Source organism: Rhodamnia argentea, chromosome 9 (genome assembly GCF_020921035.1).
Source record: "Rhodamnia argentea isolate NSW1041297 chromosome 9, ASM2092103v1, whole genome shotgun sequence".
NCBI lineage: Eukaryota > Viridiplantae > Streptophyta > Magnoliopsida > Myrtales > Myrtaceae > Rhodamnia > Rhodamnia argentea.
This window is the reverse complement of record NC_063158.1, coordinates 11636150-11707852: the sequence shown is the minus strand read 5'-3', so window position 1 is coordinate 11707852 and position 71703 is coordinate 11636150. Positions and strand designations below refer to the sequence as shown.

The 71703-nt window shown below is 40.1% G+C and overlaps 5 protein-coding genes across 6 annotated transcripts; 3 read left to right on the top strand and 2 right to left on the bottom strand.

The window, feature by feature from the left end:
• Positions 1 to 34064: 34064 nt before the first annotated feature.
• On the bottom strand, positions 34065 to 38022 carry LOC115755448 (ankyrin repeat-containing protein At5g02620-like). Its single transcript, XM_030694855.2, has 3 exons — positions 37269 to 38022; positions 36523 to 37031; positions 34065 to 34748 (listed from the first exon to the last, which is right to left on the bottom strand). Exons 1-3 carry the CDS (start codon positions 37876 to 37878, stop codon positions 34065 to 34067), a joined length of 1803 nt encoding a protein of 600 aa, XP_030550715.1. The 5' UTR covers positions 37879 to 38022.
• Positions 38023 to 44181: 6159 nt separating this feature from the next.
• On the top strand, positions 44182 to 45500 carry LOC125316433 (uncharacterized mitochondrial protein AtMg00860-like). The gene is made up of 2 exons (XM_048284759.1): positions 44182 to 44760; positions 45312 to 45500. Exons 1-2 carry the CDS (start codon positions 44182 to 44184, stop codon positions 45498 to 45500), a joined length of 768 nt encoding a protein of 255 aa, XP_048140716.1.
• Positions 45501 to 48532: 3032 nt separating this feature from the next.
• On the top strand, positions 48533 to 50597 carry LOC125316704 (mitochondrial protein C2orf69 homolog). Its single transcript, XM_048285755.1, has 3 exons — positions 48533 to 48684; positions 48792 to 49082; positions 49913 to 50597. Exons 1-3 carry the CDS (start codon positions 48577 to 48579, stop codon positions 50501 to 50503), a joined length of 990 nt encoding a protein of 329 aa, XP_048141712.1. The 5' UTR covers positions 48533 to 48576; the 3' UTR covers positions 50504 to 50597.
• A 1356-nt stretch (positions 50598 to 51953) lies between these two features.
• On the top strand, positions 51954 to 57051 carry LOC125312433 (pentatricopeptide repeat-containing protein At2g44880-like). 2 transcript variants are annotated; one of them, XM_048285809.1, is made up of 3 exons: positions 51954 to 53955; positions 54489 to 54616; positions 55548 to 57051. In XM_048285809.1, exon 1 carries the CDS (start codon positions 51994 to 51996, stop codon positions 53809 to 53811), a length of 1818 nt encoding a protein of 605 aa, XP_048141766.1. In that variant the 5' UTR covers positions 51954 to 51993; the 3' UTR covers positions 53812 to 53955; positions 54489 to 54616; positions 55548 to 57051. The 2 variants fall into 2 exon arrangements, with proteins under 2 accessions (XP_048141766.1, XP_048141767.1); XM_048285810.1 differs by lacking the exon at positions 54489 to 54616 and having other exon boundaries at positions 55548 to 57050.
• Positions 57052 to 59052: 2001 nt separating this feature from the next.
• Positions 59053 to 70145, bottom strand: LOC125316531 (protein ARABIDILLO 1-like). Its single transcript, XM_048285069.1, has 12 exons — positions 68275 to 70145; positions 67914 to 68072; positions 67752 to 67832; positions 67516 to 67647; positions 66731 to 66858; positions 63781 to 63868; positions 62982 to 63076; positions 61658 to 61721; positions 61235 to 61410; positions 60331 to 60552; positions 59850 to 59931; positions 59053 to 59641 (listed from the first exon to the last, which is right to left on the bottom strand). Exons 1-12 carry the CDS (start codon positions 69622 to 69624, stop codon positions 59459 to 59461), a joined length of 2760 nt encoding a protein of 919 aa, XP_048141026.1. The 5' UTR covers positions 69625 to 70145; the 3' UTR covers positions 59053 to 59458.
• Positions 70146 to 71703: the final 1558 nt, after the last annotated feature.

The window sequence follows — 71703 nt, the reverse complement described above, 5'->3', positions numbered from 1 at the left end:
GAAAATAAATAAAAAATCCAAAAAAATATAAAAATTATAAAAAATCACAAAAAAGGGAAATGGCCACATTCAACTGGCCCGACCTTAATTTTGTGATTTTCGGGTCCCGAACCTCAAAAATGACCGTTTTACCCTTCCGAGCCTTTCGCCCTAAAATTTTCCCGAACTATCCCGACACTATATTTGATCTTTCCGTGGGGCGATAGGGCCATAATAGATGTGTCGCGTCTTGATCGATTGATTGATTTGATTGTGATTACCTTGGTTGCGCATTAAATTTCTGATTGTGACTATTAGGATAAAAATTATCATCCGTATGATACCTTAGATCATTAAAACCTACCTCACCCAAAATTTCATCTGCATGAATTCTTAGGTTAGGAAATCACTCAACTTCGGTAACCGAAAGGGCGTCAATGCAAAGCGTAACCAAGTCCCCTGACCCAAATCTCCGGTTCTCGTAGAATCGAACGGTTTTTCCCGACCGCTCGATAGGGTTCCCGATCATACCCTCCAAAAAGTGATCGGTGGCGACTCCATATGCATGTACACTATGCACATGTCACCCGACCACACTAAGATCGACCCCGATAAAATTTTCTCGACATCGCGATTCGAGTAATGGGTTTCGGGAGGGTCTTGTACGCCAAGATCCGCTTCCTAATCGGGTCCGAAGGCGTGGCTCATTAACCATCTCTCGTAAATCGAAAACCGAAGGAGAGTTGTGACACCTATGACCTGATTTATGGGATGACTGGATCTGTATTTCCAGCTCCTATTTGATTTGTCATGTTCGGGCTCAGTGAAATCTTCATCATTTGAATCTTCAGATGATGTGCTTTGCAGAGTATTTTCCATGTTCCGAGAGGTTTCATTTGGTTCTACGTCTTCAAATGATGGTTTTTCCTTCTCAAATGATGATTTCTGATTCTCGGATCTCATTGTTTCTTCAGACTCTATCGTCCGAGTAGTCCGCTCATCTTCAAATTTCACATTCATTGATTCATCAACTGCCCGAGAGTTCTTGTTGAATACTCGGTAAGCTTTACTAGTTATGGAGTATCCCAAGAATATACCTTCATCTGATCTCTCATCAAACTTACTAGTCCTATCACTTGCATTCTTAATAATATAACATTTGCTTCCAAACATATGAAAGTATGAAATATTTGACTTCCTTCCCTTGTAGAGTTCATAGGGAGTTTTCTCAATCAATGGTCCGAGGAAAACACGATTGATAATATAATAGGCGGTTGAAAAAGCTTCAGCCCATAAATGGGGTGGAGCTTTACTTCCAATTAAAAAAGTTCGAGCCATTTCTTGCAAGGATCTATTTTTTCTTTCAACAACTCCATTTTGTTGAGGAGTATATGGAGAGGAAAAATTGTGTTGAAAATCATTTTGATCATAGAAATCAGCAAAATAGTGATTTTCAAATTCTCCTTCGTATCAGCTTTGATGCTTGTAATTGAATAACATTTTTCATTTTGAACTTTCTTAGAAAAGGTTTTAAAAAACGAGAATGCATCACTCTTGTGAGTAAGAAAGAATACCCAAGTGAATCTAGTATAGTCATCGACAATAACAAGACAATACTTTTCATCTCCAATACTTTGTGTTCGAGTATGTCCGAAGATATCCATGTGCAACAAATGCAGAGCATGGGTAGTGATGACTTCATTTATGGGTTTGTAGGAATTTCTTACTTGCTTTCCAAGTGTGTATGCTTTGCAAAGTTTTGTCTTTTCGAATCTGGCATTTGGAAGTCCTCTCACAAGCTTCTTTTTGGAAAGTTTGTTGATTTGCTTGAAGCTTATGTGTCCTAGTGTCATGTGCCATAGTTCTGGATCGTCTTTGATGGATAGAAGACATTTTTCATTCTCGCACGATGTGTCCAGAAGGTACATGTTGCTATATTTTCGTCCGGTAAATGATGACTTGTTGTCTTGGCTTGTACGTGAGCATTTATTTTCTGCAAAAGAAACTTTGTATCCAATATCACATAATTGACTAATACTAACAAGATTGAAGTTCAAACCCTTGACTAATGAAACATCTTTGATGAGTAGATTGCCAATCTTCACAGTTCCTTTGCCGATAATCGTTCATTTGTTGTTGCCTCCAAAGGAAACGTTTCCTTCATCAAGTTTTTCAAAATCAATGAACATGGATGAGTCACCAATCATATGTCTAGAGCACCCGCTATCAAGGTACTATTTGTTTCTTCTTTTATTCGGTACCTGCAATGATCAAAGATTCTCACTTTTTCTTTGGTACCCAAATTTGTTTGGGTCATTTGAGGTTGGCAAGATAAGTGTATCTCAAAATGTTACGAGTTGGTCGATTGATCTTTGAGCAGTAGCTCTTGGAGTGTTTCGGATCACCACAATTTGAACATCCCGAGAGATGTTCTCCTTCAAATCTTACAAATTGTTTCCTAAAGTGATTCACGTTGGCGCATTTAGAAGGTCGCTGCTTTAGTCTTTCTTTTACTGTCGGAAAATAATTTTTCTCATCACATTCTTTATGAAAACCAAGTCCCGACTTGTTGTAGTAGGGAACTTGTATAGAAAGTATATGTTGCAAAGTTTTTGAACCGGATGAGAATTTCTTGTGTATTTCCAAAACTTCCTTTCTTAAAATGGAGTTTTCTTTTTCGAAAAGATCATTTTCCTATTTCAGAAAAACGTTTTTCTTTTCAAAAGGATTTCTTTCCTTTTTCAAGAAATCGTTTTCTTTTTCAAGAGATTCCACCCTTGATTTCAATCGAGCATTTTCGCAAGATATAGAATCAGATTTCTCATTTAGTTGGCAAAATTCCTTTTCAAGAAAATTGATTTTATCTTTTTGCGAAATATCTTTTTGTTTGAAAACAACTACTTCCTTTTTCAGCTCAGAAAGTCTCTTGAGATTAGCCTTGTATTTTAAACATAGCTCATCTATATACGCAGATACTTCAGGAGAGATGTTTGTATGAGTTACCTCAATATCATCATCCGAGTCCGCCATTAGACAGACATTTGCGTATTCTTCATCACTTTCACATTCGGTGTCGCTCCAAGTTTCTGCTTTCAATGCTTTCTTGGATTTCTCATCCTTGCTTTTCTTCTTTAATAGAGGGCAATTGGGTTTAATGTGGCCTCTTTTCTTACATTCGTAATGTATGACTTCTTGACCTTCATTTTTTGTCTCGTATGATCTTCTCCGATTGTATCGTCCGAGATCCATTTTGTCTTTGAAGTTCCTACCTTGTTTAGCCATTCTTCTAAATATTTTGACCATGAGCGCTAATTCTTCATCATCTACGTCTTCAGAATCCGAAACGCCAGAATGAACATTAGATTTTAAAGTAATTGACTTCTTACCTCTAGTTATGGTTTCATCATTGATTCTTTCTTCTTCATAAGATTGAAGAGTTCCAATGAGTTTGTCCATTGACAAGGGAGATATTCTTTGAGTCTCTCGAATGGAAGTTTTAACGTTGTCCCATTCCTTTGTAAGAGCTCGGAGTAGCTTGTTGATTCTCATCGGTCCAGAAACAGGTTGCCCGTGATATGTGAGACCATTTACTATTTCAAGGAACGTATCAAACATTTCTTTCACTTCTCTTCAAGCTTCATTTTGAATGCTTCATATTGTCCGAGTAGAAAATTGACTTTTGTCTCTTTTACTCTGTCCGTTCCTTCATAGGTGACGTGAAGCTTGTCCCATATTTCTTTCGATGAGGAGCAATCCGCAATACGTCTATATTTAGTAGGAGATAATGCATTATAAAATGAATAAATAGCCTTTGTATCAAGAGCATCTCTCTTGGCTATCTTAGTTGCAAATAAAGTAGCCGTTGGCGTTGTGTTGTCCCCCGCACTTGTAGTCTCCGTCGTTGGTGTTACTCCTCTTTGTACGACATCCCGTATTTGAGGATCCTAGCATCCGAGAAATGCTTTAAATTTGTTCTGCCAGCCGCTATAATCTTTTCCTTCAAAGTATGATGGTCTGTTGTTGCTTCCACCTTCGATCCAAGAAGGAGAGAAATTGCTGGCCATAAGGATCGTTAGCTCAAAAATAAGAACACTTCACAAAATATGAGCACCAAGCTCTGATACCAATTGTTGATGGCTAGTGATTTCACCTAGAGGGGGTGAATAGGTGATAGAGGGTGATTTTAAAAATTTATTACGGAATTTAGATCACACGGCATAAAATAGAGATCTCAGATGATGGAGTTAGAGTATATCGCAATGAGCAAGTAATTCAATTGATGCAGGATATGTAATGGGATCGATGCGTGCTGTTCGTGTGTAGTTTAGCTATCACAAAATATTTAGAGTGATCGTAGTAAGAGATAAGGAAAACCGCACAAAGGAATTATAGTGGTTCGGCTTTGGTTAAGCCTACGTCCACTTCTTCGGCCGACGCCCAATCGGCTGGATTCCACTAGTAAGCTACTCGTAGGTTATATATCAGTGATCTCCTTGACACGCAGGAATTCACACCTAGCGCTCAACACTCGTGTGTATACCTCCTCACAATTACAATGGATGGATCAAGAAGTGTGTTGGAAATAGAATTAACTCTATCTAAGAATTATTAACACTTTTCCCTCTTTACGCCGATCTCTTTTCCCTTCGTCTTCGAGATGTCTTTTATACTCTGCCGCCTCCAATCTAGCCGTTGCAAGGCATCCGGAAGAGATCTCTCCAAATCTACCATTTTGGACGAGATGTTTGCCAAAAGAAAATCTTTTAGCCATTGGGGATCGCCGAAGGAAAGTCTTCCCCGCTTGGATCAAATTGCCCATACAATTAAGATCTCGGGTTTCCATAGATGGTTTCTTCCATTTGGAAAGTCTTTGTTTGTCTTCTTGGTTCCGCATCCTTGATTGATCTCAATCACCGAGAATCTTCAATAATGATCCACCTCGATGGCATCCGTTGATATGCATCAATTAAGCTCAATTTGTATTCCTTTTGAAGTTATGATTATTGCTCGTGAAGTACTTCTCTCAGAGCTTGAGCGTCATTCCAACGTCCGAGCTATCCCCGCTCATCGTCCGAGCTCGAACTAGAGTCCGAGACTCTCAGAAACAACATCCGAGCCAAATCCTTTTGCTAGATTCAATCCCGTGCATCCCCGCACCAAAAGGATAATATGCAAAACAAGTAAATCACGGCATTACCTCAAAACACAAGAGTACTTGGATTGTTTTGTCAACTTCAAAACTGTTTAGGGATTTTTCTCAACAAGCTTGGCGAGAAAAACAATGAGGAAACCATTTGGAAAAAGAACAAGAGCTGAGTTTCCTTTGTAGTTGATCCATTCCAACATATGTGGTTCAATGAATGTGAGAGTAAGGCATGGAGCTATTTATTTCATCACATTTATAGATGATTACACTCGATTCGGACATGTTTTTGATTTATCATAAATTTGAGGCATGAGTTGATGTGAGAAATTTTTTGAGTTTTTAGAAAATAATTTTAAAAAATTAAGATCCGATCAAGGTTAAGAAAATGTATCCGATCGGTTCAGATGTTTATGTGATGAAAAAGGAATAGAAAGATAATTAACTATTCTAGTGATTCCTTAATAGAGTGGAGTTGCAGAAAGAAAAAATAGATTCAAATGAAAATGGTTAGGTTTATTATGGCATAGGCAAATTTTCCTATTAACTTTGGGGTGAAGTTTTGTTGATTACTGTCTAGATACTTAACCGTGTGCCTTCTAAATCAATTGCTTTCACTCCATATAAGTTGTGGACAAGTCAAAAATAAAATTTGAGTTTTATTAGACCTTGGGGATGTGCTTCCTATACACACGAGTCCTACCACAGGCATGGAAAATTGGGCTCTAGAGGCAAAAAAAAATATCTTCATGAGATACCGAGGGCGTTCGAAAAGGTATATGTAAAGTGGGAGTCACAATATGTCACATTCTTAGTGAATGAAGTTTTGAAAAAGGGCAAGATAAGTGAAGACTATTCTCTATTTGAAATCTTGGATAATGATAATGATTTTACTAGGGTATCTCATCCAAGTGGAAGCAATGTGAGAAGTGGGGAATTTGTTTCGAACCGGTCTCAATTGCAACAACTTGATGTGAGATGTCGTCATTATCTAATTCGAATGGAAGCGTAATGGAGAATGATGTAACAATTCGTCGAGTGAGAGCGTAATGGAGCATGATGTGCTAAGTGTACAATCTCTAATTTGGCAATCAAGTTTCAAAAGCGTTCTTCGTCGTCTCGTCAACATTTAGACATTAAAGGTAAAGCTTTCACGGACGCTCCACAAGAAGAGGATGAGCCAAGGAATGTAAATGAGACTCTGACTTGCCTTGATAAGGAAAAGTGAATACAAAAAATGGAAAAAGAGATGCAATCAATGAGATCGAGCCAAGTTTGGGAATTTGTTGATCTTTTGAATGGACGCAAAACTATTGGGAACAAGTGGGTTCTTAAAATAAAGCGTAAAACTAAAGACTTAATTGATAGATATAAGGCTCGCCTTGTCGTGAAAAGGTATTTATTATGAAGAGGTTTTTCTCTTGTGATGATTAGTATGGATCTTGAATTACATAAAATATATGTAAAGACTACAATTCTCAATGGAGAATTAAATATATATATATATATATGAAACAATCGGTTGGGTTTGTTACGTATGGCCAAAATATATATATCGACTTTTGAGATCGATATATAGCCTTAAGCAATCTTCGAGACAGTGGTATGTACTTTTTTGTAATGTCATAATGGCACATGATTTTGTAATGATTGACGAAGATCATTACGTATATATAAAAAGTTTCAAAGATCAATATGTAATATTATTATATGTTGATGATATACTAATCGCTGGGAGCAATATGGAGTTTGTTAATACAATCAAGAATTGGTTATGTTCCAATTTTGAGATAAAAGATATAGGTGAATCTACATATATTCTTGGAATTAAAATTTCAAGATATTGTTCAAAGATATTGTGATCTCTTTCACAAGAGACTTATATAGATAAAATATTTGAATGATTTCGTACCTAAGACATTAAACCCATTGATACTCCTATTGCAAGAGGTGAAGGTCCGAACAGCAAAAATGTGTCTTGAGACTCCACAAACAAATGAAGAAATGGAAAGCATTCCATATGCTAGTGTTGTTGGAAACTTAATGTACGTTATGACGTGTACAAGGCCCGATATTTGTTATGCGGTTGGAATTATAAGTATGTACCAATTCAATCCAGGTCAAGCACATTGGATTGCCATCAAGAGAATCCCGATATATCTGAAAAGTATTGCTGGTTTTTTGCTAAGTTATTAAGATAGAGATCCGCGCCTTGAAGGCTATACTGATGTTGACTGAGGAAGAGGTTTAGATAAGAGAAAATCTACCTTTGGGTTTGTATTCTTAAGGTGCAGTGGCGCATTATCTTGGAGTAGTAAGAAGCAAACGTGTATAGCTTTATCCATGATGAAAATTGATCTCGTGGTGTTATCAAGAAGAAGACAAGATAGTGTTTGGCTTAAGAGGTGCTTGGGCCAATGAGGTGTTACTAAGGATGTTGCGGGTTCAATTATTGATTAATTGTGATAGCCAAGCAGCAATAGCTTACACTAAAATCCATTACAAGACCAAACAAATAGATATGAAGTATATTTTTATAAAAGATATGGTTGTACGAAAAGTTGTGAACTTGCGGTACATATGTACGCATAGAATGATAGCAGATCCTATAACGAAGTCAATTCCTATAGATGTTTTCATTAGTCATATGTTGACAAAGGGATTAATTTCCTACATTGAAATCCGTGAAAGTGCATAGAAGTTAGAGTACTGGATATTTTTATATTTTCTAAAGATCACAGTTAATGGTATTTGTTATAATTATTATTGCCTATGAGTTTGTATGACTTTTATGCATATTAATGCTTAGTGCAATATATTCAAAAAGTATGTCGGACAGATAAGAGATTAGCCCACTCACGTAGGTAATCGCTTCTATTTGCTATGTGGCAAATAGAGATGAGATTATTTCAAGCTTATTATCTAGGTGATAATTAAGAGCCTAAGCTTGAAATTTTTGATGTCGCCTTAACATAAGTGTTAAGATGAGGTCATAATAAGTTATGCCCAAAAGTGAAGTAACTACATATTTTACTTTATCTGTCTTTGATGCTATATGTGAGTTCTAATGGATTCTTTAAAAAGAGTATATTTGTGAACTCAAGTTAGACATTGAAAATGTATGAACTATCATATGTATAGTATTAAATGTAGAGACATACGCTACATGGGAAAGGAGAGAGTACTATAATATGTACTTCATATTACGTATGCATGAGACGACCAAGAAGCATTGGCAAAAGTATTGATCTCAACTCCAAAGCCGTGTGAAACTCTTGAGGATATGAGTTCCTCGACTTAGTGCCCTCACGACTCCGACCTATTCTTGAAATTCTAATTTAGTGTTTGCTATCCTAGATTGTTGCTAATAATCATGGATGATTTGATCTAGCACTTTGAGTTGAAATTGAGAGATTTTAAGGAAGTAGGAAGATCAATTCGTTGTTGATGTCACATTATGATTTTGTATTCACGTGTCGACCAATTATGATTATATGAGTGTAATCATAATTGTGAATACAATACATATCAAACTTTGAAGAGATCATGAGAGATATAAATGTGATTGATTGATCTAGAGTACCGCATACTAGATTTACTCTAAATTATAATGCCCAATGTGAGCTACTATTTATTCCTAACAGATATATGCCAACGAGCTCTTAGAGTATGTTGATCGCATGGATTATTTGCCCATATGAACTTTGCAATGAGAAGAGAAATGGAGATGTCGGCACTTTATGGGCGAGTGAGAGATGTTGGAATTAATTGCGCCCATAAAGAGAAAATTCGAAATTGCTTTTAATAAATAGTAGTGGTTACATGGAACAAGACCAAAAAGGCATGTTTTGATTGATCGCAATAATTGGTGATTTGATTACCAATTGTAATGAAGAGTATATCGTATATTCTCTCTTCAGAACGTACGATGTTCTAATTTTATCGTTAGATAGAACTCTTTCAAAAACTCTTTCCGAAAAACTCTCTCAAAGAACAATCGATCAGCGGATCTAGATTGTTTTCTCACCTGCGACCGGGACTCTTAATCAGTAGCTATCGAGGTGTGTTTGTTCTACGTGATGTACTTCTCCGATTAGTGATTCAAGATGATTCTAGGGCATGTAATCTAGTGTAATCGACTACATAAATGTACGTATATATATATATATATATATTTGGATTCGTTCCCTTCACCGAGGAAGTATCAACCTGGTCCTAATCACATATTGGATTTTGAAACCATTCATGTGGATAAAAGGGCTAAGAACATGGAAGAGCCCACAAGAATATTGGATTGAAGGGAACAAGTTCTCCAAAATAAAAGTGTTCCTCTTATCAAAATTTTATGGAGGCACCATGGCACAAAGGAAGCAACCTGGAAAAGTGAGGAGATTATAAGGCAATGGTACCCTCATTTGTTTGAAGAAGAGAACACGGACTAAAATTTCACGGATGAAATTTCTTAAGGAGGGAAGATTTGTGACGATCCGAGTTCCGCCAATCTGATTAACGGACATAATGGGAGTATTTTTTGTGATGATTGGTTAGAAAATGATATTTTAGGACCTTAAGGCATGACATGGAAAGTCCTTATCAGAAGAGCATGAACTTATTGTATTTAATTTTGGTCCCAATAAAGCTTAATTATGTGAAAATTTGAGAAATTAGTGAGATTGACACTTGGTGGGCCGAATTACAAGTGGGCACATGCATGGACGACATGTGGCATTCATCCAAGAAACCACCCACCCACTTTGTAAGGCTTTTTCTCTCTCCTCAATCATTTTTGTGGGAAGAAAATCTTGAAGCTCTCTCTAGCTCTCAAACTCCCTCTTGTCACCACTCCACCCAACGCCACCCTCTCTTTTGCTCACCCTTTCGCCGACTTGATTCTCTTTCAATCCCTCTTGCTCGTGCTTGTGTTCAACGAGGTGAACCCGACGACGATTTCTGTGGTGCATTTGTGTTCGAAATCAAGGTGAGTAAACTTCTAGCCCATCAATTCTTAGATTGTTCAATATAGCTTGCATGTTGCCTTGTCTAGCTTGGTTGACACATTTGAACAATGGGTTAGTGGATTAAATGGTTGGATCGTCAAGATTGAGTTGGGAAAAAAGTGATCCCAAGTGAGGAGTGGTTCAGCCTTGAACATGTGGTACGCCGGTTTGTTTGCATGTTGTCCTAATTGGTTGGGTTGTTGTCCATGAGTGTTGGATTAGAGAGATTAATAAGTAAATCATCGAAATTGGGCGAAAATAAATGATGATCGCGAGAGAGATGAATTTCAGTTCTACTATGTGGCGCGTCAAGGTACTTTATTTGTTGTTTCAATGGGTGTACTTGGTGTATCAAAATGTCAAGCAAGGGAAATTGACATATGATTTGTTATATTGAGCAATGGATAGTGAAAGCCGAGAGAGAAAGGGGTTCGATTTTGATGGTTTTAGTATTCACTGGATTTTAATTAACTTGTTTGTTGTTCTTATCGCTGAGTTTGGTGTCTTTAAAGGTAAGAGTGATGAATTGGGTGGACGAATCGTTGAATTGGGTGGCAAGATGGTATATGTCGTGTAGAAAGTGGTTCAGCCGTGAGCTTAATAGAACTTGTAATGAAATTCCGAGTTTGATTTGTAGATATTAATGGCTTGTGTTATCTGTTTTGAGTTTATCCCGTATTGGCAGTGCTTTCGAAAATTTGCATTGAGCATGTTTAGTGCCACATGGTGCAATTATTGATATTTAACATACTGAGATGTATTGCATAGCACGGCATAAACATATCATTGCATAACATTTGAGAAATTAATTAAAATGATGTCATCGATAAGTAATGCCAATGAAGCCCCATGGGAGTCGGGATTGAAAGTCGAGTTGCCACCGTTGTGTGTATTCGGAGAGGTCCCCTGCTATGTGTATTTAGGGAAGCCTCAGAGTGAGATGCCAGTGGACGTGGTGATCCACAATAGTCCAATCAGAAAACCAAAAGTGAGCCACATGGGCCACCAAGCAAATCGGTAGTACGGTTAAATGGGTGTGGTCTTGAAGTGCAATGATCGATCAATTCTCATGCATACAGCATAAAGTCACGCATGCCGCTGATAGAAAGGCATATGTGTATACTTGATATCTAATATGTTCAGCCCTATCGTGACACCGAGCATGTTTGCCATGATTTTGATATGTTTAATTGTTGGTTAGTTAGGCTTTTACTCGTTGAGCGTCATCTCACTCATGTTGAATTATGGCTTTTCAAATAACTAGTAACATGTTGTTGATTCCAGCAATCCCTATAGTACATTACGGAATGCTAATAGATTTTACTAGAACATGGGAGGAGTATGTGGATTTGAATTTTTCAGATGTTCAATTTAGAAAGCGATTGGAGTGGAGTTGGGCCTTGTTCCCTATCATATTGTTTCTCTTTTTGTAAGAGTCTACGATGGCAGTCTAGTAGGACCACTTCCTCTTTTGCAGGATAACAACCAAGAAGATGATAGTGGTATGGAGTAGACAAGCTAGATGGTAACGATGAAAGGTAGAAGCAAGTATCTTTTAGTAGTTGTAGTAGTGTGGTGGTAGTTAAGTTGTAATGAAACCCATCCTCCTAGAAATCTATTAAATTCGCAGTGTTTTATATGTATGTGGCGCACTTGTTTGTAACGGTGGTAGCCACCCTATATTAGAGATACCCCTATTAGCGAGCGTGCCTATTTGCTTAGATATGTATAGCCTAATGATCTATGATGATATTGTTTCCGCATGTGCCATGTGTAATAGAGTAATTGAAGACAAATAGAGCCATGTACTAGGTACGGTAATGTCCTGGAACGTTACACCAATATTATTGCTTCAAAGGATGGGGGGACCTTGAAGAGGGAACTCAAGCTCTTAAAAGAGTGACTCAAGCCAGATGAGTTCAACCGCATCATCGGCAAGGGCTTTATACTTAGATTCTATGCAAGAGCGCGCTACGATTAGTTGTTTTCCGGAGCTGTAAGAGATTAAGTTAGGATCTAGAAAAAAATGGCATACCTCTAGTTGACTTCCTATCGTCAGAGCTACTAGCCCAATCCATATCGTAAAGAGCTTGCAAGCGAGTATCATTGCATCGGGAAATAAGCAAACTAGACAACCTTATATGTTTCAGATAGCGCAAGATGCGTTTCACCGTTTACCAGTGCTCTTTAGTTGGTGCATGCATGAATTAATAGGCTTTATTAACAGTAAAGTAGAGATATGGTCTTGTCAATGTCACATATTGGAGGGCACCAACTATAGACCTATAAAGAGTAGCATCAGACATTAGAGCACCCCTTTCTCAGATGGATTTGTAGTTGTAGCCATAGGAGTTCGGACAGGCTTGCACTCATACATCCCGCACCGGTGAAGAAGATCATCAATATAACATCCTTAAGATAGAAACGTCCCTTCAGAGCGAGGGATAACCTTTATCCTAACGATGAAGTGCAATAGCCCAAGATCTTTAATGGAGAACTCTATAGAGAATTTCTATAAGATTACATTGATAGTAGAAGATGCATTACCCGTAATCAAAATATGATCAACATATCAAGAAATAAATGACATCAGTACCTCTTCAATAGATAAACAATGTGGGATCTGTTTGTGATGCTAAGAATCCCAATTGAAGCAAAACTCGTGAAAGTCATTGGAATTAGGCTCTCGGAGCTTGCTTGAGACCATATAGAGAATGATGCAACTTACAAACATAGTCACGACGAGTTGGGTCCACAAACCCGGGGACTGCTCCATGTACACCTCTTCGAAAAGAAACCCATGTAAAAAGGCATTATGTACATCCATTTGTCGTACTTGCCACCCTTGAAAGACACAAGAGACAAAATAGAGCGAACAATGGGAATTTTCACAATAGAACCGAAGGTTTCTGTATAATCCAAGCCTTGTTGCTAATGAAAGTCCTTAGCAACTAGGCAAGCTTTATAATTCTCAAGACCGATATCTGCTTTGCACTTAACTTTGTTAATCCACTTATACCCAACGAGATTCATGGAGAAGTGGGAGGAACCAAAGATCATGTGCCATTTTTTAACAACACATTAAATTCCTCATTCATAGCTGTATGCTACTCAAGGGCTTTGTTGGCTTGGGTGAATAAGGTTGGTTCCATGAGGGGACGGTAATGGTATTAGTTTGAGGTGGGTGAGAGCGAAGTTGCATGGTATAGGTGTGTATTGGCCCATGTGGGGGCAGTGGTGGTGGTGGAGAGGTCAATGAGGAGGTGGAAGGATAAAGATCATGGGAGGCTTGGTTTTTAGGGGAGAGGTGGATGAATCAACGTCGCGTATACCACAGGAGTCGATGTAGGAGTTTGTTATCTCACTATAGTTGTAGGGGGAGGAATGCCAATAGGGGCCGAAGCCCACGATAATAGAATAAACATAGAAAGGGAATAGTTAGGTGCTAGACCGATAATAGAAGGAGTTGCAAAGGGAAAACATGTTTCATCAAAACGAACATGTCGAGCTATGTATAAATAATTGGTGACAAGATCAATGTTGCGGTACCACGCATGACAGGGATTCTATCCCAAGAAAATACAATGAATTGAATGGAAATTCATCTTATGGGCATTATAAGGACGTAAATACGGAAAACAGTGACGTTGGAATATTTTTAAGAATGAATAATTTGGATGGTGATTATAAACCATTTGAAAAGGGGAGATGCGATTAGTGACATTGGATGACATCCGATTAATGAGGTAGACCATCGTTTCGGATGCGTAGTGCCGGTATCGGTGAGGGACAAAGCTATGAGCTAATAATGTTAAACCGATTCAACTATATGCCTATGATGATGCTCAATCGCCCATTGTTGTTCAAGGGTATGAAGAGTAGAGAGGTGATGGGAAATACTGACTTTTGAGAAAAAGGATAGGTAGGTATGAAATTCGCCATCCCAGTTTGTTTGAATAGCTTTTATTTTTTGTGAAAAATGACCTTCGACTAAACGTTGGAAAGTAAGAAAAACAAAGTAACATCTGACTTTGCTTTAAGATGATAAAACTAAATAAATTTTATGCAATCATCAACAAAAATAACAAAATACCGATGACCATTAGTTGAAACAAAATGAGAGAGACCCCAAACATCACTATAAATGAGATCCAACGGAAACAAACTACAAGTTGAAGATAATCCTAAAGATCGACAACTAGCCTTGCCCAATTGGCATGCTATACATAACTGACTCAACCGTGAAGATTGATAAGGAAAATTATTTTCTTTGACCATAAACCTTAAGATATGCTCATTGGAATGGCCAAGACATTGGTGCTAGCCATCCTTGGAAGTTTGTTCCGTAATATTGGGAGTAGGCATTGAAGATTGTTGCAATATGGTGTAAAGACCACCACTACTCACTCGGGAAAGAAGAACCATTTTTTTCACTAGATCCTTAACAAGAAATGGGTCGGATAGAATTCAAAGGAGACATTATTGTTAGTTGTAAATCTTTGAATTGAAAGTAAACGCTTAGAAATGTCGGGGATGTGAAGAACATCATTTAAGCGTAAAGAAATATTTGAAGTAGAGGAGGGAATAGAAGAAGTACCAATATTAGTGAATTTTAGTGTAGCATCCCATTTCGGGTACTACTAGCAGAGCCATGACGTCCCAGGTCATCACATCTAACTATTATCATTAGATAAGTAATTGTTCCCATGCAGCGGAAGATTTTAATGACGAAATAAGTGGGATAGGCAAGTAACTAACACGAGCCAAACGTTACCATTAGCATAGCCAATATTCACATGCACACAAGTTCATACAATCACATTAGTCAACCCCCGCTTACTATTCACATAAAGATGTTAACCTAGGGAATTGTAGACACTAACTAATCTCATCTACATACGCATCTCCTAGTCAGTCATACATCAAAATGCCGCCGCGGTCGACCCACCTCCGGCTGCCCCACCATCCGCATCATCATTGTCGCCATCATCCTTCCCGTTGAAGAGGTCATGGGGGATAGGGCCATCGCGCTGTCCATCAATCACCAAGAAGATAGACACAAATCAATACTCCACTAGGGCCATGCCGATGGAGAGGGTGGCAATCACGTGGGTGAAAGTGATCCCATGCTCGTTAGGTATCTCAAAGTCTTGAGTCTCAGAAACTAACTCGATGGGTAGGCCGTAGCGGGAACCCGATGGAATGGGAATGGAGCCCATCCCGTCAGCCTAGAAACAACGAATACCATAAGTGTAAGCTACCTTAGCGAGTAAATTCAATCACTCTAACGCTCGTTCTATTCACCATACTATTCAAGTCCACAACTAGCATATCAATTAGTTCATAGACTAAGCTTCACATATCAAAATTCATACATATAAATTATCACATGAATATGCAAAATGCAAATGAATAAATGCTAGTCTCCCATGTACACTATTTACCACCACCACTCTCGAGTCAATTCTCAACTCTTAAAAATTTGGTACTTTTGCCGGCTAAACCTCTGACCTTCATGGCAACTCCTAGCTATGAGTTCCTCACTCTAAGGCTTCGCGTTATTGGTCATGCGGTCCACCTGGTGCCACCTACCAGGGCATTCCATCTCCCTCGAGGAACAATGAATTCATTTCTGTGGCTCTCCATCCCCTTTCACCAAGTACATATGTTTTCGTAAGGATGCAAAGAGATACAATTCATGCGTCACAAGTGCATAGTAGGCTATCATAACAATTTCAACTGAATTTTCCAAGCATCAAGGTTTATATTTAGCACATTTACAAGGCACGCCGGAGTTGACACCTGATTTTTAATCAATTTTCTCTTTAGTTTTATTTTCTAAAAATTCTCAAAAATTCATAAAAAATCAAAAAATTAAAAAATCAATATTGGAAGCCTTGGCCAAGCATAAGGAACCAATTTTGAACAAAAAATGATTTTTCATATTTTTCATTTTTTTAATATTTTCGGAAAATAGGAAAATGTTAGAAAATTCATAAAAAATACTTTTCGAGGTCACAAAAATACAGAAAAATGTCCAATATTTTTTATTTTAATTCCCTTTTCATATTGGCCTCATGAAAAATGAAAAATCGAGTTCAATTTTGGGTGTTTCTTCATAATGCCTAAAGTTGAATTTGCACAAAAAAATATAAATTGAGTCTTTTTATTTGCAATTTTTACACATTTATAGTCTAGACATTCAATTGCAGTCCTATCTAGCTTCAATTTGACCAATTTCACCCTCAATTGCGCGAATTGCACGAATTGGGCAAAAATTCTTAAAAATCTTGCAATTTAGTCCCTCAACTTGCCAATTTTTGAAATTACTTTTAATTGAGGGACTTTTGTGGCAAAATTGGACCATCCCCTAGGTTTTCCTATATTCTGAATCGATTGGCATAGGTGGTTTGGTCCAATTTGGTCAATTAAGTGTGCAATTGAACATTTCCCCAATTTGGGCAATTAGAAAAATTTGGGGTTTTTGTAGAAATTGATGAAAACTTTTGGGCAAAATCACATTTCTAGATGATATTCATGCCCCTAAGTGAAATTTTGAGGTTTAATTGCAGAAATTCCCCATCAATTTTGATTAATTTTGAAAATTTTGGAAGATTCATCATGCGAACCGGTTCGGACCGGGCCGATCGCCGGTCGAACCGATCCAAACAGTGTCGTCTTCCTCGCACGACTCGTGCTATTTCGCAGGTTTGAAGGTGAACTTTGATCGACAAATTGAAGACCAATTCGAGCTTAATCGAATCAATAGTTGGAGGTGTTTTGTTCATTGGAACATCCCGCGTTGATTGACACCAACGGCGTAGCTAATGGTCGTCGGAGATGGTCACAATCGACGGTCAAAGCCTCGACAGTTCGAAAAAGTCAAACCTTCGCAAAATGCACAAATTCAAGCTCAATTCGCGACTAACGGAGAACCAAACGGAGTGTATTGTGATGGCCATCGCCGTCCGACCTCGTGTGACCAAAATTCACGTGATCAACACGTGTGGGTCATCACCGATCGTGGCTCGCCCGACGCGCCAAATTTTGAAAGTGAGTATAAAAACCCGAAGAAGCTTCGCGAATCAGGGGGGTTTTCATTGTGCTCGCTCGGGCAACAGAATAGAGAGAGAAAGAGAGAGAAGTAGAGAGAGAGACTCTCACGCGACGCCCTCGCCGGAGCTTCGAGCACGGATCGTAAGTTGCTCGGCCGACCACCCCAGGCCAAATCAGAGCGCCTATTCACTTCCAGAAGCTTCCCGCTACCTTGGAGAAGCGATCGCACTCGATCAATTGGCTTGAGACCTTCAAAAACGGTAAGTCGACCTTCCAATTTCAACTCTGCACGATCATGGCATCACATAATCCCAAGCACAATTCTTTTAATTAGTATGTGCGTTTTGTTCCTGGAACCTCTCCGACCATGATCGCTGTTGACACCTAAATTTTGACTATCTTTTTAGCCATTTATTTCGTATAAAAATAGGAATTAAACTTTAGTTCATGCTAAAAATAATTAATTCAGTTTTTATATCATGCATTGCATTTGTATATGTATACGGATTGACCGCATCAAATATGGGGGGGGGGGGGGGTTTCACACAATTAATCACGTTCGGATTTTGGGAGAGAGCTGAGAATTTTCAGAGAGAGATTCACGTGAGAAATCGAAAGCAAAGCCCCGAGCCCGAGATCTTGCTCGAGCGTGTCACCGCCAATCCACTCCTACCCAATCGTTCGTGGAAGCTTTGTTGCTGCAATCACCTCGGTTTGCGCCTCCCGCTCAGCACCAGCAACATCATCATAGCTCCGGCGTCCCCTGTTTAATCGTCGCACCCCCGCTCAGCCCGAGAGTTCTCGCTTGTTTGGCCTAGTTTTCTTCCACTGCTCGGCTTGTTATTTTGCCACCGCTCGGTGCTTAAATCGGTAACCATTTGCTGCTGTTTAAGGGTAATTTTTTCACTGTTTGTGGCTGATTAAGTGCAGATTTTTGGGGCTAGTTTAAGGCGTGCTCAATTCCTTAGCCGATTGGTGTGGGGAAGCTCTCGGGTACCCAAGTTTGCTTCACTTCAAATCAGCTGCAACATCCAAAAAGGACAACAAACAGCCCACGAATAGAGCTGGTCTTGCTTTTTACCGCTGGTTGTCGGGCCACGTCGATTTGGTTCCAAACCCGTGCACAACTCTCTCACGAACTACCCAAAATCGTGGAGCTCCTAGCTTGGTCGTCAAGACTTGCGAAGATCAAATTAGTGAAGCAATCTTTGGGCAATCAAAAGTAATTTTTCTTATCTTGAACTTTGGTATATTCAATTTCCTATTTTGTGATATATTGCATATCTTGATCGCATTGCATCAAAGTGGCTATCTTTTCAAAATGCAGGTAAATTAGGAAAATTTTCTTTCCTAATCCGCAACTTGTCACACGATCGAGAACGTCCATCTTTAGGATTATTGATGGAATACTCGATTAGGCAAGGATTTGGGTCTAATCGTTAATCGTGGGATTACGAATTAAAGATTGACTCAAATATTTCGTAAAATATTTCAAAACTTGATTAATATATGCACTTTCTCGATTGACATTGATTGGCATATTCACTTTCCTAATTTGATTTGGATTGTTTGATTTTTAGAATATATCCGTCATGTGATCTAATCTCGAAAATTCTAAAAGATTTGCATTCATTCACTTTCCATATTTGAAAATTACACAGCATCATGTAGATCATTGCATATCTAATCTTTTTTTTTTTTTAGGTTAGATTGCATCTTAGGATATAAATTGCATGTTTAAATAGAATCTTATGTTTAAAATAATATATCTTCAATATATTAGGGTTTAGGTCAATGTAAACTCTAAAATATACAAGATAAAAATTGTTTTGGCATAGTTCTATTTTAGGAAATTAATTCATCCGAAAATATAAAAAAATCATTCATCCTTGCCACGTCGTCCGTGCCATGTCATCCTTGCTACGTCATCTTTGCCACGTCATCCATGCCACGTCATTCATCTTTGCTATGTCACCTCATACCATGTCATATAGATTGCATGTTATTTTGCATTGCATGTAGAATTGTATGCTTAGGTCAATTTAATTGATTCCAACATCACGTAATCAATTTAATTAAACTATAAGCATATCTTGTTACATTAGTTTAAAATTGCATATTTAAAATTTTAATTAATTCATACGTCACGGAGTTAATTTTCATTTGCATGTCATCTTTTGCACGTCATTTAACTTAGTCTTGCATTTGCATCACGACATTGCATCATATATAGTATAGTCTTTCATGCATTCATATAAAAATCGAAAATAAAAAAATAATTTTGTGTGGCGCATGCTCCATTGATTATATTGACTTCCGGATGTTCATTAATTGATTGTGCACCCGCATGATAACCTTTGTTAGTGACTTAGATTAAAATCAATTAATGTTGCCTTCTTAAATGATTTTTCATGAAATAAAATGGTACCGAAATGGCGTTAGAGTAATCAGGCGTAATCAAGTCCCCGAACTCTTAATCTCCGGTTCGTAGAAATAAAATAGTTCTCCCACTATTTTATTTAGGTTTCTAATCGACCTACCATAAACGATTAGTGGCGGCTCCAAAATTAAAATACATTGCACATTAATCAATTCAATCTCAAGTTGCGATTTGGTATGGACTTGGGAGAGTCCGAGTTACGTTGGTTAAATAATTAACCCGATAATCCATTAGCTTGGAAATTTTTCTGAATTTTTTGGTCGCGACAGCTTGGCGACTCAGCTGGGGACTTTTACTTAATTTTTCGAAAGAATAAAGTGACTTAATTGTTCATCTTGAAAATTTCGAAATTTTAAAATTTATGTGGACTTAGGCCGAGAAATTTCATGAAAAATTGCATTTTTGTTTGGCAATTGGACTCCAGGTAAGTCCCCAACCATGTGTTAAATGGTTTTGCAGATGGGAGTTATAAGGAGTGGAGTGTTTGGCTAACCCTTTGTTTTGCAGATTGGTGTTTGGGATTGTTTGTTTAATTATGCACATTTTGAAGCGGTGATTGCTTCTTAATTATTGTGCACAATTAATTGCTTTAGCACTACACCACACACGACCCGTGATCGGACCTGGGTCACTAGTTTTAGGATGGTATTGAGATTGGATCCTAACGTTCTCCGTGAGATCACGGTTGAAAGTTAGTCCAAATTCGATCCCGATCGCCTCTTCAAAAATGAGTTTCAAAAGTTAGAACTCACACTTGGTAAGATTACCAAAGTGGGGTTATAATTTTTAACTCGAAAATCCGAAGTTGAAATGACCCGGCTAATCCTGGTTATATCGTGGGATCACGATTAATCTTGATTATGCGCGCGAGATTGTCGCCTTGCCGTAAGTCTTTCACTTCATTTTGCCAGCCTTTAGGATAGTTAGAGTAAGTTTAACTCACGAATCATGTGTATGTCTTTGCGATTGCCATTTTCTCCCTAAAGGTGGTAATTTCTTGAACCTTATCTTTTTTGCATTATCTTATTTTGGGTCGGTCCCTGATCTAGGTTGATTTATTCAATATTTTTATAGATCATTGAAGTATTATTGATGCTGTCTATATTGACCTTTTGGTCTTCCTTAAAAATTCTTTCATTCAAATTGGCCCACAAAGTCTTCATGAAAAACATTTCAAGATTCTAATCAATCACCTAAAAAATTTTTGAATCAGTGCATTTTTTATGAGAACAAATCAATCTCGATTTCAGCAATTTTTGACAAAACCGAGAGTTTTCTGAAATGGAGCATTGGTGTCGTGTTTACACTTTCACCTTGCTCACCTGTCGCACTCAAATGGAAAAAGTCTAGGCACATGTCATGGATTGACCTACTATTCTCATCAAGTGTACTTATTCATGTGTTTACCATTTTTAGGGATTTAGGTTGTTACGGATCCTCCACGAGAACCCTACGGCACACGGTCTAGGACAAGGAAGATGGCCGACAAAGCTGAAATTGGGGCGCTTGTTGAAGAAAAGGTGAAGGAACAAATGAAAGGACTAACCGAACAAATGTCCTTGCCGATGGACATGTTCAAAGCCCAACAGAAGCAACAATCCGGTTCAAGTTCCCAACTGGAGATGGTTCCGCTAGTGCGTCAAGGCCTTCGTTTTGATAAAGCTGTGGAAGTGGACGCCAACGAGACGTTACCCTTCGAGAATTTTATCATGATTGGAACTAATGCCATTGCACCTAATGTGACCACACCCCCTATGATCAATACTTCCCGATTCCCGTGGGCTGAACCATCAAATGATGAAAGTGCAAAGCTATTGGCCAAGCTTGATCAAAGGCTTTGCGAGGTAGAGGGCTCACACCACTTGCCTCCCATTGACTTCTCCATTTATGCTAAGGTGCAAGTGCCGGAAAAGTTCAAAATGCCAGATTTTGAGAAGTATGAGGGTACCTCCAGCCCTATCCAGCATATTCGGATGTACCAGTCATTGATGTATAAGTACATATCTAATGGCCCCTTCATGGTCCCAACTTTTCAAGCCGGTCTCAAGGATGCAGCAATGAGATGGTACATTGACTTTAAAATTAACCGGATGGAGAGCTGGGAAGAGGCGGCCAATGCTTTTGTCAAGCATTTCGGATTCAACTTGGATATTACTGTTTCCAGGGAAGACTTTGAGCAAGCCGAGATGAAAAAAAGGAGAGAACCTCAAGCGGTATGCTACTAGATGGAGGAATATCGCATCTCAACTGAGGCTTGACCTCCGGAGCGTGAGCTAATGAGGCTATTTGTATCTACTCTTCCCCAAGCTATGAGATCACGATTGGTAGGAACCACAGCCCAATCTTTCGATCAACTCGTTATAATGGGTGAAGATATTGAGATTGCTATGAAGAAGGGATGGCTCGATGATATTAGTTCAGCAAGCGAGCGTCCTTCGGGAAAGAAAGAACCGACAACTGAGGTGAACATGGTCTATGCCCAAAAAGCTACAACTCGGAATCCTGGAAAGCGGTTTGCCGCTCAACAGCAAGCCGCTTCACGTAAACAAAATCAGCGGACTAATCAACGTAAGCCTTGGCAATATACTCCTCTTCCTGGAACAGCATCACAAGTTTTTGTTGTATTACAAAAGAAGGGGTTGTTGACATCAGAACCACAACGACCCAATCATGCATCCTTCCGCAACTATGACCCATCTAAGAAGTGACTACCATAGGGGAGAACCCGGTCATTCAACCGATGAGTGCGAGGTGCTCAAAAATCGAATCCAAGATCTATTAGACACGGGGGCATTTGCACTCCAGCCGACCGGGCAGCCAAACGTTTAGAGTAATCCGCTACCCGATCACGGGGGCAATTAATCTTGTTTTTGGGGAAGTGGACAAAGACCTAAATCAAGAACTTATTTATTTTTATGCAATCCCCTGCGTGGGATATTTCTTGCTTTTAGGTGTTTAGGTTGCATTTTCATTATCGTAGTCAAATTCCTCACCGTCGAGGAGTTTTCTGCATTTTGAATTCAATAAGGTGTAATTTGTTGAGTTATCAATAAAATTACAGATGTTTTTCATTATGTTTTAAATCTTGTCGAAGTATCTCAAACTAACCCGATGACGATAACCAACAATAAAAAATATGTCTCTATGGTAAGCACCGAGGGTTGGGCTTCTCCAAGATATCTCGTCCCGAGGTTTTCTAAAATCAAAATGTTTTGTAAAATTTTCAAAATAATGTTGTGTGCTTAACCCTGTTTATCTATTTGACTCATTTATTAGATGTTTCAGGAATTTCCAAGGGGCAAGCAGCAAACCGTGTATCAAGCCATTAGACAATCGAAGCTTAATCATTGGACCGTGTCCTAACATGCATCCTAATCTTTAGAGGAATGCATCTCTCACTAAGTTTGATCATTCCTAAAAAATAATGTCCCATTTTCCTCCTCGCAAGATCAACGGAAGAAGCGGTTATCATGAACTCCCAACTTGAGGCACATTCGGGGGCACTTCCAATCCCCCTTCATGGCAATGCCACGATTATTGGACATGATCCATTCTAATAGAAAATGGGGCAAATCGATAGCAAACTCCGACTTGGGAAGGGAAGTACCTCTTTCTCTATCTTATGTTGTTCTCAATGTGACACTCTTTTTCCTCCTTGCAGGAACACATGATAAACATATGGCCATCACCATTGAAAGGGAGCAATTGGAGCATCTAAAGTCTTCACTTAACTCGTTCATGTATGTTACGGGGCATAAATGGAAACGAGCTGCTCCTCGATCCAAGGAGTAAACTCCTTGATTTGACCCATTGACGTGTTCTGGGGCAACTCAAATCTCCCATCCACAAGAATTTGCTTTCATACTTGCATAGTCTATTCTTTAACAAAGTGCATGAGATTTTCATGAAATATGATTTTGCACACCCAAAAATGCTCACTCATTTCATAATTTGTGCATAATTGTTCTTCATGTTTAATTTACCAACTCTGAATAGGGAGTGTAAGCTATGTATGATGCATCGAATGTACAGAATGAGGTATAACAGGATGATGAAAGGCAAGCCATTTCTACACACATCCCGCGTTATAATCCCCAGTGAGTTGAGCAAGAGCTAGGTTCCGCATTCACAAGGCAAAGGGTTTTCTCGCAAAAGGTACGATAGCTAAAATGATAGAGGCATTCGGTTCTCTATTCCAAACACTACAGGTTAACCCTTGATTAACCCCTTTGAACGGCGGTCTCATTTCTTTACCCCCGTCAAGAACCACCCCACATCGGGGTCCAGACGAGTTAATTCCAGCAGCAACACGAGGTAAATGGTTAGAAATTTTCTTGCTCGGACTAACATTAATCTTCGGGTGTTTCTTTGCATTTATACTCGATTTTTAATTCAAGTGCCTTAGGATGATGAAGATCATTCATTTCTCTATCCTACACACTATGTCCTTTGTATAGCCCACTTAAGCCCACAAATTCCTTTCTTAAACCTCTGTTGGTGATCGCTTACTCACTCCAAGATGAAGATAACATTTTCCCAAGGAGCAGAACCTGGGATGATCAAGTCAACAAACAATTCCCGTGTGAATTCATCTTGTATCTTAGATTTTTCATAATTTTTGTTTGTAAAGTTTATTCTTGTTGTAATTCCTAATTCAAAATCATGAGATTGTCAAAATCATAGGATTTGAAAAAAGGGGGGAAGTAAATTCAGCGGGAAAGGAAAGGGTCCACTCCCAAAAAAAAAAAGCAGAAAAATTCGAAGAAAAGGAAACAAGAGCTCTCGAAAAGAGAAAAATGGGAGTCGGGAGTAAGAAAAGCAAAGGTTGATCCTATAAGGAAATCCCGGGCATTAAAAAAGCAAAGTGCCTACTAAAAGCAAGGCCAATGCCCATTCAAATTCTTGTTCGTTTGTACAATACTTCTGAATTTTCAAGTGTGCATGTTTGCATTTTAGTTTGTAAATTTCGATATGTTCGCATGTTATTTCTTGTAAATCCCCAATGGAGTCTGATTGGAAAGAAGACTCCCCAAGGAGGTTGGTTTGCAAAGTACAATTCTCAGTAGAAAACTACTATCTCTCAAGCAATGATGGTATCCTCTCAAGACCGTTCTTGAAGGCCAAGATCGGTGACAAGACAATAATGATCACCAACATCAAATCTTTCACATACATTTTCCGAGCCAAAATGAACCTTTTCGTTCCTCAATCCCTTGTCCTTACCTACGTTACAATCCTTGAAAGTCTCTTCTGACTAGGGTACTTGAGTTAACGTGGAGTTGAATGATTTTAAGCATCGCTCGAAGAAGTTCGAGCAAGATTATTTCTCTCTCATTTTTGCGGGGTTCTTGACTTGTAAACCCGGAGCGGATGACGAAGAAATTCATTTCAACAGCCTTGACTCAACCGGAGTCCCCTTTATAAGCCTTTGACCTAGCCCTTATTACGGTCCTAATCAAGACCTCCGGATCGGCTCGGTCGTATCAATTGCGAGATTACTCAGATCTTGTCGAATGCGATGATGGTAAGATTGAGTGATTTCTCTTGAATCCCGCAATCTGGATAAAAAGCTTTTCTCGAGCGTGAGAGAAAGCCCTTCGGACCGAAATCCCCCTTTCAACTTACATTTGAGGTGTTTATAATGTGATAACCTCCCCGAATAGAATTGGTAATGCAAACTTGACAAAATAGTTTTGCATAAACCCACTAAACAAATTTTAGCATGTATGCTTGCATGTGTTATCTTTGACATTGTCCGACGGATGCATGCCAATAGTCGAGTTGACCCCCGAGGTTTTGAAATTCATCCAAAAATGAACAAGCCCCGCCGGCAAGTACCCACTAGGCAATCTACCAAATCCTCAAGTACGTTTCTGTAAGCCTATCATCCTAAGACAACCTGATGCTTGAATCAGGTATGTTTCTTTTCTCATTTAACTTTTGAATTTGAGGCATCTCCTTGTAATTATTTGATGCTTGTTTCAAGTATGACATGAATTTTCGTTATTACCCGACGCTTGTTTCGGGTGTAACAAACTGTAGTCATTACTTGATGCTTGTTTCAAGCATGACAAATCTCAGTCATTACCTGACGCTTGTTTTGGGTATGACAAATCTCCGGACTTATCCGGCACTTGTTTCGGGTATGTTCCTTTCAGTTATTATTTGACGCTTGTTTCGGATGTAACAAATGTCAAACATTACTCGACACTTGAATCGAGTATGTTTCCTAGTCATTGCTTGACACTAGAATCTAGCATGACAAATTTCAAACATTTCCTAACACTTGAATTAGGAATGTTTCTCGATCATTACCTGACACTTGAATCGGGTGTGACAAATCTCAGAGTAGCCTAACACTTGAATTAGGTTATTTTCTCATGGTGACCCATTAAATCGGAGGTGGTTCCGAGAGACATTTTACACTCATAGTGGCTCATTGAAACGGAGGAGTCACGAGAGACATTTTACCGACTCACGGTGACCCATTAAATCGGAGGTGGTCCCGAAAGACATTTCAACTCAAAGTGGCTCATTGAAACAGAGGAGTCACGAGAAATATTTTACCGACTCATGATGACCCACTAAAACGGAGGTGGTCTCGAGAGACATTTTCAGCTGATACGAGACCCGCTAAAACGGAGGAGGTCTCGAGAAGCATTTTACGTACTCATGGTGGCTCACTAAAACGATGGCAGCCCCAAGAGACAAAATGGTGCAGCTTGAACCATAACTCAAGCATATTTCTTCATTTCGGATCTTGCGCTATCTCGCATCGGGGAGAATTCTCTGGTAACGAATGGGCTCGGCACCTTGAAATCCTCGCGTCCGCAAGAAAATTGGAAATTAAGCGAATCATTAGCATTATGAGATATCCGATAGGACAGGTATTCTCGTATGTGATCCGTGTGCGGGTTTCTCTAATATGGAAAAAAGAGAAGTTTTGGCACACGTTTTCTATAATCCCGCATATCATGCATCGGTTCCTTTGCATTAGAAAATGGGATTAAAACTCCCGCAAAAAAAAATTCATCATTCATCATTTACATTGTCAAAACTTAGGTTTCGATTTTGTCTTTGAGCGAAACCTCTACAAGCCTCCACTCAAAGAGGGGCAAATGTTGACACCTAAATTTTGACTATCTTTTTAGCCATTTATTTCGCATAAAAATAGGAATTAAACTTTAGTTCATGCTAAAAATAATTAATTCAGTTTTTATATCATGCATTGCATTTGCATATGTATACGGATTGATTGCATCAAATATGGGGGGGGGTTTTCACTCAATTAATCACGTTCGGATTTTGGGAGAGAGCTGAGAATTTTCGGAGAGAGATTCACGTGAGAAATCGAAAGCAAAGCCCCGAGCCCGAGATCTTGCTCGAGCGTGTCACCGCCAATCCACTCCTACCCAATCATTCGTGGAAGCTTTGTTGCTGCAATCACCTCGCTTGCGCCTCCCCGCTCAACACCAAAGAACATCATCATAGCTCCGGCGTCCCCCGTTTAATCGTCGCACCCCCGCTCAGCCCGAGAGTTCTGCTGTTTGGCCTAGTTTTCTTCCACTGCTCGGCTTGTTATTTTGCCACTGCTCGGTGCTTAAATCAGTAACCATTTGCTGCTGTTTAAGGGTAATTTTTTCACTGTTTGGGGCTGATTAAGTGCAGATTTTTGGGGCTAGTTTAAGGCGTGCTCAATTCCTTAGCCGATTGGTGTGGGGAAGCTCTCTGGTACCCAAGTTTGCTTCACTTCAAATCAGCTGCAACATCCAAAAAGGACAACAAACAGCCCACGAATAGAGCTGGTCTTGCTTTTTACCGCCGGTTGTCAGTCACGTCAGATTTGGTTCCAAACCCGTGCACAACTCTCTCTCCGAACCAGTCCAAAATCGTGGAGCTCCTAGCTTGGTCGTCAAGACTTGCGAAGATCAAATTAGTGAAGCAATCTTTGGGCAATCAAAAGTAATTTTTCTTATCTTGAACTTTGGTATATTCAATTTCCTATTTTGTGATATATTGCATATCCCGATCGCATTGCATCAAAGTGGATATCTTTTCAAAATGCAGGTAAATTAGGAAAATTTTCTTTCCTAATCCGCAACTTGTCACACGATCGAGAACGTCCATCTTTAGGATTATTGATGGAATACTCGATTAGGCAAGGATTTGGGTCTAATCGTTAATCGTGGGATTACGAATTAAAGATTGACTCAAATATTTCGCAAAATATTTCAAAACTTGATTGATATATCCACTTTCTCGATTGACATTGATTGGCATATTCACTTTCCTAATTTGATTTGGATTGTTTGATTTTTAGAATATATCCGTCGCGTGATCTAATCTCGAAAATTCTAAAAGATTTGCATTCATTCACTTTCCATATTTGAAAATTACATAGCATCATGTAGATCATTGCATATCTAATCTTTTTTTTTTTTAGGTTAGATTGCATCTTAGGATATAAATTGCATGTTTAAATAGAATCTTATGTTTAAAATAATATATCTTCAATATATTAGGGTTTAGGTCAATGTAAACTCTAAAATATACAAGATAAAAATTGTTTTGGCATAGTTCTATTTTAGGAAATTAATTCATCCGAAAATATAAAAAAATCATTCATCCTTGCCACGTCGTCCGTGCCATGTCATCCTTGCTACGTCATCTTTGCCACGTCATCCATGCCACGTCATTCATCTTTGCTATGTCACCTCATACCATGTCATATAGATTGCATGTTATTTTGCATTGCATGTAGAATTGTATGCTTAGGTCAATTTAATTGATTCCAACATCACGTAATCAATTTAATTAAACTATAAGCATATCTTGTTACATTAGTTTAAAATTGCATATTTAAAATTTTAATTAATTCATACGTCACGGAGTTAATTTTCATTTGCATGTCATCTTTTGCACGTCATTTAACTTAGTCTTGCATTTGCATCACGACATTGCATCATATATAGTATAGTCTTTCATGCATTCATATAAAAATCGAAAATAAAAAAATAATTTTGTGTGGCGCATGCTCCCTTGATTATATTGACTTCCGGATGTTCATTAATTGATTGTGCACCCGCATGATAACCTTTGTTAGTGACTTAGGTTAAAATCAATTAATGTTGCCTTCTTAAATGATTTTTCATGAAATAAAATGGTACCGAAATGGCGTTAGAGTAATCTGGCGTAATCAAGTCCCCGAACTCTTAATCTCCGGTTCGTAGAAATAAAATAGTTCTCCCACTATTTTATTTAGATTTCTAATCGACCTACCATAAACGATTAGTGGCGGCTCCAAAATTAAAATACATTGCACATTAATCAATTCAATCTCAAGTTGCGATTTGGTATGGACTTGGGAGAGTCCGAGTTATGTTGGTTAAATAATTAACCCGATAATCCATTAGCCCGTAAATTTTTCTGAATTTTTAGGTCGCAACAATCGCGTCCTTTTTACGCATCGATTCTGCTTGATTCGCCCGAGTCGAACCTCCAATCCACCGCGGTCCGGTCGAACTTCGGCCAGGCAAATCTAGCAACTCGGGGCTCAATCGGAGCCCGAGGTAAGTGTTCTTAACTTGATTTGAATGTGCCTCAAGCTTGAATTGCATTGTTATGCTCTATATTGTTCGATTGAAGTCCGAGATGCCGTGATTGTGTATAGTCCGTTTCTCACGTTTTAGCCGATAATATTCTTTGATTTTCAGATATATTGATCTAGAAGCTTAGGCGAGTCGATCGGTGGTGGTCTTGAGTCGTTCCGGCGAGATCTCACCGTTAGATCTCGCCGGGACCATTTCGGCCGTTCGTTGCATCGTCGCGAGGTTGAAGACGACGTGCCGAGGTGGTGAGTCAAACGGTCAAAGGTCCGAGGTGTCGTCACGTGATAGGGCCGGCTCGGATCTGAGTCCGCTCGGCCGTTGGCGCGAGCGGGTTGACTCAGATCCGATCAAGCGGCCGAGAAAATTAGATAGGTTTGATTCTCACCCGTTGGATCTTTATTTTGTATTTTTTGGATATATGTTATATTAGATAGAAATTAGAAAATATAGAACGACGCCGTTTTAGCTTGGGTAATGCGTCATCGTTTCAACCTTAGAAGGAACGGACGGTCCAGATTAGGTCTAGAGTCAATCGTAACCGTTCACGATATTAATCGATTCGACGTCGTTTTGTATAAGGGGAAGATAGACGGCTCAGATTAGATCTAGAAGATATCCTGGCCATCCGTTTGTTTAAACAGATGCGGCGTCGTTTCGGGTCCGAGAGGAGCGAACGGCTCAGATCGAGCCTTAGATCTAATCGTGGCCGCTCGTTCAATAACCAAATGCGGCAACGTTTTGCGGAGGGTGTCTAACACGGCGTCATTTTGAACAAGATGAGTCGACGGCCGAGATTAAACCCGGGATTGATCTCAGCTGTCCATTTTATTTCTATATTTTCGAATATTAGAGAATAGTTTAGAAAAATCAAAAAAATTAGAAATAAATATGTGCGGCGTCGTTTTAGTGTCGTGTATTCTGCAAGTCGGTTTAGACCAGGTTGACCGGTCATTGACCGGTTTGACCCGATCCGAAATATTAATAAAAAATTAATAAAAATTTCCAAAAAATCCAAAAAAATTGCAAAATACTTAGAAAATTCATAAAAAAATTCCCAGATTTTTCCAAAAAATTTTCTAAAAATTGTTTAAGTCGATTCGGGACTCTTATAGTCCGGATCGAGAAATTTTGAAGCTTTGAGGGTCAATTCACCTCGATCCGAAAAATTCCCGTTTTTTAGAAAATAAATAAATAATCCAAAAATTAGAAAAATTAGAAAAATTTTAGAAAATTACAAAAAAATGGGAAATTGCCACATTCAACTGGCCCGACCCCAATTTTGTGATTTTCGGGTCCCGAACCCCCAAAAATGACTGTTCTACCCATTCCGGGCCTTTCGCCCCAAATTTTCCCGAACCACCCCGGAACCCAAATTTGACATTTTTGTGAGCCGATAGGGCCATATTAGACTCGTCCATTTGATTGATTGTCCGAATTGATTGTGATTACTTTGATTGAGCATTAAATTTCATGATTGTGATTGATAGGAATAGTGAAATTCCCGTCTGCATAATACCTTAGATCGTTGGGCCTACCTCATCCGAAATTTCATCTGCATGAATTCCTAGGTTAGAAAATCACTCAACATCGATAACCGAAAGGGCGTCGATGTAAATCTCGGCGTAACCAAATCCCCGGACCCAAATCTTTGGTTCTCGCAGAACCGAACGGTTTCTCCCGACCGCTCGGTAGGGTTTCTGATCATACCCTCCAATAAACCGATCGGTGGCGACTCCATATGCATGTACACCATGCACATGTCACCCGACCACACTAAGGTCGACCCCGATATTTGATAAAAATTTTCTCCACATCGCGATTCGAGTAATGGGTCATGGGAGAGACCTGCGATCCATGAAGATCCTGCTATCAACCGGGCTCTAAAAAAAGGATCGGCTCGTTAACCTCGCTCTCGCCCTCGCCCGTCGGAGGAGGGTCGCGACAGCCAGTTGGATTTTAAGCGTATACTTCCCATACGAGTTCTTGGAGCCTTATTCTCATAGCTAGTGTGCATAACTAACAATAGGTGAACTATGCTAGATCAGTTTAACATCATTCTCACAGTTTAGTCAGTTTCCGACCTCCAAGTTTCGTATTTAATAAATGCAAGCTCTCTAATAACAGAACGAATTCACTATCTTTTCGGTCAAGTCTCCGACTAAAATATAATTATGCAACAACGACCCGAGCTAGTCACACTCCCCTATATTTCCACGACTATTTCTAGTGTCCTAGGTTTCAATTCTTGGCCTCTAACCCCGTAGGTCCCCAATTCCCCTACCGACTTCCGCAATTTATTTCAACGATCCCAACATCAGTCAACCCTACTTAGCATATTACACTAACCCACAGAACCTCAGATTATCAACCTCATCGAGTAATACCCTTCCCGAGTCTAGTTCACAAGTTTCATCCACCACCTGAAGTCGAATTCATCTAACCCGCAACACCAATAGCTCAACCTTACCTAGGACGGTTTTTCACTTAAGAAGAGACCACACGCGCATCATTTTGGCTCAACTCAACCTCAAGCTATCGGTTCCAAGTATTCCCATAGCTTCCCGTATCTTATTAGTCCATATCCCTAGACTCGTTCCGGGACTAGCCTAGCTTACCCACGATTAGGGGTTCTCGCAATTGTATTCCACATCAACTAACCCGCATGACCGAACGGTATCATGGAGCGAACGAGAGCGAGAGGGAAAGAATTTACTCGCCGAGGGGGTCGATGGCACAGAGAATAGTGGCTTGGCTTCCGGCGGAGACTAACGGTTGGCGGCATCACGGACACTTTAGCTTCACCGGGACCTCCACCACCGAGAGCTTCTTGAGAGGAAACTCAAGAGAAAAAAGGAGTTTTGAGGAGCTTTTCTCCCTTTTGGTCCCCGGCGGATCCCACGAAGAGCCGAGAAATGATGGGGTTTCATTTCCCCAAGTCCATCAAAAACTTCATTTTCAAAGGTTGATGATGGCTGACTTTGGTTAATGTAAGAGGCTAACTGCCATGTGTCTTCTTTTTCCTATATCCCATCATGGCTAGAATTTGTGCATGGCAATCTCCTCCTTTCCCATGTGCGCACGGCCAATCGCCACCCCAATTTGCCGCCCCTAGTCTTCTATTTTTATGTGAATTTTAACTTTTTAAATGTTAATCTTATGATATATTCGGCTAATACCACTTCCTAGGGATTTTAATGTGAAACAATCCCTCCTCTATACCCTTATTCACATTTGCGTTACCCAAACGTGGGGTCTTAAGTTCAATGTAGACGGAATTTTTAAGGCATAACTCTTAATGAATTGATCGTCCAAAATGTGACGTCGCACATTTTCTAGTCAATCGCACCCTATATAACTTATTGTGAATACCTTTCGTAATATATCCAAAATGACCTTCGTATAGGAAAATGAATTTTTTCCTCCTCACCGTATAGAGTTTTCTCAACAATATCAGAAATTAGGTCCTAAAAGAACATTTATTGAAAAGGGCGTATCTGTCTCAAATTACAACCCACTATCGTAGTAATCGAGCTTTATAGTCAAAATAACATTAACTTAGAGAGCTGGTTTTCAGGATGCTACATTTAGACCCTTACTATTTTCCACATGTAGTTGATCCACATTATAAATTTTGTAGGAAGAGAGGGATTGTAAATCATGTGTGACATGGTGGGAGACACCCGTGTTAGGGTACCAAGGTAGGGTATTGGTAGGCGAAGGTAAAAGAGGGGGAAAGACATGACTCGGGTTGGCATTGGGAGAGTAAAAGGGTTGAAAAGATGATGTATACGAAGGGGTATGCGTAGGAGGCGGTAATAAGGCATACCTAGAGGGTGATAGGTATTGGTAGGCGAAGGTAAAAGAGGGGGAAAGACATGACTCGAGTTGGCATTGGGAGAGTAAAAGGGTTGAAAAGATGATGTATACGAAGGGGTATGTGAAGGGGGCGGTAATAAGGCATACCTAGAGGGCGATAGTAACATGTAGTAACAGTGTGATTTGACATTGACAGATGGAACATCATAGTCGGCCTTGTTGAGCACCACGGGCACCACAACTACAGCCAAAGGGACCACCGCGACCCCCATGACCTCTGGACTGACCACAATCGTAGAAAAAGGAAACATGAGGGGTGGAGGCAAAAGTAGAGGAATCTTGTTGAGCGGAGTTGGCTGTAGCTGAGTTAGTCGGAGATGAAGGCTCGGAGATCCGCAACTTTTGGAAGGCCTTAGTACTCTCATGACTAAGGAGAATACCTTGAAGATCCGTAAACGAGATTGGTTCAGAATGACCAAGTAATGTATGAACAATGTCTTGGAGTCCCGTTGTTGCCCGAGAGCTGCTTGGGCTTCATCAAAGGGACACATTTTAGTCCCGTCGACATGACCAGAGAGATTTGCTCCTTGAGAAACGGGACAACTTGTGCTTTCCGTAGCAAAGTAATTAGATGATGTGAGGTGTAGAGAAAGGAAGTGGTGAGCAGATCCGAATGGAGAAAGTGTAGAAGAGTTTCTGGTAGGGGTAGTGGCGCCGGAGCCATTTAGAGCCATGTCGACCACCGTTGTAGGGAAAAGAAGAAGAAGAAGTAGAAGAAAGCTAGGTTTGAAAAGAGCCATGAGCCTTAGATGACTGTGATACCATATTGAAGTAGAAATCATTATATATGCCATTAAGCTTAGATGGGAATTTATACACCCAAGAGTCCATTATAGAAGATTTACTTGCAAGAAAAGAAATACATAAAATATAGAACTTTCCAACTTCTAAAGATACGAATCTAAAATTTCTTAAATCGATAGCTCTATATTTGGTTGATAAGGCCCAACTTATTAGTAGCTTTCCTAGAGTATCCCATAATCAAACAGTAAAGTCCGGACTTTTTCTCTGGGAGACCAACGTAACCACCAGATAGGAACTTCGGGGTCAAGAAAAGCACCGATGTTGTACATAGTCACGAGACATCCAATCATAACATAAGGAAAGATTCCAAGCCAGGTGGTTCTAGTCGATACTACGTGCATACCACAAGCAAAGGCTAGCACCATCCCGACTATCCCAACGTAAGTGCAAAGCTTTGCGATGCCGGTGTATCTCCTTTGTTGGTGATCACTGAAAAAGGAAGTATCATACAGTAAGAACAATGCCAAGATGGAGAAGCCAAATGCAGTAGTGTTAGATATCATAAAGGCTTTGAAAGCCGCCCTGCCAGCAAGAATGGCCATTCCATCGTCGTTATAACCTCCGGGCACCGTGAAGGCCACGGCGAACGTCACTGTGGCTATGAGCACCGCCACTAGTAGTTCAAGTTCGACGATTTTCCTTTTTGATAAATCAAAAGTCTCTCTCCTGGAGGTATTACTTCCTACAGCTGTTATAGTCACGGCTGGTTGACCCACAAAAGCTTGAATCTCAACAACTTGCTTGTGTAACCTCTTCTTAGCATATTCAATAGCGTAGCTCTGAGAACCCAGGATTCCACGAGATCCATTCAGCACATGGCGAACCTTTTCAGCTCTGTAGCCGACCTAAAAATGTACAGAAAGTATCAATTAACGAGTGGCCTTTGCCGGCAAGTCCTAAAACATTACGGTGAATTCATTCAGTTCATCTCTTTTGGATAAGACTAGTAAATGGAATTTCCCGCACTAAACAATTTACAGTTTCGGGTATGCTATATTCAAATAAAATTATCTATGAATTATAACTAAAAACATTATGTAGCAACCCATATATATGAAAAAACCATAAGAACTGCAAATCTCGAACTTGGATTTATCGTTTATAATATCAAATTATATAAAGCTATGGGAATTGATGTTGATATTTAGCAATAGGAACATTATTGATAGATTAAGTGCTATGAAAAAGCCTCTTTTCTTGTCTAACAAATGCCGGGAAAAGTGTCCAAAAAATTCTAAAACTTTTGTATTGGCGTCAATTCAGTCTTAAACCTTTCAATTATGCTAATTTAGTCTTAAACCTTTTGTATTTGTGACAATTGAGTCAATCCAATCAATTTCGATCGGAAACCTCTTACATGGACACCGATCGTCCTACATGACACGCCCAACGTCGACGTGGACCTTTTTAAATGTTTTAAAATACTATTTTTTAGTTTTTTTTTTCTTCTTCTTTTTTCTACTTTGTTTTATTTTTGGAGAGAGGGTCAGCGACCCTCACCAGCACTGGGTGAGGGCATCGCATCCTTGGGCTAGGGTTGGGAGCCCTCGCCCAAATATGGGCCACGTCACCGCCAGCAAGGGCCGCGTAGGAGAAAAAGCAAAAAAAATATTAAAAAGTTATTTAAAAATTGTCCACGTCAACGTCGCAAATAAAAAGGTTTACAACCAAACTGTTTAGGGCTTTTTGGATACTTTTCTCAATAAATGTCATAGTTAGTGTGCTAATTAATGTTAAGTGAAGTGGGTGGGAAATTCAAGCCAAAACAAAAAAGTGGGAGGGAATTAAACTTTTTATATGTGGCTCATCTACGATGTTCACTTCTACCTATATTTCTTCATATTAGTTTGGTACAACGCATGAAATCACTTCACTCCTGGCCGCTTTTTCATCTGTCACTCTCTATAATGCTATCTATGCTACTATTTGGTATGAAAATTGTAAATATAATAGATATGCTTAAACTATCAAAAAAGCTAGCGAAGTTGACGCAAAAAGACTTCCCTCGCATTGTTTGTTTGCACCTCAAATGATTATTACTCAGGCCACAGTTTATAAACGGTACTCAAGAAATTACCCTGCGAGTCAACAAATCAAGCCTATGATGTTCAAGTAAACATACCTACTTACGAGCACAAAAAGAAAAAAAGAAAGAAGTGAAGAAAGATGAGTCCATCACTGCAAAAAAATGATTTAGAAAACATTTTGTTGAAAACAATCATCATACTGCTTAGAATAATTAATTAATAAAAAATATTTTCATTATCAATAACAATGTATGTAAAAAAAAAATTAGTGGACCAAAAAAAAAATCATCATTCATTTTCGTTATCGATACAAGGGATTATTTTTAACAATTTTTTTTTCTAAATAATTAATTTTCAGGGAGACAAACGTACCGTCATTGTTTAGTACACGTCCAAATCGTATACTTGAATGAACCACAAAAACTTCACTTAGTTATGCTCAAACAATGAATAAGAAAAACAAGTTGACGCAAAAAGATTTCAGTTTGGTTTCTAAGTGATACTGAAGAAATGACTGCGACTAAACAAATGGAACTGGACCCAAAAAAAAAAAAAAAACAAATGGAACTATGTAGTGTTCAAGCAAGCATACCTCTTTATGAGAATCAAAGATTTCGATGGCTGTTGAATGATCCTTATTTGTAGCCAAACGGTCCACTCTCTTGTCTCGTGCGAGTTTGTATATGATGTTGTACTGTTTATGAAGCACAGCCAAATGCAGAGCCGTGTTTCCATCGGCGTCTTGTTCATTAACAAGATCCTCTAGGTCTGGCGTCCCAAGTATGTACTTGACTACATTTACTCGTCCGCCGATTACAGCTGCGTGAAGAGCCGTTTGCCCTTTGTCGTTCATTATGTCACCAGCATCAGGACAGGATCTAATAAGCTCGTCAATGGCATTCACTTTGCCCAGAAATGCTGCAACATGAAGAGCCGATTGCCCCTCTTTGTCTGCGATATATGCTACAGAAGCATCATGCTGCAGAAGCAGTCCGACTGCTTCGACGTTGTCCCAGGAAGCAAAATAATGAAGAGGAGTCCACCCCAAATCATCTCCTTCTCTAATGACTTCTGGTCTCTTCTCCAGGAATTTCGGCCACCCTTTGCATATACAATAGGAATATGTAATGATTTAGAATTTTTTTAGCATCTTGACATAGCTATTAAAATTGCATTTTATGGAAGAGTTATGTTTAAAAAAGGCTAGGATAGATGGTGTCCAGCACTGCTAACACCTGCACTTTCACCTAAGAGAAGCCTTGCACGAGAGAGAGAGAGAGAGAGAGAGAACTAACGTTAAAATTTGTTTCATTGGGCTTAGAATCTTGTGATACTTACAGGTCGATGACCAATACACTGCAGCATGCAGAGCTGTCAAACCTTTAGGGCCCTTATGAGAGGATGACAACGAGAAAGCACCTAACATCAGCTCGGCGGTATAAGGAAATCCTCTACTTGCTGCAAGATAAAGCGGGGACTCATCAGCAGCATTAGTAATATCACACAGTTGAGGATCTTCTTCAATCAGCAACTTCACCACCCAGTAATGATGGCGTCCTTTTAGTGCACAGTGTAGCGCCGTATCCTTATGCAAATTCTGCTTTCGAAGTAGCTCTTTGCATGCATCGACTTGTCCGTTTTCAACAACCCAACGTAGCGATTTCGCCAGATCCGTGAAGACTAGGACCGCTCTGCAGCTTCCCACTTTAGCAGCAAGGTGTAGGGGAGTGTCTCCTCTGTAGTTACCCTGCCAAAGAAGGGACGGTCCTGATGGACATTGAAGGAGAAGTTCAATGAAATGTACCTGCTTGTGTTGAGCAGCAACGTGAAGAATGTTGTTCCCCTTTGGCGTCGTTAGGTGGAAAAGGTCCTCTCCATTTCCTGAAATTATCGCGTTGAGGGAATCGAAGTCTCCCGACTTTGCAGCCTCATACACTTTCGGATGCATATTCTCACCGCCTCTCTACCTTTCCTAGGACACAGAGTAGTTGCGAATGAACTTGTTTATATAAGCAATGAGTTCCAGGGGGAGAAATTTCTTTCGGAAAATAGGTTTGGAAAAGCGAAAATTGATCTATTTCTTTGAAGTTTCTGTTCTCGCACGAAACAAAACAAAAATCAACGCCCAGGTCTCCCCGCAGCTTCTTCTTCTTCTTCTTGACTTTTGAACCATCTTTGTCTTCCGCTTCTTATCAAAAGCAGAGCCACTGCACATCCACGAAACTCCCTGGAACATAGTAACTTCAGACTTTTCTATGCCTTCCCAGGTCAAGTGATTATTCGAAGGGAACCTTCAGGGATGGTGTCATCTACTCTAGATAGGGAAATACTAACGAATCGACATTATTCAGTGGCTGAGACTTATCCGACTAGTTCACTTCGTCGATTATTGGTCATCCAAAGATGGACAATTAATGGTGTAACTGTACAATATTGTCCGCCGAAAGGGAGGTGATTGAAGTGAGAGCAAAAAAAAAGTGCAAGGACAGAATGGGGCATCGCACTCGAAGGACAAAGACCTACGCTCGGTTCACTTCACTCCCTTTGAAATGCCTCAAATATCGGCTGGGAACAAAGTTTTACTTCGGACTACCAAAAATGGGAAAGAAAATTCAATTTAGAGAAAATTATGTTTTATATATTTTGAAATACATATTGCTACATTTTTTTTTATATTTTTTATGACCTATTTAAAACACATTTAAGACCCATTAAGTTTCTAAATATCTCGTTTATGACTCACTTTTAAAACTTAAGGAATCTATTTATGATCCATCACCATGAAATATGAATTATAGATCCATTTTGCCACCTCTAGTTTTGATGTACATTTGTCATTGCAATGTCCACCAGATCCTTTATGGAACGAGAACTTACTATAGGTCATTTCTTTAAAGGATTGGTGGAAAAACTCATAATGCTGTATATGCAACGAGTTCGTGACAGTCATTTTCTTCATGTGCGTTCCTCTCTGGACAAGCTCATGTGCACGAAACACATTTATGCCTATCGGGGTTACAAAATTGGAATTGGCACAACGTCAAGAAGTAGCCACGTTTGCTCGATTTGGGCCAAACCGTTGTTGCTAGTCAGGCTTTACTCGATAGAGGTGCTAGGCTGACAGACATACTAAAACAACCACAATTACCACTTCCGATTGGTAAACTAATTCTAGTAATTTATGAGTAGTTAACGAATTGTGTGATGAAATACCGCTAGACAGAACTTCTCAATGTGAGAAAGCTATTCTAAATAGCGTCAAACCAGAATTACCACGAACCTTAATAGAAAAAGCGGCTTAACCAACGAAAGGAAAAATAAAACCAGCTGATTTCTTAAAAGAAGCTGCTTTCACTTTCTTACGATATAAGATCCAAGAAATTTCTTGAGGAAAGATGAATCGCCTATGATAAAATATCTCACCGAAAGATGGGAGGCGTGGGCCAACAATTATACTTTACCTCGGCAGTAGGTTGGAATCCCCTTACTCCTCTCACGATTTCGAAAAGGTAAGTAAATCCATGTCTATTGTCCTCACTTCGTGAATGAGGATGTGATCGATTTGCCCGATCAAAATCTAACCCCCTCCATCACGTCCGTTCCGTTTTGGACTAGCGCGGTGAGATCTAGCGCTGCGCCTGATCACTCCTCTCCATTCATCTCTCGATCTACATGCTTCTTTGGCAAACCTTTCCATAGAGAAATCAAGGTACATGATCAATGAAGGGATTCTCATCTCAAATCCCAATTCAGGGAAGACTGCCATCTTAAGAAGTCGTTAGATCATTCCAAGTCTAATCACCCTTCGAAGAGAAAGTGAGCAGACTTCAATAGCGAATCTTCTCTTCCTTCTCCCAAAGACAAACCTGAGGATAGCGGAGCATTGGGAGCAATCTCTAGAGGACCAGCAAAATTCTTCGTGACCAACCTTTTACAATAGGTGAGGTTTAGAATGTCGCCTTTTCAATTTGGTCCATTGAAAGGCTCTAGACCTAATGAAGCGTGAATCATCTCTTGTATTATATAGAAACAACAGCACAAATGATCCATGAACTTTCGTTCAATAAATAATGTAGTATATGAACTTTAGCCTAATGTGCATTGTCGTCCCTAGACTTTTAATTTATTCAATACGGCCCCAAACAATTGGTAAATGGTCAATGTAGTCCCTTGACTATATCAAAATATTTAAAATCTCAAAAACCATATTGAATTTTGGACCAAAATTTAGTAATTAGAAATTTAAGAACGACATTAGACATTAGGCCAAAGTTTAGAGACAAAGTTGCACATTGAATCAAAGTTCAGAAACTATTTGCGTCATTTTCCTTATAATATATTGCGATATTGAAAGCCCCTATCGAGTTGTCTTCAAAAAGTTATAAAAAATCTCATCCTCACCATCCTCATCTTAATCCAGTTCTCTTGGAAAGCTCAGAAAATATTTCCTCCTAAACATCTACTTTCGTTTTAAAGAAGTTTCTTTCTTAACATTCTCCCTTTAGTCCTGTCCTCCCAGAGAGATCAGAGAAATTTCTTCCACAACATTCTCGCTTTAGTCCAGTCCGCTTGGTTAGCTCAAAGAAATTTCCTCCTCAATATTCCCTCTTTAGTTTTGAAAAAATTTCTTGAAAAGCTATTTAAAAAAAAAAATCCCCTTCCCAACATCCCATTCAGTTTAATCTTCTTGGAAAGCCGAAAGAAACTGATCGCACTTCAATTCACTGCTTATGCTGAAAAGTTGAGTGGATTTTTGGTGCATTCTCGTTGTCGTCCTCTAACAAAGGAACAAGGAAAAACTTCACAAATCTTTGCATCATGCTAGATTGAAGGTAGTTATATTCTACATAGGGTCACACAAGATCACCAGAAATGATCAGAGATGGAGATGATATGGGGCGGACTCCTCATCATTGTGTCTCTTGCATCGGCGAAGACAAAGCAGTTGGACTGCTCCTGCAACACGATACTTCTGTTGGCATACGACTTAGACAAAGATGGGGAATCCGCTCGTCACATTGCAGTGTCTCTAGGCCAGTCCTGATGCTTGTGACATAATAAACAGCGAAGGTCAAACGGCTGTTCATGCAGCAGTTACTGGAGGACGAGTAAATGTAGTCAAGCTCGTACTTGGGATGCCAAACCTGGAGAGCATTGTTGCACGGGACAAGAGGATGGACTGTTTGGCTATAAATGAGGATCATTTGACCGCCTTGACATTTTTTTCCGCTCGTAACGAGGTATGCTTGCTTGAACACCGCGGAGGCCGATTTGCTCACCCAGAGAGCATTTTCTTCGTTACCTTTTAGAAACTCCAGCTATTGGGGATCCCATTTCCGTACCAACCCAGGATATACTCATTTTAGGTGGGAACGAACAACCCAATAGAAATCTTTTTGTGCCAACTTTGCTTTGCTTATTCAAATGTTTGAGAATATTGATGATATTTTCAGCTTTGGGGTAACTGTATGGGGCATCCTAAAACTTGTCATGAATGTGCAATTGAAGCCTAAAACTTTTAAATAATGCAATCAAGTCCTAAAAATTATTCTTCCTTTTTATGTGTTCATGAAGATTAATAGAACGTTGTAGCTCTTGAAGCTTCTCGGAATAACAAGTCAATAGCATGTGCAAGATGTCATAATTGAGTAAGTAAAATGTTATGTTGGCTCTACAACAGGCCTCTTGTTGATGTTTAGAATCTCTAGCGATAAATGAGCCATCTGCCTTTCACGAGATTACAAGTCATGAGTTCGATTCGCATGAACGTGAATTTATGAATGGATGTTACATCCCAAGGATTGAAAGTATATTCACGGCGCAAAAACATGCCTAAACAAGGCTAAGGAGATTCGCATTCCATTTATGACGAGGATAGTAATCAGCATTAATAAGAATAGTTATCGATTAGTTTCTATCTACAAGGATAGCCATCAATTAGTTTACATTTATCAATTGGTTTCTATCTATAATTGATATTCATATGTGTACTCGACTATTTAAGAGGCCATTAGGTTACACTGAAGAATCAAGCAATTACAATTCTATTCCTACCTCTCTTCCTTCTTTCTCCTTCTCTGTCTTTTATTCCTACTATATCAACTATTCTCTTAACAATTGGTGCTCTCGTCGACTCACACCTCCACCATGCCCGCAACACGTTCTCAAGAGCAAGACACCCAAATGCAAGCGATGCAACAACTAGCCAATAATACTATTGCAGCTGTTGAACAATTGCGACAAGATCTCGTTACCTCTCAAGCAAATCAACTTATTGCCGAGAGCCTCATGACTCTCCCGGACAAACGTGACCAGCTTCTCAAGGTTATCATTCGAGTAGAACCATCACCACTGCCCCCCTCATCCAATCCTATGGCGTCCTGGAATTCTCGGAGTAGCCCATTGAAACCCACCCATACGGATGAGAGGTCAACGCAGGTCCCGACACCATGCCTCATATTTTTGCATTTCTCTTCGAGTGATCTGTCTATTTGGCTTTTCAACATAAGCAACTTTTTTCAATATTATCATACTCACCCCGAGGATCGACTCTCGCTAGCGGCAATGCACCTCGATGCTCCCGCCGCCACTTGGTATCAAGGATTGGTGGCTAAAAATTTTCTACCGAATTGGGATGCATTTACCCCGCGCTATCCGTCATCTCTTTGGCCCCTCCGAATATGAAGATGCAATTGCCCTTCTTGCCAAGTTATCTCAAACGAGTTCCGTCCTTGATTACCAAGCCGCCTTTGAAAATCTTGCCAGCAAGGTACGTGGACTCACTCCGGCACACTTATGTAGCCTATTTATTTCAGGCCTGCAGCTTCGAGTGCGCATGGCCATCCAAGCTCACCGCCCGGTGGACTTACATGATGCCTTCGCATTAGTGCGCATGTATGAGGCCCGGTTCGGTGAATCGCGCAACCGGCCGTTTCCACCGCACCCTTCCGCATATGTACCCGCACAACCACCGCTTCCACGACTTCCCGTTAAACGTCCGTCTGCCGAAGAGATGCAAGTACGACGTGACAAAGGTCTATGCTTCAACTATGATGAAAAATTCGTCCGCGGGCATCATTGTAAGGGGCGTCCGACCCTTTTATATTTGGAGGGTTTCGACGACTCGGATGACGTCTCGTTGCCAACCGAAAGTGAGGCCACCGAAACCACTCCATTTGAACCCGAAATCAGCATCCATGCTCTCCCGGGTCAACGCTCAGCCAAATCCATGCGCATGATGGGAACGGTGCGAGGTCAGTAGGTTCAAGTGCTGGTTGATGGAGGAAGCACACATAAATTCCTCTCTACGCGCATGTCCAAGTTCCTTGCCTTGCCGCTGAAGCCAATCACTCCCTTCCAGGTGTTGGTAGGCAATGGTGATGCCTTACAATGCACGATCGTATGTCGCGATGTGCTCGTACTCCTTCACACCCATTTATTTACCATGGACCAGCTTTGTTCTTGACTTGCGGGAACCGATATTGTTCCGGGTGTCCAATGGCTAGAAACTTTGGGGCCGGTCCTAACAGACCACGCAAACATGACAATGGAATTCCAATACCATGGCTAACTAGTGCGGCTACAAGGTGACCCCTCTCTGCGTGCACTATCGGTATCCTCTTCGAGCCTTTTCAAACTCATGGCGGCCGACGGCGTAAATGCATGCTACATGTGCTTATCCGCCTCTTCATCAAACCAACCTCCAACGGACATGAGTGCTAACATTCCTTTATCAAGACAAACGCTTCTTGCGGAGTACAACGACCTATTTGCCAAGCCAACCGACCTTCCACCGGCGCATGATGTCGACCACCGCATTGCCCTCAAAGCCGGCACCGAGGCGATCAATGTCCAGCCTTACCATTATACACACTACCAAAAAAATGAGATTGAACGCCTAGTCACGGAACTCCTCCAGGATGGAACCATTCGCCCAAGTCGCTCGGCCTTCAGCCCGCCGGTCCTCCCGGTCAAAAAGAAGGATGGCTCTTGGCGCTTCAAGGTCGATTATAGGGAGCTTAATGCCGCCACTATTCGAGATCGATTCCCCATTCCAACGGTTGATGAGCTATTGGATGAGTTGCACGGCGCTGTCATTTTCTCCAAATTGAATCTACGCTCCGGATATCATTAGATTCGGATGGACCCCTCAGACATTCACAAAACAGCCTTCCAAACACACCACGGCCACTTCAAGTTCCTGGTAATGCCCTTCGGACTCACCAACGCACCATCCACCTGTCAAGCATTAATGAATGAGGTATTCCAGCCGTTCCTTCGTCAATTTGTTGTTATATTCTTCGACGATATTCTTATTTACAACAAGGATTTGGCCCTTCATCTTGATCATCTCCGCCAAGTATTTGCCACTCTGCGTTACCACCACTTGGCGGTCAAACACTCGAAGTGCAACTTCGCCACGCCCACTATCGAATTCCTTGGACATATTGTTTCAGCACATGGTGTCTCCGCTGATCCTACAAAGCTTGAAGTCAGACGAAACCGGCCAATCCCAATTACGCTCAAGCAAGTTCGCGGCTTCTTGGGGTTGACCGGCTATTATCGTCATTTCATCCGCCACTATGCGACTATAGCTGCCCACCTCACGGACCTCCTCACCAAGGACGAGTTCACGTGGTGCGCACAAGCCGAGCATGCCTACACCTCCCTCAAAGACGCTTTAAGTCATGCCCCGGTATTGGCACCGCCCGATTTTGCCATTCCCTTTATTGTGGAGACCGACGCCAACGACGTAGGAATTGGCGCAAGATTGATGCGATCCGAGCATCCAAAGGCCTTCTATATCCGCAAATTTTCCCCCCCATATGCAGTAAGTCAACTTATGTGCGTGAGTTGTTCCCAATACAATCGACCATCCAAAAGTGGCGTCAATATCTGCTCGGGGCTCATTTCATTATCCGGACAGATGATAAACCGTTGCACCATCTTCTTCAGCAAACCATCCGGAGACCGTAACAGCAGCAGTTCTTCTCGAAATTGGTCGGCTTTGACTACTTTATCAAATACAAGTCGGGCAAGAAAAATGCAGCAACAGATGCCTTGTCAAGGGTTTACGACGACGTCAACCAAGAAGGTGCACTTTTAACATTGTCTCATCCCGTGAATACCGACCTCGACACTCTTCGTGCCGAGCTACTACTAGACCAAAGTACAAAGAGCATCATCGACGACCTCCAGCATGCACCCGACTCCTAACCCGGATGGTCTTACTCATCAAGTCTGCTCCACCACCGTGGCCGCTTGTTCTTACCAACGGACTCCTCCCTTGTGCCCTTACTTCTGACGGATTATCACTCAAGCTTACACGATGGTCACTCCGGGGTACAACGAACGTTACTGCCCATCTCTACACATTTTCAGTGGGACGGCATGCACAAGGACATCGCCAAGTTTGTCCAAGCATGCGATATTTGCCAAAAGTGCACACCAATGAACCATCACCCCTACGAGTTACTTCACCCATTGCTCCACCCGACTCATTATGGACCAATCTCTCTATGGACTTCATCACACATTTACCACCATCTGCCGGATATACGGCCATATTAGTGGTCGTTGATCGTTTTTCCAAGGGGGCCCACCTTGCTTCACTGCCGTCACGCTACACTGCCACCAAAGTGGCTCAAGTTTTCTAGACTACAATGGGAAAATTATTTGGCATACCTCACTCCATTATTTATGACCGTAACCCAATTTTTCGTAGTGCCTTTTGGAAGGAGTTGTTTAAACTCTAAGGAACAAAGCTACACTTCTCATCCGCTTACCACCCGCAATCGGACGGACAAACGGAGCGTGTTAATCGCTGTATTGAACAGTTTCTTCGTTCATTTGTTCATGATCAACCCTCCAAATGGTCCAAGATACTTGGCTAGGTGAAGTACCACTACAACACCACGTTCCAGGCTTCTATGGGTATGATGCCCTTCGAGGTGACATTCGACGTAAAACCTCCCTCCCTCTTAGCCTATTGTGCCAGCACCCGCACCGTCGAAGCGATCGATCATGACTTGCGCTCACATGATATAATCTTATCTCAATTACGTGCCAATTTATCCAAAGCTCAGGCGGTCATGAAAACCTAGCAAATAAGCACCGCATGATATTTCTTTCAAACCGGGCGACATGGTGCTTCTTCGCCTTCATCCTTATCGCCAGCTGTCGATTTGCAAAGACTCCGCCCACAAGCTTGGGCTTCGCTACTATGGTCCGTTTCGTGTGGAGGAATGCGTGGGACAAGTGGCTTATCGACTTTCCTCGCCAGCTTCCAGTCGCATACACCCGGGTTTTCATTGTTCACTACTCAAACCATATACTGCTTCACAATCCACTAGGGTGCACCCACTCCTAGATGCAACTGTTGATCACCAACCCATTCACAAGCCACCAGTAATTTTGGGTCAACGAGTTATTATGAAGGACTCTAAGCCGGTCTCACAAGTGTTAGTTCAATGGCAAGACCTTGCACTCGAAGACTCCAGTTGGGAGGATGAGCATCTCTTGGATAATACTCGACTTGAGGACAAGTCGTCTCTCTATGGGGGAAGGAATGTTATGTCCCAAGGATTGCAAGTATATTCACAGAGCAAAAACATGCCTAAACAAGGCTAAGAAGATTCGCATTCCATTTATGACGAGGATAGTAATCAGCATTAATAAGGATAGTTATCAATTAGTTTCTATCTATAAGGATAGCCATCAATTAGTTTACATTTATCAATTAGTTTCTATCTATAATTGATATTCATATGTGTACTCGGCTATTTAAGAGGCCATTAGGTTACACTCAAGAATCAAGCGATTACAATTCTATTCCTACCTCTCTTCCTTCTTTCTCCTTCTCTCTCTTTGTTCCTGCTATATCAACTATTCTCTTAACATTCTTGGCTACGACATATCTTGCATGATTGGCTTCAATTTGTGGGGCTGTCTGAATTTGACTCCTCTTCTCTGCCCGGTCCGCTACTCTGTTTCTTCCTTTTTGGTCGGTAATGTTTGTGTTTTGGAAAATGTCTCAGCTAAGTCGGGTGCCTGATCTAGTGAAATAGATAATCCGTCCATTCGTACATGTTCAGCTACTCAGGGTGGATTTCTAGATGGGGATGTGCTCTCTGCTGGATCGGTAATCCAGTTTTGATAGTTGGGTGAAATGGAAACAGATGTGTTTCTCTTGGAATTGCTTGGAAAAATGCCTAAATGAGGCCTCATATCTGCCAAACGAAAACAGAGTAGGATAACTGAGAGTTGGAGACATGGTGGTGGATAATTGTTTGGGATTAAAGTACATAGAAAAAGCCCATATTGTTGTCATCTTGACACATTTTCCTCCAATTATTAAAACGGACACGAAAAAATCCAAAGCGATGCCATGGTTCCATTTGTACCCTGCCATCAAGAACTCAGTGAAAAACTGTGTTTATTACCATTATACCCTTTATAAAGTTAAATCTTCACATAATTGCCACGGGGACTGTATTTCTTACGGAGGACCTAATTTTCCAATTTTCTACTTTCTCCAACCCCCCCCTTTTTTAAATAAAAAATTAGACAATACCTAGTTGGATTACTAGGAGAAACCTCATAAAAGTTTGATTATTACATAAGATACTCAACACCAACATGTTTTGTCCTACCTTACCCAAAAAAAAAACATGTTTTGTCTAACACAATAGTCAACACATCTCAGAATAGGATAAAAAAAACTGTGACAAAGAGATTCTATCATGAGATTCCAGGGAAAATAGTAACAACACTATTAGGAGTATCGGCCAAAAAAAAAAGGAAAATTTTTTTCAAACAAAAGTAAATTTGTAATCGGTTCGCTCACTACACACAAGTAACAAAAAATCCATACAAACATAAGATAACGAAGAAGACTCTCTTTAATTCGTTGGATAGTTTTATCTCTTCCGATGCACAAGAGATCAAAATCCTTCTTTTTTCACGAGATCTAGATTGTTGTCTTTCATTTGAAACAGTTACAATGCAATCAACAAGAAGAATTTTTCCGAGGGACTAAAATGAAAAGATTTACGAAAATTGAAATAACTTTAAAATAAATTTATTTATTCACTCACATAAAGGAGAAATCGAGAGAAAACAACTCCAAAGGGAAAACATGACATTTTGATGGAATATTCTTCACTTCGATTTCCTTTATTAGTGATCGTAGGATAAATCTGTCCGAAGTGTAGAGGTTAGGGAATTTTTAAGGTGCTTTGGAAAATTTAGGAAAAAAATCTGCCCAAAAAGACATATAGTTTAAGATTTTTCATTGGGTTTTTCCTAGTTCGATTTTTATATCCCAGAAAGATAGCAGTTTATATTTTATGCCCAAAATGGAGAAATAAACTGCAATTTTGTCTGATAAACAGAAAGTAATTGATCTTGTATTGTTATAGATAGAGACGGCCAAAATGAACCGTGGGCCCAGAACCGGCCCGTTGACTGGGCCCACGGTTCCGACCCGGTTTTTTTAAAAAAATAAAAAAGGAGGAGGCCCGGGAAAAAATAACCATTGGCCCTAGAAATCGGCGGTTCCAAGAAACCGGCCACATCTAGTTATAGACAATGAATTGAGAGAGAGAGAGAGAGAGAGTAGCTTTCTGTGCCAGGGTTTCCCTCGCTCATGGATCGATGGAGTGCCACTCTGAAGGTTCCGATCCACGCCAAGGGCACGGCTCGCTGCAGAGTCGCCGTTTCTCTCTGCCTCTCGCCTTCTTCCAAAACCCTAATCGTACGCGCCCGACCCGCCCCCCCCCAACTTTGCTCACCACCCCCATTGCAATCCCTAGCTGCACTTTCGTTTGATTTTGCTTGGTGTTTCGCCGTAATTGGGGACAGGCGCCTTCCGCAAACGCGGTCTTCTTCAATGGGGATCGAGTCGAAGGAACTGGGAATCCCGTCGTGGAGAGGTTGTCGGACCTGCAGACGGTAGCTGATGTTCTGGTCTCGAAGTTCGGTGGCTCCGTCAATGCTTGGGTCGTTGAGGCTTCGACCTTCAACGGCCCTTTTGCCGTCTATAAGGAGTTCATCCCTTCGGCAAACAAGTATGGGGAGCCGAGATCGTATAGCCACGTCGGGTTTCCTGCTTCTTCGTCGATCGTCTCGCTGTTGTCGAATTGCCTTGACGAGGTGAGTCCTGGCACTTATGCACTCTGGAGTGTACTGTTGCATCTTGGAACGGGGATTCGAAAAATGAAAAGTTGTGATTTTTGCGGGTTATCTTTTGTGAAGCAGCCTTGTGCATTTGTTTAGTCTTATGTGTTATTCTGAATCTCGTCATAGGGAGTGTTGTACGTATGAATGAGCATGGAACATAGACAGAAGTTGAGGGACCAGTTTGTTGCTAGGATCTTTGTTTGGTCTTTGCATATATACATGTAGGTCTTTCATGATTCCAAGGGGGTTCACAATTTACAAAGGAAAATTGGAAAACTACAAGGGAAAAATGTAAACCAAGGTAAATTTCCCAAATGCAAGGAAAATGACTGTACCATGAGAATGAGGAGAATTACTGATTTACAAAGAGAATCACTGTACATGGGACATGGAGTCATATGATCTGTGTTCTCTGCTACATCCTCGTCCACTCATATTCACAGTGTTTTCTGTACTTGCTAGAGTGGTTAGTTTTACTGATTGAGCAAATGAGGAACATGGATACATGAAGCATCTTGAGACATGGTGTCTGTCGCTAAATTTCCTTTGACATTGACACCTGAATTTCGAAATGTATATGGCATGATAAGATCTGAACACCGAATAGAAAAAAAGGGCTTGAAGAAAATAACCTGAACAGCAAGTGTTTTACAAAAAACAAAGACGAATGAAGTCGGGTGACATTTAGAAGCATCCTTTTATAGCAACTTAAGAATATAGCACCTCCATTTAGCCATCCATGATCCTATGCAAGTCTTTTCTGGTGTGATGGTTTTCTCATGTTAACTAATTTGGCATTTCAGGCAAAGAATGTCCTTTCAAGGAAATATAATCCTGTCTCCACAAGCTTGTTAGCACCACAAGGACATCCTCCAAAAACCGTCATCCTCGGTTTTAGCAAAGGTGGCACTGTGCTTAACCAACTTGTGACTGAGCTCAGCCATTTCGAAACCGCATCTTCTGGACATCCATCTTTTGCTGGACAAGGGCTATTGGGTCATGAAGCCTCTGACATCCGGGCGAGGACTCAAATTTTACCTAGCACGAAAGAAAGTCTTTTGAACAGCATCCGAGAAATCCATTATGTCGATGTCGGCCTAAATTCCTCTGGCGCATACATCACTGATCCAAACATGATCGGCAAGCTCTCCCAACAGTTCGTACAACGAGCTCAGGCACTGCATTTTGTCCTCCATGGAACTCCTAGGCAATGGTGCGACCGTAATCGCATTTGGATTCGCCGCGAAAAGGAGAGGTTGCTTCATCTGCTCAAATCTGAATCTCAGAAGGCTGGAGGCAAAATACAGGTAGCAGAGAAGTTTTATTTTGCTGACAGGCCTCCAGATCTAGAGATGCATTTTATGATCATTGAAAAGCTGGATGTGAACATCTAATTAGTGAATGTTACGGTGTAGCATCATGACTTGTACAACGTCTTGTTTTGACAGAGTTGAGTGGTGCTTGTTTGTGCCCCGGTTACTTCACTTACCCCGGTTATTCTTACTGTTGTTGCTCCATTCACAGACAGATATTTATGGTAGTCGATTGTTTGGCACTTTTTCTAAAGTAAAAGTGTAATTCAGATTACGTATAAAAACTACCTCAGTGAAATGAAAAGTGCAGACAATCCCATCTGTAACGCCATCTAAGTTAGATTTCAGCTCATGTCTCTCCAAATCCATGGGACAAAGTCACTCGGACTTACTAGTTACGGTCATGACTTCAGTTTCGCATCGTAGGGGTAAGTCAAACACTAACGGAATGTCCCGCGCCTCCTCCTTATCGTCGAGCTTCAGACCATCCAACCTTTCCTTTAAGTCGAGCTGAATTACGCATTTGGTCCCAGCGCCATTCTTAACTCGACGTTCAGGGTTCACTTATAAGGTCATAATAATAAGAGCCAACAGAAACTGATTCCTCATTGTAACCCAAGCACACACGCTTAAGCAATATTAAAATATTTGGACATTAAACTACGTTTTTATCTAATAGCTTAAATTTTTAGAATAATAGACAGCATTCTCACAAAATCTTTTCCATGGTATCAAAACATGAATTCCTAAATTCAAATATTTCCAAACATCTATTTACCTCCTCAATTATGGAAATCTCACGTGCGCACCATTGCTTAAGATTATTGTTCAGTTATCGGCACTGCACTTGTCATAATATGATAATACTAATCATGAGGCTTGAGATTGGGTGCACATCGAATCAGCAAAAAAGAAGGGCTTCGGCTTGTATTACACGTAATTTATGGACTCAAAAAGGTAATACACGACATACAAGATAATTTGGCATTTATAAATTTTACGAAATTAAAGATAATTTATAATGTTGAAACTAATTCTACGAACATTGCTTTGCTAACAATTTACTTACGATCATTAAGAATTAGCACTCACTCCATTTATTGATTACAAGGGAAATTATTACCTTAAAGATGAATTATTTCATATAAAGTAAATTATTTCGTCTTTAGAATGTTACTATTTTGAAGGTAAATTGCTCCTTATTTACTCCTTTTAAGGATGGTAGAAGTAATTTACTACCTTCCATGAAGTGAATACTACAATATTAAGTAAATTACAAAAGAAAATTACTGAATGCGAAACATAATTTACTATCACAAAAGAAAACATTTACTGCTGAAATAGAAATTAAAAAACTAGGACCTTCACTACAAAATACATACTTAATCTACTTTTTAGGGAAACATACGAGACGTAATTTCGATAGGAAATTGTACCATATTTATGCTTCAGTGCTTGAGAATATTATCACCGGTAATTATTCGGTAATGTTGTGACTTTGCTTAAATAGTCGAGATTTATAGTTCTTTTTTTTGCTCCATTCCTACTTTGACGAGCTCCATGAGTTGTCCATGGAGCAGTTGAAGTCCGCCGTTTGGACTCCTCTGGAACGAAGATGTCTCTATCTCCTTCAACGGACCAAGAACACCAGACTCGCTCTCCTCCAAATCCACGCCTTCATGCTTCACAACGCTCTTGACCTCAATGTCAATCTCGTCACCAAGCTCGTCGCCAGCTGCGCCTGTCCCGCGTCCGTGGCCTCTGATTCCGACCCGCTCGCCGGGTTACGCCATGCTCGTCTCTTGTTCGATAAAAGTCCCCACAGAGACGATGGGTTTCTCTGCAACGCCATGATCAAAGCCCACGTGGGTCTGCGCCAGTTTGACGAAGCTCTTGTCCTTTACCGAGATCTCCGGAGGAACAGCGGCTTTTCACCCGATAACTTCACGTTCACAGCTTTGGCTAAGTGTTGTTGCTCGTTAGCTGTGTCCTGTTGGGAAGGGCTGCAGGTGCAGTGCCATGCTGTTAAAATGGGGTTTTCGTCGGACTTATACGTGTCCACGGCGTTTGTCGATTTGTATGCGAAATGGGGGAGCGTGGAAGCTGCGAGGATGTTGTTTGATGACATGAGTGTGAGGAGTCTGGTGTCGTGGACGGCTCTGATAGGTGGTTATGCGAGGATTGGGGATATGCAAAATGCGATGAAGCTGTTCAAGGAAATGCCTGAGAAGGACTCTGCAGCATTTAACTTAATGATTGATGGCTATGTTAAGTTGGGAGATATGGACCCAGCCAAAGATTTGTTTGATGAGATGCCAGAGAGGAACGTGGTTTCTTGGACTACCATGATTAATGGGTATTGCAACATTAGTGACTTAAAATCTGCTCGCTCACTCTTCGATGCCATGCCAGAAAAGAATCTATTTTCATGGAATGTGATAATTAATGGATATTGCCAAAATAAACAGCCCCATGAAGCTTTGCGATTGTTTTATGAGATGCAGTCAACTGCATTGGTTGAGCCTGATGAAGTCACTCTTGTATGCGTTCTTCCAGCTATAGCTGATCTGGGTGCTGTAGATTTAGGCAATCGGGTTTACAGGTTTGCTGAGAAAAAGAAACTTGACCGAGCAAGCAATGTGGGCACGGCACTTGTGGATATGTTTGCTAAATGTGGTGAGATTGGTAAAGCCAAAAAAGTGTTTAATGTGCTGCATGAAAGACAAGTAGCTTCTTGGAATGCTTTGATAAATGGGCTTGCAGTCAATGGCCGTGGCAAAGAAGCATTGCAAAAATTCCTAGAGATGCAACAGCAGGGGGTCCCACCAAATGATATAACGATGATTGGTGTTCTATCCGCATGTAATCACGCTGGTTTAGTGAAGGAAGGGAAGAAGTGGTTTAAAGCAATGGATGAGTTTGGGCTTGCCCCTCGGATTGAGCACTATGGTTGTATGGTAGATCTATTAGGTAGAGCAGGATATTTGGAAGAGGCTGAAAATATAATCAAAAGCATGCCCTATGAGCCTAATGCAATAATATGGAGCTCCTTCTTATTTGCTTGTGGATACTTCAAGGATGTGATAAGAGCGGAGAGAGTTAGAAGCAGAACAGTAAATATGGAGCCTCAGAATGATGGGAACTACATTATGTTGAGAAACATATATGCAGCGGAGAAGAGATGGACTGATGCAGAGGAGATTAAGAGGTTAATGAGTACGAATGGAGCAAATAAGGAAACTGGTTGCAGTGTTATTGAGATTGATGGGAGAATGAGCGAGTTTTTGGCTGGAAACAGATTGCACCCACATTATGAGATTATCCATTCAATGTTGGGTCAATTATTGAAGCATATGAGGGGACAAGTCATTGACCAAGCACTATGTTGATGGCAATGCACAGTGCAGGATGATTAATGGGGTTACACTTGGCACTTCATCACAAATTGGACAGTGGAAAGAATTTCCCCTCCTCATGGTTGGGTCTCTGTAATAGCTCTGGTGATAAATCTCCATATTTGTCAGTCCGTCAAGGTAAGGATTGAATGTGGCTTTGTTTGCCCTCCTTTCTTAGGTAATATACCCAAGTAGGCAGACAAACCAATTGCCTTTCCCCTTGCGATTACTGTAAGAGCAGCTCTTACCGCTCTAGTTTGTGTCTTTTTATTCAATTAGAACCATCAGTTATACTTTCTGCAAAATGTAACAATCTTTATTGCAGTTGGCAGATCTAGACAAAATTAGGTTGTGTGGAGATACTATGCTGTTTAGTCTCCTGCTTTCTGTCAACATTAATTTTGGGGGTAGATTGAGATTTGATCCCTGTTATTGGCCTTTTTCTAACCACCATGCCTAATAAAAAGGCCTTCTCTGTAAGTGCTGCAATTTCCAACATCAGTGTTGCTTAGTCGTAGCAGTCAAACGGTACTAGTATTGCGTATTTGCTGCTAAATTCTTGTTGGACATATAATGGACAAAAGATCATGAATTTTAGGCCAATGGAAGCTTCTGTGGTCTTTGGTTCTACGTGCTGATATATCCTTAACGTGATTTTCTTTTCTTTAAAGATTCATTGTCAACATCTATATTTCACCTTCACCAAATTACTGGAACACCATGGAATCTTGTACTCTGGATGAAGGCCTCAAGTCATGGACGAAAGATGAAACTTGAAGCATGGTCTGAGTTTCCTGTGGTGAGTGGTACTCGTTTTCACTAACTTGTCTGCAAGTTTCCTTGGGTGCCATTCAAAAGAAGAGAATGAATAACTATTTACTTGAGGTACAATGATAAAATATCTCATTTTATACCTTGAGATATTAATTTTACAAGTAGTAATTGAACCATTTTCTGAGATTTTAGAAGGGGTTGAAATAGTACCTACAAAGTGATTATGCTCATTGAAGTGGAGCCATTACTGAAATAGCAGGATCCAGAAGAACATGTCTGCAATTTGATCAATGTAGAATTAGTAGGATTGCATATTATTGGAGTTTATTGACCCAAAATTATGGTATTGTTGCTAGGAGGCATTTTTTTATGGAAATGATGGTGAGCACCTTAGTAGGGGCCGTGTTGCATATTCTGTGACAAGCATATTTACTAGGTTTAGATGCTGGTTTTTACACAATATCTTGCTTATCTTCTTTGGTCTCGATGTGGATCTCGATTGGGGTCATGATGAAAAATGACAATTCCTCACCTGCAGTTCAACGTAAACAAACATGATAAATTGTCACCGTTTCCATTGTAGTCATAGTCTTGTTCGTGATACTTTCTTTTTTTGCCATAAGACTTGAACGTATTGAGAACATCATTTCCTTGTTTTTATAATGGCTCATCTAATCACAGGAAAAGAAATCAATTTTTGTGTACTCCAAAAAGGTTATCTGCATTTAGAATATCAAGTTAGCTGACCCCACCTAGTGTGCAAAAGGCTTTGTTGTTTGTTGTGGGTCGTATTTAGAATATCAACTTAGTGCTCCAACATAGAAACATTACCTACTTTATACTGATGGCCTAGCTAAGTCAAGATGTGAGCTATGTCAGGTCAGATGGTTATGGCTGGATTTTAATCGATATACTTGTGATTCGAACTGACACCATCTTCGATTTCTTATCTTTAGGGATTCTTGAAATTATTGGATATACTTGATGAAGAGAATGCAGTACAAAAGAGAACTGATGAGAGGATTTGGTGGAGACATTTCCAGATGGTGAAAAAACAATGGAGCAAGTTAAAACCAAGTCATCAATTTGAATGACAATGTGGGAGGGAGCAATTTATCATGCACTTGAAAGAGTATACTCATTCTGTCAGAAAGTGGGAGTTGAGCAGTATATAATGTGTTCACGTAACTTTTCGACGATTGCATGCAAGGGACATGATTCGTACATGTTGGGTTGTCACGATAAAGGTTGATTTTTTAGAGTGTGTGGACCAATGATTAGTCTAATGATAGGGAAGCATTATGCCATAAAACTGGTGTAGTCTGCTTCCATTTTTTAAGAAGAAACTACATGGTAGGCCTAAGAAGCCAAGGAGAGACCAGATGTGTCGAGAACTAGTTTGAGGAAACCACAAAAGCTGTACATGAAAGCGCAGACGTATTTAGGGTGTGGATTATGCTCCCAACTTGAGCATATCAGAGGACTTTTGAAACTGGGAGACTATTGAGTAATGGCAGACCAAAGCTGCACAGGATGGAGTCAGTTACAGCCTAATTTCAATTCTTCTGGATGGTGTGGATAATTAATCGAGCCTACAGTGAAGGCAGTCCAGCCCCTTAGCCAACTAACTCAAGCAGGTCCAGAGTCAGGTTCAAAGTATTCTATAAAAAGAATAAGATAGGACCAAGGTTAATCACCACTGCTTTACACCAGAGACTGGATAGAGTTAAAAACCCTGGATGAAGCGGGAAAAGTCAAATTCGTGAATGTTTCAGGGACATTTCCACTTCTGTTTGGGTGACATCCTAAAGTACATAGACCCTTACTTGGAGAATGAAGCTTCAACAGAGAATGTGGCAACAGAAACGGCTTGTCATAGTTGGACCACATGGATTCAGAATTTGTACCAAACAATGGTTTGGCTGTTCGAGTTTGAGAATTAGTCACTGTTGGGATGCATGGACTAGTAAGAATTCCTAGTTTGCGCAGGAATAGGGAAGAAGAAGGAGAGAAATGATCTTTCTTTCGCAGGCAGGAGATTGAATTTATGTAGGTGATATGGTACTTGATGTTCAGTGTTGTGTGGCTTGCTTGGTGATGTTACTCACTGGAATGACTTGGATGTTGTGATATACACAGAAAGATAACATTCCTCTCCCCTGAGGGCTTTCGCGAAATTTTCTGTATGTAATCCCTTTATGTTGGATAGCTAGGACATTCTAGCATCAGTTAAATGAGTCTTGCTCTTAAAAGATCCCCGAGACTATTCAGGTACTTCAAGTTTGTTATATTCAGGTTTGGGCCTATTAACACGAAATCTTGGAGGTATGGAAGCCTCATTGAGTGACAATATGGGGATACTAATAGATATTCCGAAGTTTACCAAGTCGATAATCTGCTGGTGTAAATTCTTTGAGTACTAAGAAGGCATCATTATAATAATACCGGGTGCCCTTGGTCTTGTCATCACCTTTCAGTGTATGCACTTTTTTTATTGCTAATTCTTAGCCAAATGAAATCTGTTAAATTTTTGTGACTTAAAAGCTTAAGTCAAACCAGGCTGCCTTCTTTTACTTCCTTCATGGGATGATGGTGCTGTCACATTTTGCAGAGTAGCCTACTGATGTCTATCCCAAGGGAAGCCTTGGCCCTTGCCATGCATGGACTTTGAAGATGGATCAAGAAAGTTCTCGTGAGGTTCCATATGAAACCTTGACCTAAAAATAATCAACTAATCCTCTTTCATGTCCAGTTCTGCTTACTCTCCAAATTTGCAGAAATCTGAATATGCCATTAAGCGATGCATAAATGTTAAGGGTCTCAATCCCATCTTGTTTTGGTCATCATGTCAAAGTGCCCTTAGGTGATGTGAAGACAGCAAAAAGAGACAAACAAGGTTATATTTGTGAAGAACTGAAGCTGGAAGGGTTCATAAAACCGACATTGTTTATGGAAATTGGAATGATGAAAAAGCTAATAGCCAGGCAAGGCTCGCCTTAATTAAGTGAACTAATAGCAATAATAGCCATTTCCAGGACATCTTGAAAATGGACGGCGATAGCGGTGTTCGGAGGCGACGAAGGGGACCGGATGATTGAGGTTGGCAAGACTGCCGCTAGAACTACTGGAAATTTCGAGGAAACCAAGGCATGTACTGTAGAGACTGGACCAGGATGGTGAATGGCAGCAGGTGGTGGATGGTGTTGGTGATAGACGTGGGTTATTGAATTCCTTTGTGGGTAGGAGAGAGAGAAATGGGCTTGGTGATGGATGTGAGTATATGCCCTTTTATACTGAACGAGTATGGTGTGCTGGGGGTCTTCCAGCTAGACATGACCATAATTGAACCGGGGCCCGGAACCGGCCCGTTGACCGGGCCCACGGTTCCATAATTGTCGGAACCGGCGCAGAACAGGCGGTTCCGGGCCGGTTCCGACCCGGTTTTTAAAAAGAAAAAAAAAGGGGAGGAGGCTCGGGAAAAAAGAGTTATTGGGCCTAGGAACCGGCGGTTCCGAACCGGAACCGGAACCGGCTCTTCAAGGGCCGGTTCCGGTTCCACCTTTTTTACGAACCGGAACCGCCGGTTCGTGAACTGGAACCGGTGGTTCCATGGAACCGGCCAAGTCTACTTCCAGCGCTTTCTTCCCTGTTCTTTCAGCATGCCCATGCCTCTTATCCTCTGTTTTTTCCCTTCCATATGTCAAAGCAATGCTCCCATCAGCTGCTATTCCTCTGCTTCACTCAACGTTTGGTTTCAGCCCATCCCCCGGTCTTATTCATTCGTTCGTTTTAAACGACAATGCTGGTTTTGCGGCGTCCGTTCAAGTTAATCAAGATTATGAAATTTAATGAACATGAGGCAGAATATGCTCCCGATGCCCATTTAAATTCGCTGCAAAAAGCTATGGGTCGGGTCGCATAATAGACTGGTTCACAAAAGTTCTCAATGTCACCATAAGTCGATGTTCGATGTGGACACGCTGTCCTTAAAAATTTAGGTATCGACAAGTTCAAAAAGCAAATCAATGCATTCCATACCGAAAATGCGACGAGAGCATCGCCCTATTAGGTGGGGAAGAATGTCATGGTCCGGAGATTTTAACGGAAGGATCGTGAACAATTCAAAAGGACCGGGTGAGTGTCCTAAGAATTCTTATCTTCTAGAACATTTCTAAGGAGAACAATACTATAAATATATCGTATTCTAAAGTACCCATGTGATTAATATGCGTAGTTAGAAAATGGAAAGATGAAATCTCTAGCGTTAGATTGAGAAGATATCTACTATGGTAATCAGAGGAGTCTATATATAAATAAAGATCTACGATTCATGTGAGCGGTGAGAGAAGCCAACTTGAGAAGAAAAGACCGGCTTGGGAAAAAATTCTTAAGGACACACGGTAAATAAATGCTATAACAACCGACCCGTCAGACAAGCATGCACCATTAGTGCCAAGAGTCTGAGCAACAAATGTCTGAATAATACTTCAATAAGGCATATGTTCCACTGTGCAATATTAAACTCCGCAATTTTCACAACACCATGGCACAGCTACCTACTATGTCTGAGAAGAAACTCTCTATGACTATCTAGGATCTGTATCAATGCATCCAGGTGAGAGAAAATAACACCACCAATACACCACCAGAAAATACTTTCAACAGGTGTAGTTTTCTTTTAAGGATGTCAAGGGAAAAAAATAAAAAATTAAAGAAAGAGATCACATATAACAGTATTGCCCTTTGATGAAAAGGGCACCTAATCTCTCTGAAGGATCTGCTCTTCTAACAAATGAAAGTCCAGAAGCCAAAGTTCATGGAGCATCGTTCGGTTGCTATGCACAAATTGTTTGGCTTGCCAAATACGTCAAATCCCCTTTGAAGATTCTGCCTGGTGGTGCTCCAGATTACGAAGTACAATTCTTGCAAATATCTTGGCCTCAAGTGGCGCGGTCGCAGCGGCAGCTGTTGCACGCAGAACTCTAGCAGCTCCAGCGTTTTGCATAAGCTTCGCATGGTGCAAAGCATGGCGACCACCAGGAATGGTAAACTGCAATATAGACATGGCACAAACAATTATGTTAAGTTTGGGAAACGAAGGAAAATGAAGGGAAATGAAAATTTGGTGTGCAGCTCTGAGATAAAGTGATTCTAGATTAAACTTCAAGGATAATATACCCTTCAGTCTGTATTGAGTCTCATAAGTATATATCTTATGTAATCATCCAACAAAACTTATTATGTAGGATGCTAGTTACCTGGAGAAGGGCAAATGCTGCGCATGCCTTGAGTACAGAAGGATTCTTTAACATGGAGATAAATCTTCCAATTTCAGCTCCACTGAGAAATAATTAGAGGGAGAAGAACAGGGGAAACAAATAAGGAATAAAATAAATAAATAAAGCAAGTGGCCACTCGTTTATCTACTAAAGCAGCCTAGTGCTCACACGGACAATATTGAACCCATAATATAACTTCTCTCCTAATCATTCCACATCTGTTGAGACAGAAAGTTGCTTGCAGTAATTCCCATGCATTACAAAACTTATTTATCAAACTACCTACCTCTGGTTTCTCATTAGCATAGATAAATGCAGTAAAGATGTTCAAATAAGCAAACTGATCAAAGGAAGATAAAACAAGGGATGTATAGCAAATTCATAGATAAAACTTCAGGCAAGAACATCTACATATTTGCGGCGATGGAATTGAATTGGATATCAGGATAGATGGTGGGACCTGCATCTGAGATGTCCTGCTTCTTGAATACGAGCTCCTTCTGTCACTTCTGCTAATGCTGCAGGAGCAGACGATGAAGCGGCAGCAGTGAAAGCTTGCCGATCAGAAAACATGAGGATAAAAGCTTCAATGTGTTTCAAAGCCATCCTTCTGGACCCATCTAAGCTCACAATCTTAGAGGTGCTTTCTGATGAAGTCCCAACCAATGCATATTCATCCATCCTGCAAGATAGATCAAGAAGTTTCAGCCAGTTTTATCATGTTAACATAATAAAAACTCTTCTAATACAAGGATATACGTTAAAAAAGCATCTGCTTTTGTTGAGAGCTAATAGACAAATGCACCAACTAAATGAAATCTCACGGAGCTCAGGGCCAGACAAGTGCTTCCATTACAGCATAATCCAAAGGTATGTTGCAGTCTATTTCGAGATCTACATCACGTTTCCATCCTCAGCCAAATATCATAACAAAATGAAAAAACTTTGTCCCATATGCCAAATGTACCACAGAAACAATTGGCCAGTGTGACAAAAATAATTGACTTTCAAGTGTACCAAGTAAAAACACAAACTGAGATGCTAGATCAGTTATTTCTCTAGCATAAGAACATGCTTTACCATCTAAGTCATGACACAGATGACCAGCGGATAAGCCTCCAACAAAAAGCTATGGGTTAAGCTAACAAAATCACAGCTTCTTCAGATTGTTGAAGTCTGTCTTGGAATTTTGGAATTTCCGGAACAAAATTCCAGGTCACTTGAAGTTGTGTCTCTGTAGTGAATATTAATAGAGATAAACTTGACAGATCAACTAACGTTCGAGAAGATATATCATGTGCACTACAAAGTCATCATGTAGAACAGGACCCAGTATATTATGCTGCCAGGTTAGAAAAAAGTACCTGCCATCAAACATATATGCCAAAGCTAACGCAGCCATGAAACGTGCCATTTTGGACACTGATGAAGAGCAAAGATGAACAAGAGCAGGAACTCCCCCTTCCTCCACTATGCGGAGAGCATTACCAGGGTTGAAAGCAAGATTCCATAGAGCACCAGCGGCAGTTTCATGGACATCCTAAAATAACATTGTAAGTCACATTCAATTTATCTGCTTTCATGTACAAACATTCACCAAAACTTGTGGACTCCATAACCAAGTGGTTCCGTGGCATTCGCCAAAGAGAATGATTAAATCAAGAAACAATCTATCTAAAATACAGAGACATGGACATGATAAAATCAAGTCGGGTGAAAAGCCATGTCTCTGCAACCAACAAAGGTTAAATCAAATTTCAAGCATACATCAGTGGTCAAAGACTTACTTCAGCATCAGAGCGAGCCAAAGCAATCAAAGGAGCAACACCACCTTCTCGCCCAATTGCAACACTACCAAAAAAATATGTGGGTTAGCATCGCACAAGACAAAAACAAAATATGTGGAGTAGAAAACAAAGATACTGAGGAACAATTTGGACACACTCCAATAAACTTAGGAAAGATACATCATTTAAAAGAGAATATTATTAACTGCACACTGCGGAAACTAGAATGAATAATTTTTGTCATGCTATATGTAACATATGAGCACTAACAATATCTAGCTCAAGCAAAACCACCTTTTCCTTGTATATCCAATGTTATGACGTAAGCTAATAATGTTCGTACTGTGAGATTCCGAGCTTTAATTCCAGTGCATTAAGCCCAAGTCTTAGCCCCTATAATGACACTTTGCTTCACGACTATTTTGAAAAGCTGAGAGAGGATCTTTTTTCTCGTCCTACCAAGATGATGAACTTTAACCCAAAAATAAATACCACTAAATAGATGCTGCCAACTCAACATCATCAAATATGGCTTGACCCATCTCTTACAAGTCAATTTCCCTTGTTGCCTGAAACACATTTAAATACACTTTTGCCTTTTATTAATGATTATAAAGACAGCAATAACTTTCACCTAAAACTATAATCATTTCTTAGTAGTGGGAAAGGCAGCCAGACGAGTTTACATCAATGGAGACTGGTCCCAAACTAAAATGAATATAATAGCATCATCTCGTCCCAAACAGAGCAACCTGATTAAGGTAGCAACTCTTGGCAACGAAACTCAAATTTGGAGAGAAAATGGGGTTCCGATTATCTCCCGAAAACCCAACCTATAGTTTCCTTAAAGAGATGTAAACTTATTCGAATTGCTCAAAATCCTAGGAAATTAATGAATCAATTTGAAATAATGCTACTTTGGTAATCTAACAATTATTGAGACAGTTTTCAATATTCAAAAGGTACTAAAGGCTAAAACCGTACAAACTCTATGGGGTCTCCACTATATTGTTGCATGTACCTGGAACTTGACATTCGAAGAGTTACTACTTGGTTTGATCGATCAATAAAATTGACCCATTATCATCCCCACTTAACAGATACATTTTGCTATATCATGCTTGCATGAAAAGTACGGGTATGTCAATTTCTTACTCGATGCAGGACAAAAGCACATCAAAATCCACATTCAAAGCAATTCCAGAATGTATCAAACAAATGCTATCTAATCCTTTAGATGCATGAAGACATGCATAGGAACTTAACAATGCATTTTCACATACACATGCACATTTATATATCCAATTTATAAATATAAAACTACCTATTAGCTTCTGAAACTGATAACCCCCAAAGAGCACCAGCTGCTCGCTCTTGTAGACCAGGAGAGGCATTCGAACATGTCTGTGCGAGAGCAACCTATAAACAAATGTCGAATGAACGATCGATTCAATTTTCTTGAGCCAAATTTCGACCATTAAAGATAACCATCAAGATTTATTAGGCTAAATACAGAAGGTATTGTCGCAATTCTATGCATAGGGATACTAAGGCAATAGCTTCGATGGTACAGAGCATAGAATATAATGACAACCATCCTCCTAGAGTGATAATCATTGAGCATTTACAACAAGAGTTCTCATTTTCTACTTTTTGTCGGACAATGTTCATAATGATGGGGCAAGAAGACGTGCCAACATTATGTCAAGAAGCAATTTTACAGACAGTTGCACTCTTCGGAGTTGCATTACTTGTCACTTTACTTTGTATATATTATGTTCGAAACAAATTACCAGTCAAGATGACAAGTAAACAGCTAAAAAAGTTCAAATGCCAAGGGCAATCAAGGTCAATAGAGATCATGTGAACTGGACAAGTTGCACCCGAAATCAATTCCATGTCCCAATATATAGAAAAGATGTAATGGGACTACACCAATTTGTTTATTCACACAGTGACCACACTTTCATGACATCAGAATGACCTCATAACCTTCAAAGAAAGCAGGTGCTGTTCACATTCTTTCCATCTCATGTTATCCTATATTGTGCACGATAGTATGATATTGCAGCAGAAGTGCTTGATCAAAAGCCATTGCAATTAAGTTGAAGTAAACACCATACCAAGGCCTCCACGCCACCTGCTGATGCAATGGCTTCACGATTTCTGTCATCGAATGACAGATTCCACAGTGCACCAGCAGCTTCTTGCCTGTTTGATGATTGCACAAAATAATACAGATCAACCTCATTGACTAAATGCATAGAATAGGAGTAAACCACATCAATTATTTAAAGAGCAATACTCAGTTAAACATTTACAACATGAATATTGCAAATAATAAAATCAAATGACCACTCAAATTTGCAGGGGCTTTTTTAAGTAGCAGAAGGCTAAAAAATATCATGCAAACGTATGCATCGATATTTCTTTAAAATAATCTTATCTTGTGCAGCTGCCCCATATAAAAAATTATACATCTGATTCTTGAGATGAAAATACGACATGACGGGAACTCCACCTACAACCAGGATTACAAACAGCAGAATCTGAAAATTTATCATCAAGATTAAGCTGGGTTGGAAGCCTTTTTCTTGCATCCTAGACAGAACATCGATGTGACATTGCAATCTGTTGCGGGATATAGACTTTTTTTTTTTTTTTTTTGGTCGAAACCGGATATAGACTTGAGGAGGTTGTTTTGACAGCTGTTTTAGGTTGTTTTTAAGACGGAAAAGTACCAAGAAAGATTCTAAACTAAGAAGGGCTACTTGTTTCAGATGACCCGATTACTTGGTTAAAATAGAGAAAATTATGGTTCTAGACCAAAATTGTACATGAGGAGGATATATAGGAATGCTGAGTTCTTGGACTGGAGTGACCAAGGCTTAATAGAAGCAAATCATCGAAAAAGAAGTTGAATGTGCCTCTAGTACGCACAGGCTGATTGTAGATTCCATGGGGCCTGTCCTATAGTAGTACTACTACTAATGTGTTTCCGAAACTCCTATTAGAAAAAGGTTAATGTGTGAATATAGTTAAGAGAAAAAGAACTAACATCCTTAGGATGGCATTTTCAGAGAATCAAGATGGAACTCATTGCGTTTCCACATGTTTAGAGTCCGAGTGTTATTAGGTTTACTTCTTTAGGTAGTGGTCCAATTGATGAAGGTTTTTATGCCTCTATACTAGTCTTGGAAGGGTTGTTATAAGATAAACTGTTTTCATTATTGAATTAAGTGGTTTCTTAAATGTTTTTTCTTTTTCCTGGATTTGGCATTCAGAAGACAATTGTCTAGATTGTGTGTTTCCTCTAGAGCTCTTCCTGTTCCTTTTTTTTTTTTTTTTTTGTGGTCAAATCGAACTGTTTCTGTTTAGCAAAACCCTGTATCTCCCTTTGATTTACCGATGAGGGATGGCCAGAGACTCACTAGTTGCCCACAGATTCCAATCCCAAACTACATGACTCTGACCGTCTCTGCCAGAGCAAAAGTGAGAGCTAACAGCAATTCCAAAGAAAGGCATCCGGGCACTTCTAGCAGCAAATCAAGCAGGCGTCTCTCGGTATCTTTGATTTTCTTCATGATGTTGAATACCTTGTCAGGGTTTTATCCCGACATCAAAATCCCAAGAGACTTTAACTCTTTGAAATGGCCCATTATTCCTCTTTCCCCAAATGAGAAAAAAACAAGGAGAAGAATCATCTTAGTAATCTACTCCTTTCTAGCACACGAACTGTGCACAAAATTCATGTTGCATCATGCCTGAGGTCACCCATTGTACTCTTAAAATTGCAAAAACCATTGTCCAAATCTTTCTCATCTAGCTACAATGAGAAAGTCAGTGATTCACGACTCTTCACTTTTGCACAAATAAACCATTGACCTTCCAACTAGATTTCCATGGAAAGAGTGTGCTCTGTTGGAATTGCATCTAAGAAAAGATGATACCAAAATAGTAGGAATTGACAGAAAAAGTTCCAAAGGTATGCCAATTCCACCTTAACCTATCACCCTCTCACATCTAACATTGCTTGATACAACAACTTACTAAAATTTAAGAAACCTTTGAGCTCCCAATCTTGAGCCCTATGCAAAAATTTAATTTCCCACACCATTTCTTCATTGTCAGTCTTCCAACAATTAGTAAAAGGGAGGAGAACCCCGTCAGTCAAGGGAATTTACAGCTTGAAGAGTGGCTAGAGATGTTCTATGGGAGTCAAAAAGCTTCTCTTCGCATTGAAAGGATAAAAGACAGAATGAATCAAAAGAGATTTATGAAAGTTAGATGGACCAAGAATGAGAGTTAAAGATTCCCCATTGCACAAGGTGCTGTTAAGGAAAGAAGACAACGTACATCATAAGCGCCTACATGCCATTCCCCCTCTCAAATACATATGCAAGTGATAAACGAGTTGAAGAATGCAGGAGTTATTACCTTTACAGATGAATTCGGAAGTGCAAGAATTGGAAATAAAAAAGCAGTCAGACATGATATAAAGGTGGTTGTGGATAAGATACGCATCACTTGAAGTTTGACTGTCGCCATAGATAGAGAGAGAGAGAGAGAGAGAGACAAATGATGCACACCACAAAAAAAATGAAAATCAACAAAAGTTCCCACTCACAGCCAAACCCAAAATCGGCTCAGATGCGCTAAGAGCCCCGCTACCTCCCCCAAACAGAAAAATTCCTATCTCTCTATTTTCCACTTAACTTCCAAGGTTACTCCCCCACTTTTTCCCACCTTTATTAATTTACACGTACATACAACTCCCAAGCATGAATCTCATACTAAAACCATGGGTTTGCAGTCCAGCATATCCCTCATCATAAAAGTAACTGTATCATATACTTTTCTGTTTATCTACTTGAGGGTATTCATGATAGTTATTTTCTTCATGCACCTGCTTCCGGGGTTCATAAAACTTATGCACATCATAAAATTGCTGTCTAAGGAATGGCCACAACAAGTACAGGGGCTTCCACGCAAAAAAAAAAAAAAAAAAAGTTCCCTAAGTGACAACACACAAACTAAGTCATTCAGTTTATAGAAAAAAGATTCATAAATTACCTGACACCTTCATGGGGAGATCTTGTCAGTTGAACGAGTGCTTCCAGAGCACCCACCTCTTGCCCTACTGCTGCATTATTACCATTGCTGTCTCCATGAGCAGCTAAATTAGCCAAGGCCCGAGCAGCCTATAAAGTTTGAAGCCATTCAATTGAAAAATGTGTCAGTATTCCCACCCTTAACCAAGAGGAAGAAGTCAGCATTACCTTTCTAGCATCATAAGAGATCATTTGTACGTTACCAGAAGACCAAGATATATGGTGAATGCTAAAGGCAAACAGAGATGAGAGTACCACCCACTGCTAATATCATGAACAAGAAAGTATTATTTATCAGCTCATTCCCTACAGAAAACTACCCCCATTATTGACAAAATGACCCATTACACGGAATTAATTTCGGCACTTCACTCTTCATCCTTAAGAACTTGGAGAGTGCATTTGTCTGGGAAAAAACATTTTCTCATTTCGGACGCCGGATGATGCATTACAAAACTATACTTTTAACATTGTAAGCAAGCACCCTTATGAGTAAAATGCTCCATAGTGTGAAAACTGTTAAGCTGTAAACTATTTCTATATTATGATCTCTTTGAATGGTTCCATTCAAAGATTTAATTACTTGAAAGTGAAACAAATGCACCAGATGAAATGACACAAGGCTACTTAGTAATGGATGATAGTTGGCAATTTCAGATAAAGCTGTTGATATTTTGGTGCTTATTGGTATGTTGTTTCACACCAATGTCGCGATATTTTTTATCTGAATAGAATGAAGCACAACACCTGCTCCTGAACACCCTCGAACTTGCAGTTGCGAGCAAGCATAACTAATGCATGAACTCCACCAGCCAAGGCAACTTCCATGCTACACTTGTCGTCAGCTGCCAAATTTGCCAGAGCACCAGCTGCGCGTTCCTGAAGACAATTGAAGGACCAATCCACTAGTAAATCATCCTAAATCATTAATCTAAGAGAAATTGCTTGCAGGTTGAACCGATGTGAAATGGAAAAATTTGTACCAAAACACCATCACCACCAGAGGACCACTTGAATATAAGATCAACTAGAGCTTTAACTCCACCAGCCTCAGCAATAGCACCCTGACAAGAAACCATTATCAATATCAAAACAAAACTGAATATCCTGCAAAAATGATAATCAAGCAGCAACAACAACAATACCTTATGCTCTTCTCCAACAGAAAGATTCCATAAACCTCCAGCTGCCTCTTCAGCAACCAGCCTGTTCATTGACCTCGCCAAACTAGCAAGAATATCAATTCCACCTTCTTCTGCAACAGCTTTTGCAACATTGACATTCACAGACAAGTTTGCTATAGCCTGAAACATACCAAGAAGTCAACACATCAGACATTAATTTTTCAATTTCTTGCACGTAAGGTGGAGTCAGTTAACATGCTGTTTCTATGTATTCCAAATTAATATAATGATGAGAAGAGAGTATTATGAAAGTAACCAGGTTTTCTGCCAAAAGGAAGGCGAAAATTTAATCAGATAGCTCCAAGTACCAGAGAAACCTTACCTTCGCAGCCTCTGATTGTAGCCCTTCCCGCCAAGATTTAGCAAGGTCTAGGAGGAGGCGTATGCCTCCATCTCGCATTACTGCTTCAGCCCTTCCTCGGTCTATGCTAGCATGTTCGTCATCAATGACAACAAAAGTTGCAAGTCCAGTTGCTGCCCTCTCTTGGACATCTTCCTGAGAGCTCTGCATCAAGATGAGCAATAATGGAGCACCTTGCTTCAGCCAAAAATCATCTAAACCCTGTGGATTGTTCTCCGCACTTCGTAGTAGCGAATGTGATAGAATCCACTCAAACCAAGTCATCATCTCATCCATGCTCTTATGAGTTTTCTTTGAGTTTCTCCAATCCAAAAATACAGTCTTCCCTTTGCTTGTGGTATCGGCAAATAAAGAAGTTATTCCTTCAAAGATATCCGTAAAATGAGCAAGTAACGATTTTCCTTTAATTTTGGGCACAGCAAAATTGGCATCTCCCTCTAAAACAGGACAATTCAAGGCACATAGAACTTTCAAACTTTGGGATGAGATCAACAATCTTGAAACAGCCGCCGGACCAACGTCAGCTCGAGAAACATCCAACCCAACTAAGTTAGGTAGCTTATGCCAAACATGTGAAACCACACCCCATTTCACATTTGATGTCCCAGCAACTGAGAGGAACCTAAGAGATGCCACATTGCCAAGTGCCACCTCATCAACTTTTAGACAATCCAAGAACCCAACATCAGTCAAATGTGGACAATGCTTGCCTAGAGCATTAATGGCATCACCTTGAACATCCCTAATTCCTGAAAGCCGAAGTTTAGTCAACTTAGGGCAGCAGAAAGCTATCTGTTTGACAGCATCACTAGTGATCCTCTCGCAGAAGTCGGGGCCAAGTTGAAGGCACTCGAGCAACTCATGCCTTGCAGCAATTACAGATAGAGTTGCATCAGTTATTTTCCTACAGTAATCACCAGTTATTTCTCGCAAGCTCCTAGCTTGGAGAAATATTATCGCATCAGCTGACTCGGCTCCCCGAAACCGGAGTTTCTGCAGATTCATGCATCTAGATGCGAGCAAACTCGCCATCGTTGAATCGCACCTATGAGCACGAAGATCCAACGAGTTCCATAGACAAGGAGAAGCACTCAGGCATCTCCATGTCTTACACGCTGATGCCAAGCTCGCCCTGTCACGGTAATTAAGACATGAAAACAGCTGAATCACTGTGTCATCGGGCAAGCAAGTCCAATCGACATGCCCATTTCGCTCTGAAGTCGAAACTTCCTCCTCAAATTCAGTATAGCCATGCGCAACCACCTTCTCCTTTCCCTTTCTGGACACCCTCCGCCGCAGCCTACGACTCATGTTTTTGATCAAACAGAGGCAAGACCTAAGCTTCCACTAATCCTCAACCTCAAATCCACAATCCATCATTGAAACAAACCCCAACAAAGCTAATACTTGAACTCACGACACCCAAACCGCTTAAGCAAACTTGCCTCTCGAAACCCAATTGCCTAAGACCCAGAAGCTAGCTATTCGAGCAGCATTACCAATAACCCAAAACCCTTTTGGCATAAGAAAACCCTTCAACAACGAAGCATGAAACGAAGTTTGATTGTCGCCGTAGAGAGAGAGGGAGAGACAACAATGATGCACACCGCACGAAAATCAATAATCAACAGAAGCGCCCACTCACAACCAGATGAACCCAGAATCGGCTCAGATGCGCTACGAGGAGTTCTTGAATTCAGATAAGAGAGCAGCGTGAGAATTCAGGTTTTCCCATATGCATGAGTTGGAGAGGAAGCCAAGCCAAGCAAGCCCTCAATGCCTTTTGTATTTATATGTACTTCTCTCTCTCTCTCTCTCTCTCTCTCTCTCAATGCCTCACCTCCCTCTCTCCGTTTGATCTTTGCTCGCGTTCAACAAAAATGAAACGGATTAAAAAGGCACCCCTGATACTAAATTGCCAAAGAGGCAAAAACAGGAGGGGAAATTACAGTGTGAAATTGCAAAATTTAGATATTGTTTTTGAATAAGAATGATATAAACCTTCTTTATTTTTAGCGTCAAATCTTGTAATGCCTATCATTCTTATGATTCAATATCACATAAATCTCTATTTTCACTCGAAAAATTATTAAGTTCTATCAATTATGTGCAAATTGCTTTAAATCGAGGTCATTTGGCACTAACTAAAGATTTGAATTTTATTGGTACATGGTATTTTTAGGACTTTTCGTGAGACTTCGGATAGTCGAATTTTCTTGCCCATGCCCCTGAATAATTAAAAATAGATGATCGCAATTTGTGATCAATGTACATGCCAAAGTTAGCTTTTTGATTGATTGTACATGGATTTTGTTGCCGTGTTGGCCACAATTATTATTTAACGAAAATTTGATAAATGATATTTTGATGGACTTTGTCGTCTTCTTCAACATCGTAAAGTGCTTTGTTATGGAAAACTTGTAATGTAGAAATTCAGGTAGCGAATCTCTATAACTATATCCCCAAATTGTTAAGAATATACGCGCAATTTGCATCAATGTATAAGCCAAAGTTAGCTTTTACATTGACCATACATGGTTTTTGTTGTCGGGAAGGCAACAATTATTATCTAACGGAAATCTTATAAATGATCTCTTGATCGATTTCGCTGTCCTCTTCAAAACCGTACCACACTTAATTGTGGAGAACTTATAACGGTAAGAAAATATCTATCGAGCTAGTAAACAATTGACCCACGACTTTGTATCGTGGTACATGATTTCACACATTTTCTCCACTTTTTTCAACTGCACAATTAGAGATGAATACTCTTGTTTTTACTAGATCTTATAAGTAAGTTAATTAATCCTTACCAAAAAAAAAAAAAATAAGTAAGTTAATTAAGTAATTTCTTTTCACTTTTTCCGATAATTTTTAAAACAATATAGATAACTAGGTGTTCTCTAACCATCTAGTGGTACATGATGGAACTATGACCCTTCACTTCAAATCACGACCTTGATCATATGCTCATCAATTTGTTCATAGGAAACCTCATTAATCAAAGTGAAATTAAAAAAGAACCCCATTAGATAGATTTAGGGATTGAAAATCAGATATTTTTCATGGGTTACGCGATATGGTAATAAACTAATATCATTTTCAGGCACTTAGTCAGATTTGGTTTACTTATTACTTGACTCATAAGATCAGTGAGGTTATTAAATGTGCTTTCTAGTCCATTGAAGCTGAGGTTCACATCTTTAGAGATCATAAATGGTAGCCAGTGATGGTATTAGGTAGCTCTCCAAAATATTTCCCAATGTTCCAATTTATCTAAAATATTCTGCATTTATGGAAGATTTGAATAATCCGGCATATATTCAACTAAACTTACTTTATATTGGCCTCTCCAAGGGTTCATGACAATTAGATTGATAAATAAATTTT

Excerpts from the sequence above, each read along its gene's own strand:
- LOC115755448 (XM_030694855.2), bottom strand. The coding sequence starts at position 37,878 with ATGCATCCGAAAGTGTATGAGGCTGCAAAGTCGGGAGACTTCGATTCC. Across the intron at positions 37,032-37,268 it reads AGTGTATTGGTCATCGACCT|GGTGGCCGAAATTCCTGGAG; the intron begins GTAAGTATCACA and ends GTATATGCAAAG. Across the intron at positions 34,749-36,522 it reads TCTTTGATTCTCATAAAGAG|GTCGGCTACAGAGCTGAAAA; the intron begins GTATGCTTGCTT and ends GTACATTTTTAG.
- LOC125316704 (XM_048285755.1), top strand. The coding sequence starts at position 48,577 with ATGGATCGATGGAGTGCCACTCTGAAGGTTCCGATCCACGCCAAGGGC. Across the intron at positions 48,685-48,791 it reads CTTCTTCCAAAACCCTAATC|GCGCCTTCCGCAAACGCGGT; the intron begins GTACGCGCCCGA and ends AATTGGGGACAG. Across the intron at positions 49,083-49,912 it reads TGTCGAATTGCCTTGACGAG|GCAAAGAATGTCCTTTCAAG; the intron begins GTGAGTCCTGGC and ends TTGGCATTTCAG.
- LOC125316433 (XM_048284759.1), top strand. The coding sequence starts at position 44,182 with ATGAATGAGGTATTCCAGCCGTTCCTTCGTCAATTTGTTGTTATATTC. Across the intron at positions 44,761-45,311 it reads AATTTTCCCCCCCATATGCA|TGGGACGGCATGCACAAGGA; the intron begins GTAAGTCAACTT and ends ACACATTTTCAG.
- LOC125312433 (XM_048285809.1), top strand. The coding sequence starts at position 51,994 with ATGGAGCAGTTGAAGTCCGCCGTTTGGACTCCTCTGGAACGAAGATGT.
- LOC125316531 (XM_048285069.1), bottom strand. The coding sequence starts at position 69,624 with ATGAGTCGTAGGCTGCGGCGGAGGGTGTCCAGAAAGGGAAAGGAGAAG. Across the intron at positions 67,648-67,751 it reads CTGGTGGTGATGGTGTTTTG|GAACGCGCAGCTGGTGCTCT; the intron begins GTACAAATTTTT and ends AATTGTCTTCAG. Across the intron at positions 59,932-60,330 it reads GCAGGACATCTCAGATGCAG|TGGAGCTGAAATTGGAAGAT; the intron begins GTCCCACCATCT and ends ATTATTTCTCAG.